Here is a 72,089-nt window from a genome sequence, read left to right as displayed (position 1 = left end):
TAATCAAACATGTTTACTGAACGGTCCCAAAGCCATTGATAGCTAATATCCATTGATAGCCAAAGTGTCAGTCCAAGTGACATGGTTGTAACCATGCTACTGACTCATCACTGAGTCCAAGTAGATGGATAGTTTAGGTGCTGCTTTGCCTGGTGGCAGAGGCAGGGACCAGATGACCTCCTAACCCCATCATTCTAGGCATCAGGAGCTGGGCTTCTGTGTGAGCCAAGGCATGGATATCCTGGCCACTTCCCCATAAGAAAGCCCACTGGAACAACCCAAACAAATGTTATGGCCAGGTGAGACAGTGGCTGATCTCTGAAGAAGGTGTGGCCATCACATCTCACTGGGCCTGTCTTGCAGTGTGGTCTCTCATAAGGGTGACCAGTCATAGGGAATAGCTGTTTGCAAACTGCCAAGTCAGTGCTTATGCTAATGAAAGGATTTTTAAAAGTCTATTAGCCACCCACGTATGCAGAAGCATGTACTAGCTGCTGAAGGGGGATGAGAAATATGAGGCACAGTTGTGTTGTTAAAGGGCTTATTAAATCTCCTTTGTATGCTAATGTTACATAGAGGATACCTGAGCAAGTGAACTGCATTGTCTCAGAAAGGAAAATATCATGGAATAAAGCATAGGAGTAGGGTAGGGAGAGACATGTTTACAGTACAGCCAAGTGCCAGTTCTTCTTGAGAAGCCAACAGAAGCTGAGTAGTTGTATGTGTCATACTGCACAGAGCCCTGACTGTCCCTAAAACATGCTGGCCTTGATCCTGAACACACTGGAGCCCTGTATGCGGCTTCCTTAAGGTAAGGGGTAATGATTTCTGGTGTGGGGGGTGGTGGAGAGAAGCATGCATGCATCCCAGTGAAGAGTAGCATTAAGGAGAAACCATTAGAGATGAGAGATGGTGGAACACCAGGGAAGGCCATGCACCTTGAGATATCTGATGGTGAGAGTACCCAACAAGATGGATTCTCTCTCTCTCTCTCTCTCTCTCTCTCTCTCTCTGTAATTCTATGTAGATCTGTATCTGTGTCCACATCTACATCCATATCTGTATCTATGCTTATACCTACATCTCTATCATGTGTATATAATATGTATAATTATCTACCTATGTAATACACAAGTGTACTCACATGTGTGTATCTATCAGTTAAATGATCTAACACACCCACAATCATGTGCACATGTACAGTTCACCAGCTATTCGTTCTCCTTGCACATTATGTCCTCGGTACACATATTACTGAGTCATGTCAGCCTGATCTCAGGTCTGGAGAATTATTTTGGAAACATGTGGAAGGAGGGCTTTCTTCTCATAATTACTCAGGTTTAATTTGTCTTTATCTAATTAATTCGCTTATTTTTTAAATATGTTGCTCTTTAGACATGGAAGGAGCACCTGCTATGTGCCAAATTGACATTAGTCTTTGTCTTAACTCTCCTAAAAATGTTCTCAAAAATTCCTTCAAAGAACCTTGTGTCTATGTAGAAGGAAAGCAGTGGCACTGGAGATTCCTACTAAATCCAACCCCTCTCCCCCCATTCTATAAGGTCCTCCTGCTTCCTCGGCCTGGGGGATTCTGTCCATGGGGTCTTCCCCCACGTACACCCCAGCCTGGAACCCTCTTGCTGTCTCTTCCCCCTTCCCCTTCCTGCTTTCTCATACGTGGACTCACCCTCCTCCTGCCTGTAAGATCCTTGGAAAACAGATTCTCATAGTCCTCCACAAGGCAGTGAGGCTTTTCTCTCAGGATCCTCGACAGGGATATTGTTACATGAAAATGTATGAAAGACCTCAGTGGAGGAAATAGTCATTTAAAAAGTCAGATGCAGCCCACCTGGGAAACAGCTGTGATCTGAAAACAATCCACTTCCTTTTAATTATTGATGGATAATTTTAATTATTGATGGATATCTAGTTGACTTCTGAGGGTCCACTGTGTTTTCCTTCCATGATCTATTGGCCCTCAAGACACCACTAAGAGCAATTTTTATCGCTTGCCTTAATGTTGAGGAAACTGAGCATGAGAAAATTTCAGTGATTTTCACAAGACCGCACAGTTAATAGTGGCAGGGCCAGGATTCTGTCCCAGGTGGGTCTCACTACTAATCCAGGCTTTTAACTGTGATGGTGTGGGCACCCATGCACACGTGTGCATGCATGGGCACGTATACACACACACACACACACACACACACACACAGATACACAGACACAGACACACACACTGGATCTGCTAGGGCATTAAGGACAAAAGCAGAGACATGTAGAGGTTTCTGTGTGTCTTCATTCTAGGAGTCTGGGCATAGAAGAAGGAGGGGTTGAGGGGCTAGACTCCAAGAAGGATGTGTGAGAACAGGCAGCTGTAAGGATAATGAGGTGGCACTGGTGGTTACAATGTCCTGGGCCCGTGGAAAGACAGGAAGAAGCTGCCAGTAACCACCTGTCACAGCAGCATATGAGTGTCAGGAGGCTGACCTTCCATGGTAAGGTCCTATCTTACAGGTTGGGTGGACATCAAGGCCAGGATAAGAGGGTCCCTTGATTCTTTTACTTATGAGATCCATGAAAAGCTCTCCCAACCCCATAAATAATTAATACCAAACTATTAACAACATCTTGTTCATAACTGAGCACTATTTATGGAAGGCATTCCAAAATCCTAGTGTGAAACATGAATTTATGTTCTAGCTCCAGTTTAAGTGTTTATCACTTAGCTTAGAAATATTCTGAAACTGATGGACATTGTGTCTGGACTTTGATTATGCCTCTCCCTGCATTGCATGCCATGCTGTTGCCCCATCACATTGGGGCAGCTCTAATTCCACCTGCTATTTTATCCATCATGTGACATATTACTCAAATGAGGTTGTAATAACCTCCTTGAATTTCTGGCTTGGGTCTTATATTTGTGTATCTCCATTGGTTCACACAGGGCTATGTACAGAGTGAGTAGGTAATGGTATTAGAATCCTACTACTTGTGTTGGCATTGATTTTTCAGGTTACAAATATCTATTCTTGATGAATGAGGTCATTCTCAGAGGAGACCACTCCCTGAAACAGGCTCAGTGAGGTATGTTAGTCATATTGTCCTGGGAGAGTGTCCACTGTTTCACCTGCATATGACTTTGTTCTCCTGTTAAGTTGGGGGAGGTCATAAAGAGGGTGGAACTGTTGGTTGACCCATGAGCTGGACGGACCTTAGTAACTGGGGACTTCTCACTGCTTCCCCTTCCTTGGGAATTGGGTTCTGCTTTCCTTCCCTGCTCCCAGAGGCTGCCCCAAGGACACAGCCTTGAGATAGTCATGTGGTATTGAGGCCAGGTGAATATTATATATGACTGAGGCCAGTGAAGGCCTCTGCATAAATTTTTAAGATTTGACAGACAGGTGCAGAGATCTACCTGTCTTGCTGCTGCCCAAAGCAAGCCTCATGAGTAAATTCCCTTGTTCATCAAACCTGCTGCCTACCAATCTGGAGTGGCCTGAGGCTTTCTTTGCTCTCTCCCTGCTCTCTTCCAATATGAGCTGATTTCAGATTACCACAGGGAAGCTCCTGAGCAGATTGGAACCAACATTCACGTTGTTCTGAAAGGTTTAGTAATGGGGAAGTAGTCAGGACATGGATTCCTGCATATGATTTCTGGGATGATGGGGTTGAGATGCCATCTGGTCTATGCCTCTGCCTCTATACAAGGCAACACCCAAACTGTCAATTGACCTGACTTAAATGCAGGCAATGAGTTGGCAGCATAGTTGTACCATGAAGACAGGATTTTAAGCCTTGGCTAAAGATCTCATGGTTTTACTAACAGTACAATCAATGTATAAACATTTTGGTGAGCAAAGCATTGGCTTTCTGAGATTTGCCATTTATCAAGGTGTCTGCTGCCCCCTTCTTATTGTCAAGTGGAGTACCATGTGCACATTACCAATCCCAGAGGGGTGCTTTAAATACTTCTGCTCACTGCATCTTGGTATCAGAGTTGCCAAGAAAAACACAACACAGTCAAGCACTAGATGGAATAGCACTTCACTCACATTGGAGAAGAGGCAGAGCAAGACTGGCTTCCACAGTGGGCATCGATCCCCCATGGCCAGTGGCCACTCCTCTCATGTAGCAGTAGAAGAAACTTGTCCCCTGCTCAGAGCACAGATATAACAGTGGGGCGGGGTGGGGGGGGATGTGGGTAAGCACCAGCCTCTACACTGAGGAAGTGTTCCAGGCCCAAGGCCCATTTTATGCTATATAGTGGGGGTCAAAAGACTGCACCCATGAAACTTTTCCCAGCACCTTTATGTTGTCAACTTTTCATTATCTCATGGAATGAAGGAAGCACTGCTGGGATCTGACCAGAAGCAATGCAGATTGAGAAACATTTTTCTCTGTGCTCCAGAGCTAGCATGAAGCAAATCGGCAATCTGTTTTTTCTCCATCTCTACAAACCTTTTAAATTATATTAAGTTATATTATAAATGATGAAACAATATTCTTAGAGTCTAGAAGAAAATCCAGTCACTATTTTAAACAGCATCTTTTAAAGTTTTGTTTTCTGAGTCTTGCTAGTGTTATAATTTTTTTTAAGTTTATCTCGTATTTATCTCAACTGTGCCGGGCTTTCTCATTACTTCTGAATTGTTGCTGTGGATATTCTTGTGAATCTTTTCTTTCATCTTTATTTTTTTAACTCATTTGACTCAACACCATAACAATGTTTATATAAAATGATACATTCATTTCAAGCTTAATTCATCTACCCCAACAAATATTTGTTGAATGAATTAATGGATTACCCAAATCTTTATGGTAATTTGCATTATCAGTAACAAATCATAAGTGACCATTTGCACATTATCTGGTGAGTTTTGTTCCAATACAGTTTTATGAGCCTTTTTAATTTTTGATATATATTATGAGTCTGAAATCTCCCTCCAAAAAATGAGTTCTATTTCTTCTTTATTAGTGAGGTAGAATTGTTTTTCCAATCTAAATTCAGAGGTATTTACAAATGTTTATTATTTTTCTTTCTTCTCTTTTTCTCCCTCTTTTTTTAAAATTTATCATTTATGACTTTTCCAAATCTTTTATAGAAATGTTTACTTGTTTACTCTTAATTTATATGAACCTTGTATTTATTAGGAATGTTAGTCTTATAACTGTCATTTGTAATCTATTTCCCAAGTTACTTATTGAACTTTATTTTTTTTTTTAGGAAAGTTTTAGGTTCATAGAAAAACTGAAGGAAATGTACAGAGATTTCCAATATACCCCTGTGCCCACCTATACATAGCTTCCTCATTATCAACATCCCCACGAGAGTGGTAAATTTGTTACAATTGAGAAACCTATAATTGATATATCATTGTCATCCAAAGTCCATAGTACACATTACTGTTTACTCTTGGAGTACATTCTATTTGTAAGGACAAATGTATAATGACATTTATCCATAATTATGGTATTATGGAGTATTTTCACTGCCCTAAAAATCCTACTCATATGTGCCATACCCTACCCTTCAATGACACGTTTATCTTAAAAAGATCAAAAAACCACTGATCGTTCACTGTCTCTGTAGTTTTGTCCTTTCCATGTGTTGTATAGCTGGAGTCATATAGCATGTAGCATTTTCAGATCGGCTTCTTTTATTTAGTAATATATATTTATTTTTTATTTTTTTAAGATTCTTTTTTTATTTAGAGAGAGAGAGAGTAGGGGAGAGGGGCAGAGGAAGAGAGAGAGAGAATCTCAAGCAAGCTCCATGTTCAGCATGGAGCCCAATATGGAGCTTAATCCCATGACCCTGGGATCATGACCTCAGATGAAAATCAAGTTAGACACTCAACTGACTGAGCCACCCAGCCACCCCAAGTAATATTATTTATGGTTTCTCCATGTCTTTTCATTTCTTGATAGCTAATTTCTTCATATTGCCAAATAATATTTCATTGTCTAGAAGTGCCACCATTTATTTATTTTTTTACCTCCTGAAAGACATGTTGGTTGTTTCTAATATTTGGCAATTATGAATAAAAGTGCTTAAATATCTGTGTGCAGGTTTTTGTGTGTGCATAAGTTTTCAACTCCTTTGGTTAAATACCATAAGATTACTTGATTATATGGTAAGAGTACATTTAGTTTCATAAGAAACCACCAAACCACTTTCCAACATAGCTATACAATTTTGCATTCCTACAAGCAATAAATGAGAGAGAGTCCCTGTTGCTTCATATTTTTATCCATATTTGGTGTTGCCAGTGTTCCAGATTTTGGCCATTCTAATAGGTTTATAGTGGTATCTCGTTTTAATTTGCATTCCCCTCAATTCCCCCATCAATTGCATATGATGACATATGATATGGAGTGTCTTTTCGTATGTTTATTAGTCATTTGTATATCTTCATTGGTGAGGTGTTTGTTAAAGTCTTTTGTCCATTTTTTATCTGAGTTGTTTGTTTTCTTATTGTTTACTTATAAGAGTTCTTTATACGGGCGCCTGGGTGGCGCAGTCGGTTAAGCGTCCGACTTTAGCCAGGTCACGATCTCACGGTCCATGAGTTCGAGCCCCGCATCGGGCTCTGGGCTGATGGCTCAGAGCCTGGAGCCTGTTTCCGATTCTGTGTCTCCCTCTCTCTCTGCCCCTCCCCCGTTCATGCTCTGTCTCTCTCTGTCCCAAAAATAAATAAATAAACGTTGAAAAAAAAATTTAAAAAAGAGTTCTTTATAGTTTTTGAATAATAGTCCTTCATCAGATGTGTCTTTCGTTAATATTTTCTCATAGTCTTTGATTTGTTTTATAACTCTCTTAACTTTGTCTTTTTGAAAGCAGAATCTTTAAATTTAATCAAGTCCAGCTTATCACTTATTTCCTTCATGTATTGTGCCTTTGGTGTTATATCTAAAAAGTCATTGCCATACCCAACTTAATCTAGGTCTTCTTCTATGTTATCTCCCAAGAGGTTTATAATGTTTCATTTTACATTTAGGTCTATAATCCATTTTGAGTTTATTTATGTGTAAAGTATAAGGTCTGTGTCTAGATTATTATTGGTTTTTCTTTCATGTGGATTTCCCTTTTTTCTAGCACCACGTTTTTGAAAAGATTATCTTTGTTTCATTGTATTATATATGCTCTTTTGTCAAAGCTCAGTTGAGTATATTTATGGGTATCTGTTTCTGGGGTCTTTATTCTGTTCCATTTATATATTATTTTGCCGATGTCAAACTGTCTTGATTATGTACCTTTATAGTCTTGAAGTTGAGTGGTGTCAGTCCTACAACTTTGTTTTTCTCCTTTGATTTGGTGATGGCTATTCTGTATCTTTTGACTCCTCATATGAATTTTATAGTCAGTTTCTTGATACCCCCAAAATAATCTGCTGAACTTTTGAGTGGGATTGCATTAAATCTATAGGTCAAGTTCAGAAGAACTGATATTCTTGACAATATTGATTCTTCATATCCACGAATGTGGAATATCTCTCAATTTATTTAGTTCTTATTTGATTTTGTTCATCAGTTTTATAGTTTTCCTCATATTGAATATATTATATACATATTTTGTCAGATTTACACCAAAGTATTTTATTGTTGGGGGTTGATAATGTAAATGGTATTGTATTTTTAACTTCAAATTCTACTTGTTTACTGTTATACAGGAAAATGATTGACTTCTGTGGATAACCTTGTGTTAACCTTGTATCCTTCAGTCTTGCTATAATTCCTTATTGGTGCCAGGAGATTTGTTTGTTTATTTTTTCAGATTTCCTACATAGATGATTATATCATATGCAAACAAAACAGTTTATTTTTTCCTTCCCAATCTGTATGCCTTTAATTAACTTTTCTTATCTTATTGTATTAGCTAGAACTTCCAATACTATTTTTAAAAGGAGTTGTGAGAGGGGACATCCTTGCCTTGTTTCTGACCATAAGGTAAAAGCTCTCAGTTTTCCCCATGGAGGATGATATTAGCTGTGGTTTGTTTGTATATGGCCTTTATGATGTTGAGGTATGCTCCTTCCATCCCTACTTTGTTGAGGACTTTTATCAAGAATGGATGCTATATTTTGTCAAATACTTTTTCTGCATCTACTGGGAGGATAATATCATTTTTATCCTTTCTTTTATTAACATGGTGTATCACATTGGTTGATTTATGAATACTGAACCAACCCTGGAGCCTGGGAATAAATCCCACTTGATTGTGGTAATTCTTTTAACATACTGTTGAATTCACTTTTCCGGCACCTTGTTGAGAATTTTTGCATCCATTTTCATCAGGGATATTGGCCTATAATTGTCCTTTTTAGTGGGGTCTTTTTCTGGTTTTGGAATAAGGGTGTGGCTGGCCTCATAAAATGCATTTGGAAGTTTTCCTTGCATTTCTATTTTTTGGAACAGTTTGAGAAGAATTTTTAAATTAAAGAACATTTATTTAAATGTTTGGTAGAAAAAAATTTTTTTTTAATTTTGAAAAAGGGGTTTGCCTGGGTGGCTCTGTTGGTTAAGTGTCCAACTTCAGCTCAGGTCATGATCTCATGGTTCATGAGTTTGAGTCCCATGTTGGGCTTTGGGCTGACAGCTGAGAGCCTGGAGTCTGCCTCAGATTCTGTGTCCTCTTTTCTCTCTGCCCTCTCCTGCTCACACTCTGTGTCTCTCTCTCTCAAAAATAAATAAACATTTTTTAATGTTTGATAAAATTTCTCTGGGAAGCCGTTTGACCTTGGAATCCTGTTTTCTGGGAGATTTTTGATTACTGATTCCATTTCTTTGCTGTTTATGGGTATGTTCAAATTTTCTATTTCTTTATATTTCAGTTTTGTTAGTTTGTGTGTTTCTAGGAATTTTCTCATTTCTTCCAGATTAACCAGTTTGTTGGCATAAAATTTTTCATAATATTCTCTTTTTATTTTTTTTTTATACTATATGAAATTTATTGTCAAATTGGTTTCCATAAAACACCCAGTGCTCATCTCAAAAGGTGCCCTCCTCAATACCCATCACCCACCCTCTCCTCCCTCCCTCCCACCCCCCATCAACCCTCAGTTTGTTCTCAGTTTTTAACAGTCTCTTATGCTTTGGCTCTCTCCCACTCTAACCTCTTTTTTTTTTTTTTTTTTTTCTTTTTTCCTCCCCCTCCCCCATGGATTCCTGTTAAGTTTCTCAGGATCCACATAAGAGTGAAACCATATGGTATCTGTCTTTCTCTGTATGGCTTATTTCACTTAGCATCACACTCTCCAGTTCCATCCACGTTGCTACAAAAGGCCATATTTCATTTTTTCTCATTGCCACGTAGTATTCCATTGTGTATATAAACCACAATTTCTTTATCCATTCATCAGTTGATGGACATTTAGGCTCTTTCCATAATTTGGCTATTGTTGAGAGTGCTGCTATGAACATTGGGGTACAAGTGCCCCTATGCATCAGTACTCCTGTATCCCTTGGATAAATTCCTAGCAGTGCTATTGCTGGGTCATAGGGTAGGTCTATTTTTAATTTTCTGAGGAACCTCCACACTGCTTTCCAGAGCGGCTGCACCAATTTGCATTCCCACCAACAGTGCAAGAGGGTTCCCGTTTCTCCACATCCTCGCCAGCATCTATAGTCTCCTGATTTGTTCATTTTGGCCACTCTGACTGGCGTGAGGTGATACCTGAGTGTGGTTTTGATTTGTATTTCCCTGATAAGGAGCGACATTGAGCATCTTTTCATGTGCCTGGTGGCCATCCGGATGTCTTCTTTAGAGAAGTGTCTATTCATGTTTTCTGCCCATTTCTTCACTGGGTTATTTGTTTTTCGGGTGTGGAGTTTGGTGAGCTCTTTATAGATTCTGGATACTAGCCCTTTGTCCAATATGTCATTTGCAAATATCTTTTCCCATTCCGTTGGTTGCCTTTTAGTTTTGTTGGTTGTTTCCTTTGCTGTGCAGAAGCTTTTTATCTTCATAAGGTCCCAGTAATTCACTTTTGCTTTTAATTCCCTTGCCTTTGGGGATGTGTCGAGTAAGAGATTGATACGGCTGAGGTCAGAGAGGTCTTTTCCTGCTTTCTCCTCTAAGGTTTTGATGGTTTCCTGTCTCACATTCAGGTCCTTTATCCATTTTGAGTTTATTTTTGTGAATGGTGTGAGAAAGTGGTCTAGTTTCAACCTTCTGCATGTTGCTGTCCAGTTCTCCCAGCACCATTTGTTAAAGAGGCTGTCTTTTTTCCATTGGATGTTCTTTCCTGCTTTGTCAAAGATGAGTTGGCCATACGTTTGTGGGTCTAGTTCTGGGGTTTCTATTCTATTCCATTGGTCTATGTGTCTGTTTTTGTGCCAATACCATGCTGTCTTGATAATGACAGCTTTGTAGTAGAGGCTAAAGTCTGGGATTGTGATGCCTCCTGCTTTGGTCTTCTTCTTCAAAATTCCTTTGGCTATTCGGGGCCTTTTGTGGTTCCATATGAATTTTAGGATTGCTTGTTCTAGTTTCGAGAAGAATGCTGGTGCAATTTTGATTGGGATTGCATTGAATGTGTAGATAGCTTTGGGTAGTATTGACATTTTGACAATATTTATTTTTCCAATCCATGAGCAGGGAATGTCTTTCCATTTCTTTAAATCTTCTTCAATTTCCTTCATAAGCTTTCTATAGTTTTCAGCATACAGATCCTTTACATCTTTGGTTAGATTTATTCCTAGGTATTTTATGCTTCTTGGTGCAATTGTGAATGGGATCAGTTTCTTTATTTATCTTTCTGTTGCTTCATTGTTAGTGTATAAGAATGCAACTGATTTCTGTACATTGATTTTGTATCCTGCGACTTTGCTAAATTCATGTATCAATTCTAGCAGACTTTTGGTGGAGTCTATCGGATTTTCCATGTATAATATCATGTCATCTGCAAAAAGCGAAAGCTTGACTTCATCTTTGTCAATTTTGATGCCTTTGATTTCCTTTTGTTGTCTGATTGCTGATGCTAGAACTTCCAGCACTATGTTAAACAACAGTGGTGAGAGTGGGCATCCCTGTCGTGTTCCTGATCTCAGGGAAAAAGCTCTCAGTTTTTCCCCATTGAGGATGATGTTAGCTGTGGGCTTTTCATAAATGGCTTTTATGATGTGTAAGTATGTTCCTTCTATCCCGACTTTCTCAAGGGTTTTTATTAAGAAAGGGTGCTGGATTTTGTCAAAGGCCTTTTCTGCATCGATTGACAGGATCATATGGTTCTTCTCTTTTTTTTTTGTTAATGTGATGTATCACGTTGATTGATTTGCGAATGTTGAACCAGCCCTGCATCCCAGGAATGAATCCCACTTGATCATGGTGAATAATTCTTTTTATATGCCGTTGAATTCGATTTGCTAGTATCTTATTGAGAATTTTTGCATCCATATTCATCAGGGATATTGGCCGGTAGTTCTCTTTTTTTACTGGGTCTCTGTCTGGTTTAGGAATCAAAGTAATACTGGCTTCATAGAATGAGTCTGGAAGTTTTCCTTCCCTTTCTATTTCTTGGAATAGCTTGAGAAGGATAGGTATTATCTCTGCTTTAAACGTCTGGTAGAACTCCCCTGGGAAGCCATCTGGTCCTGGACTCTTATTTGTTGGGAGATTTTTGATAACCGATTCAATTTCTTCGCTGGTTATGGGTCTGTTCAAGCTTTCTATTTCCTCCTGATTGAGTTTTGGAAGAGTGTGGGTGTTCAGGAATTTGTCCATTTCTTCCAGGTTGTCCAATTTGTTGGCATATAATTTTTCATAGTATTCCCTGATAATTGTTTGTATCTCTGAGGGATTGGTTGTAATAATTCCATTTTCATTCATGATTTTATCTATTTGGGTCATCTCCCTTTTCTTTTTGAGAAGCCTGGCTAGAGGTTTGTCAATTTTGTTTATTTTTTCAAAAAACCAACTCTTGGTTTCGTTGATCTGCTCTACAGTTTTTTTAGACTCTATATTGTTTATTTCTGCTCTGATCTTTATTATTTCTCTTCTTCTGCTGGGTTTAGGCTGCCTTTGCTGCTCTGCTTCTATTTCCTTGAGGTGTGCTGTTAGATTTTGTATTTGGGATTTTTCTTGTTTCTTGAGATAGGCCTGGATTGCAATGTATTTTCCTCTCAGGACTGCCTTCGCTGCGTCCCAAAGCGTTTGGATTGTTGTATTTTCATTTTCGTTTGTTTCCATATATTTTTTAATTTCTTCTCTAATTGCCTGGTTGACCCACTCATTCGTTAGTAGGGTGTTCTTTAACCTCCATGCTTTTGGAGGTTTTCCAGACTTTTTTCTGTGGTTGATTTCAAGCTTCATAGCATTGTGGTCTGAAAGTCTGCATGGTATAATTTCAATTCTGGTAAACTTATGGAGGGCTGTTTTGTGACCCAGTATATGATCTATCTTGGAGAATGTTCCATGTGCACTCGAGAAGAAAGTATATTCTGTTGCTTTGGGATGCAGAGTTCTAAATATATCTGTCAAGTCCATCTGATCCAATGTCTCATTCAGGACCCTTGTTTCTTTATTGACCGTGTGTCTAGATGATCTATCCATTTCTGTAAGTGGCGTGTTAAAGTCCCCTGCAATTACCACATTCTTATCAATAAGGTTGCTTATGTTTGTGAGTAGTTGTTTTATATATTTGGGGGCTCCGGTATTCGGTGCATAGACATTTATAATTGTTAGCTCTTCCTGATGGATAGACCCTGTAACTATTATATAATGTCCTTCTTCATCTCTTGTTACAGCCTTTAATTTAAAGTCTAGTTTGTCTGATATAAGTATGGCTACTCCAGCTTTCTTTTGGCTTCCAGTAGCATGATAAATAGTTCTCCATCCCCTCACTCTCAATCTAAAGGTGTCCTCAGGTCTAAAATGAGTCTCTTGTAGACAGCAAATAGATGGGTCTTGTTTTTTTATCCATTCTGATACCCTATGTCTTTTGGTTGGCGCATTTAATCCATTTACATTCAGTGTTATTATAGAAAGATACGGGTTTAGAGTCATTGTGATGTCTGTATGTTTTATGCTTGTAGTGATGTCTCTGGTATTTTGTTTCACAGGGTCCCCCTTAGGATCTCTTGTAGGGCTGGTTTAGTGGTGACAAATTCCTTCAGTTTTTGTTTGTTTGGGAAGACCTTTATCTCTCCTTCTATTCTAAATGACAGACTTGCTGGATAAAGGATTCTCGGCTGCATATTTTTTCTGTCTAGCACACTGAAAATCTCGTACCAATTCTTTCTGGCCTGCCAAGTTTCAAAAGAGAGATCAGTCACGAGTCTTATAGGTCTCCCTTTATATGTGAGGGCACGTTTACCCCTTGCTGCTTTCAGAATTTTCTCTTTATCCTTGTATTTTGCCAGTTTCACTATGATATGTCGTGCAGAAGATCGATTCAAGTTCCGTCTGAAGGGAGTTCTCTGTGCCTCTTGGATTTCAATGCCTTTTTCCTTCCCCAGTTCAGGGAAGTTCTCAGCTATTATTTCTTCAAGTACCCCTTCAGCACCTTTCCCTCTCTCTTCCTCCTCTGGGATACCAATTATGCGTATATTATTTCTTTTTAGTGTATCACTTGGTTCTCTAATTTTCCCCTCATACTCCTGGATTTTTTTATCTCTCTTTCTCTCAGCTTCCTCTTTTTCCATAACTTTATCTTCTAGTTCACCTATTCTCTCCTCTGCCTCTTCGATCCGAGCTGTGGTGGTTTCCATTTTGTTTTGCATTTCATTTAAAGTGTTTTTCAGCTCCTCGTGACTGTTCCTTAGTCCCTTGATCTCTGTAGCAAGGGATTCTCTGCTGTCCTATATACTGTTTTCAAGCCCGGCGATTAATTTTATGACTATTATTCTAAATTCACTTTCTGTTATATTATTTAAATCCTTTTTGATCAGCTCATTAGCTGTTGTTATTTCCTGGAGATTCTTCTGAGGGGAATTCTTCCGCTTGGTCATTTTGGATAGTCCCTGGCGTGGTGAGGACCTGCAGGGCACTTCCCCTGTGCTGTGGTGTATAACTGGAGTTGGTGGGCGGGGCCGCAGTCCGGCCTGATGTCTGCCCCCGGCCCACCGCTGGGGCCACAGTCAAACTGGTGTGTGCCTTCTCTTCCCCTCTCCTAGGGGCGGGATTCACTGTGGGGTGGCGTGGCCCGTCTGGGCTACTTGCACACTGCCAGGCTTGTGATGCTGGGGATCTGGCGTATTAGCTGGGGTGGGTAGGCAAGGTGCACAGGGGCAGGAGGGGCAGGCTTAGCTCGCTTCTCCTTAGGTGATCCACTTCAGGAGGGGCCCTGTGGCAGCGGGAGGGAGTCAGATCCGATGCCGGAGGTTTGGCTCCGCAGAAGCACAGAGTTGGGTGTTTGCGCGGAGCGAGCAAGTTCCCTGGCAGGAACTGGTTCTCTTTGGGATTTTGGCTGAGGGATGGGCGGGGGAGATGGCGCTGGTGAGCGCCTTTGTTCCCCACCAAACTGAGCTCTGTCGTCCGGGGGCTCAGCAGCTCTCCCTCCCTTTGTCCTCCAGCCTTCCCGCTTTCCAAGCAGAGCTGTTAACTTATGACCTCCCAGACGCTAAGTCGCGCTTGCTGTCGGAACACAGTCCGTCAGGCCCCTCCGCTTTTGCAAGCCCGACTCCGGGGCTCTGCTTGGCCGGCGAGCCGCCCCTCCGCCCCGGCTCCCTCCCGCCAGTCCGTGGAGCATGCACCGCCTTGCCGCCCTTCCTACCCTCTTCCATGGGCCTCTCGTCTGCGCTTGGCTCCAGAGACTCCGTTCTGCTAATCCTCTGGCGGTTTTCTGGGTTATTTGGCAGGTGTAGGTGGAATCTAATTGATCAGCAGGACGCGCGGTGAGCCCAGCGTCCTCCTACGCCGCCATCTTCCCTCCCCCCATAATATTCTCTTATAATTATTTGTTTTTCTGGAGTGTTGGTCATGATATCTCCCCTTCAATTTGTGATTTTATTTATTCAGGTTTTTTTTTTCTCTTTTCTTTTGTTAAGTCTGCCTAGGGGGTTATCAATCTTATTAATTCTTTCAAAGAATCAGTTCTTAATTTTGTTGATCTGTTCTACTGTTTTTCGTTTGTTTCCATATTGTATATTTCTGCTCTAGTCTTTATTATTTCCCTAATCTGCTGGCTCTAGGCTTTATTTGCTGTTTCTTTTCTAGCTCCTTTAGGTGTAGAGTTAGGTTGTGTATTTGAGACCTTTCTTGCTTCTTGAGGTAGGCCTGTATTTCTGTATACTTCCCTCTTAGGACTGCCTTTGCTACTTCCCAAAGGTTTTGTACTATTGTGTTTTCATTTTTATTTGCTTCCATGTACTTTTTTATTTCTTCTTTAATTTCTTGGTACCCATTCATTCTTTAGTAGGATGTTCTTTAGCCTCCATGCACTGTGGCCTTTCCAAATTTTTTCTTGTGGTTGACTTCAAGTTTCATAGCATTGTGGTCAGAAAATACATATGGTATGATCTCAGTTTTTTTGTACCTGTTGAGGGCTGATTTGTGACCCAGTATTCTGGAGAATGCTCCATGTGCACTCAAAAAGAATGTGTATTCTGTTGCTTTAGGGTAGAACGTTCTGAATATATCCAATAAGTCCATCTTATCAAGTATGTCGTTCAAAGTCATTATTTCCTTGTTGTTTTTCTGCTTAGATGATCTGTCCATTGATGTAAGTAGGTTGTTAAAGTCTCCTATTATTGTGTTATTATCAGTGAGTTTCTTTATGTTTGTTAGTAATTGATTTATATATTTGGATCCTTCAAGTTTGGGGCATAAATATTTACAATTGTTGGATCTTCTTGATAGACCACTTAATTATGATATAATGCTTTTCTTCATCTCTTGTTTCAGTCTTTTTTTAAAAAAAAATCTCATCTGATATAATTTTGGCTACTCTGGCTTTCTTTTGGTGTCCACTAGCATGATAGATCGTTCTCCATCCCCTTACTTTCAATCTGCTGATGTCTTCAGGTCTAAAATGAGTCTCCTGTAGGCATTATATAGATGGGTCTTGCTTTTGTTTATCTATTCTGATACCCTATGTATCATTACATAGTCCATTACTATCATTACACAGTCAATTTACATTCATAGTGAGTACTGAAAGATATGAATTTATTGCCATTCTTTTACCTGTGAAATTAGTGTTTCTGGTGATGTTCTCTGTTCCTTTCTAGTCTTTGTTGCTTCTAGTCTACCCCCTCCTACTCCCTCTCAAAGAGTCCTCCTTAATATTTCTTGCAGGGCTGCTTTAGTGGTCATTAATTCCTTTAGTTTTTATTTGTATAGAAAATTCTTTATCTCCCCTTCGATTCTGAATGGCAGTCTTGCTGGATAAAGTATTCTTGACTCCATATTTTTCCCATACAGCACATTGAATCCTGCCATTCCCTTCTGGATTGCCAACTTTATGTGGACAGATATGCTGTGAACCTGATCTGTCTTCCCTTATAGGTTAAAGATTATTTTTCCCTTGCTGTTTTCAGGATTTTTTCCTTGCCTGTATTTTGTGAATTTAACTATGATATGCCTTGGGGTTAACCAGCTTTTGTTTAATTTAATGGAAGTTCTCTGTGTTTCTTAGATTTTTATGTCTGCATCCTTCCCAGATTAGGGGAGTTTTCAGCTATAATTTGCTCAAAGTCAGTGAGTTCCATAAGTCTACCTTTGTGATCCATAACTTTTGTTTCTCCATTCTTTTCAGCTTCATTATTTTCATTATTTCCCATAATTATATCTTTTATGTCACTAATTCATTCCTCTGCTTTGTGCATCCTCGCTGTCACAGCATCCATTCAGGTTTGCATCTTAGTTATAGCATTTTTAATTTTGGTCTGGCTATATTTTATCTCTTTTATCTCTGCAGTAAGGGGTTCTTTAGAGTCTTTTATGCTTTTTTCAAGTCCAGCTAGAATCCTTATAATTGTTGTTTTAAATTCTTGTTCAGATATCTCACTTATATCTGTATTGATTAAATCCCTGGACATCATTTCTTCCTGTTCTTTGTTTTGTGGTAAATTTCTCTGTCTTGTCATTTTGGAGGAAAGAAATAATAATAAAATTAAATTCAAAGTATAAAAAATGTTAAAATAATGAAGGAAGCTAGATCGTAGGTGTGTTTTGTTCTGCCTGTCAAGAGAAACTTGATAGAAAAAAGAAAATATAAAAAATTAAAAATTAAAAATTAAAAAAATAAAATTAAAAAATAAATAAAATAAAAAATATTGATCTTTTTGTATCCAAGCAAAGCAAAACAAAACAAACAAACAAACAAACCCAAAGGAAACTAGATCCTGTGTCTCTTAGAGCTAGAGCTTTGCAGAACTCTATGATCAGTAGACTTAGTGTGTGGAAAGGGTTTGTGCTGGTCTTCTGGGGGAGGGGCCTGCTGCTCTGATTCTCAGGCTGACTTGCCCTAGTGGAGATGGAGGGTGCAGGGGGCAGGGCTTGGTGTAACAGGCTCTGTTCTCCATTTGGTGGTGCAACTTACTGAGGTCAAGTCCACCAACTACATTTTAAATGCATTAATTACATTTGTGGTTACACGACTGCATATATTTGGCAAAAGTCTTTGAATTGTATATTTAAATATTATTGAAGTTTATTCTGTGTAAATTATACAATAATAAAAATGATTTTGAAACTTAAATAAGGGTTTATTCCATATATGCATTTGTATGTGTATGTATATGTGTACTTAAGTTGAAGGGAACTGATTAGAAGCAGGGTAGAGAATGGGGAGACTGGAGTGAGGAGGTGATGGTAGGAAGGAGGATGATACCTGTCTCCTGGCCATGTCTGAGGTACAGAGTTAGACATGTGAAGGTAACCAAAGGGGGAAGGAGCAATGTTCACAATTAATGCTGCTTCAGGGCCTTGATTAAAAGGGAAAGAAAAGAATCAGTGGAGATTACAAATGTATAAAAGTATGAAAAAATTTCCCTTCTGACCCTTGACCCTGTCCTCTGTCCACTAAAGCCCCTGCAGCCACCAACAGAGGCAGAGGAGAAGAGAACAGTTGTAACAAAAATGGGATATGATATCAGCCTACACCAAGGTAGTGATCAGATTCAATTTTATTGTTCTAATTCTGGCAACAGAATGCAATAATACAAGTTGTGGAGAAACAAGGAGTTTGCACTTTGAGATTCCCAGGGCAGTCACAGATAGGGGGAAGAAAGGCAGAAAATGAATTTTAGAGAGATGTTTTGGGCTTCTGGACACCAGGGTAGAGGGATCCTCTGGCTAGAGCCTAAGCGTTTGCTCAGATCTCTCCACCATTCAGGAAGGTCAGGGGAAGAGGGTATCAAGGTCCATTTCAACAGCAGCCTCCAGATGACTGATTGTTGCCCCCTCCGCAACACCCAGAGCTCCCAGATGGCTGGCCACAGCATCCGGAGCCCCCTGATGGCTGGCTGCAGCAGTCACAGCTCTGTCTGTGGCGATGGGACCTTCGTCGCCTGTGGTGGCTCAGACAGCAGCCACCACCCCCAGAGCTACAGCAGCCCCCGCCCCCAGAGCTGGAGCCACAGCAGCCCCCAGAGCTGACACTGCAGCAGGAAGAGACTGGGGGGCATTTTGGGGGACACTTGGGAGGACATTTGGGAGGTGGCTGGCACTGCTGCTGGTTCTGCTGGCAGGACATCTTAGCAGGGAGGGTCAGGAGCTGAAGAAGAGTCACACAGTGAGTCAGACTAGGACACAGAGCCCCCTGCCCATCTCACCCTCTTAACATATCATAGAATCATAGAAATATCACTTAGAAACATCTCATATAATCCAGAAGCTGCACAACATTCCTGTACTCTGGCATCATCTCTTTGGAACCTCGGGTGAGCCTTATAAGTCAGGCACACACTTTCCTCTAGTATACAAGGTAGTAAACTAAAACCAAACCATATTACCAAACACATCCAAGAGTCTAAAGTCTTGTAGGTGAAGATGGTACTGGTTTCAACCACACTTTTCAAATCTGAAGTTGTTCAATTAATAGGCCATTTTGAGGGGATACTATTTCTTAAAGGAAACCTACAGTAATTGTTGCCTCTTATCATAACTTCCAAGATGATTTTATTCTGTGAGGTCAGCATTGCAAAGGACCTTGGAGATGCCCCACTTCAGTAAGATCACATTATTAAAGAGACTGATAAACCTCTCAGCCAGTCCAAGCTAAGACTTGAAACCGGACCCCTGATCTCAGTCCAGAATGCAGGTCTCCTCTCTTTACCACTTCAAGCTGGCAGGTTGGCAAGGTGATTCTCAGGCTTGTGTTATCCTCATCAACACAGGAAGTGTACAAAAACATTCCAAGACCCATGAGTAGGCAGGTTTAACAAGTCCAAAAGAGCCTAAGGTCCCTGTCTACCACCCTCCTTTGCAAGGAGGAACAGGGTTGTATTTTCAAAAGTGAGCTGTCTCCTAAAACTTGTCAGAGTGGAGCCCAGTGTCTGTGCTTCAGTGTCCCCATCCTGAGGGGCACACCAAAATGCAGATCCATTTGCTTTCTCCAGATCTCAAGGCATAGACATCTGGTTCTCCACATGTTCTCAGCTGGTGCTAGAACACTTCCTGCACTCCTTCCTCAAACCCTCCTCCTCTGCCACAATGGATCCTTTTCTCCCAAATCCCTATTCTATCTGCCTCCTTGCTCTGGTCTGAGCTCCTTCTGTGAAAGGCACTGGTCCTGGTCCCAGGGGACACTTACCGGTACACAGGCAATACTGGGTCTGTCAGCACCTCAGGAGAGGAGTGCATGACAGGGCTCTGTCCCCAAAGCCCTTTTATCCTGGCCTTGGGCTCTGCCCCCAGCCTGTGAGACAGGACCTGGGCATGAGGGGACTGCCTCCTGCCACCCACATGCTACTGTGACAGGTGGTGACTGGCAGCTCCTTCCTGCCTCCTTCCATGGGGCCCAAAATGCAAGGGCTAGGGCTTCTTAGAAACAAGGAGTGACATGGTTGTGGACAATTTAATTTGATCTTTTGTCTCATTCTCCTTGGCAAGTGCCACCTGGAAGGTCACACAGCTCTTGTTTTGGACCTTGGGCCAGAGTCCCTTTCTTTCCTTCTTCCTGACACATAAAATCAGTGGCTCTTGGAAGCCTGTTCTGGATTATAATTTAGAGATACCTTCACATTTCTCTACTTATGCCCAAGTCTAAGCCACCCTGCCAGGCTCCCAGAGGTCAGCAAACTGGTCTAGAGTCCAAATCTGCCCCTCTGCCTATTTTGTGTAGCCTGCAAGCTAAGAATGGTTTTACGTGTTTAATGTTTGGAAATAAAAATCAAAGAAGTATACTTCATGACACATGGGGATTCTATTAAATTCAAATTTCAGTGTTTTTAACGTTTTACTTGGAACCCATTCATTAACAATGGCTATTTTCACAGCACAATGACAGAGTAGCTGAGTCAAAGACCCTATGGCTTCCATAGCCTAAAATATTTAGTCTTTAGCCCTTTATCAAAAAATTAGCTGATCTCTGGTGTATCCCACTGCTTTAATTTTTTTTTTTACTGTTTTTATTTATTTTTGAGGCAGAGAGAGACAGAGCATGAGCGGGGGAGGGGCAGAGACAGAGGGAGACACAGAATCTGAAGCAGGCTCCAGGCTCTGAGCTGTCAGCACAGAGCCCGACGTGGGGCTCGAACTCACGGAGTGTGAGATCATGACCTGAGCTGAAGTCAGACGCTCAACCGAGTGAGCCACCCAGGCACCCCATCCCACTGCTTTTAAGAGCCTGGAGTCAGACCCTAGAATGCAATTCTGGTTCTGTCATGTGGTATCTGTGCATCCTGTGGAAGTTACATACAGTGACTCCTTTTTAGTTTTGTCTGTTTCCTCTACTATAAAGTATGAATAATGATAAAAATATCTCACAGGGATATTGCTTTAGACAGACCATGTAAAGAACGAGCCTAACAGAGGGAATGTAACATGGTGTGCTCTCAAATAATAAGATACCTATGTATTCATAAATAAGGGGAAAATATGTATCCTTTGTAGGTCATATTTTACTTCAATGGAAGAAAAGTCAGGACTTTTGAGGATTTTTTCCAAATTATTTACTTTTTTTTCTCTTAAGTCTCCTTTGTTTTGCTAAATATGTTTGACTATGAAACACCTCCAGGAAAAGAATTCATGGTGAGGAGTAGGGAGCTCCTCACTGCCATAATTAGAGCGACCAATCAGGGCCGGGTGGCAGGAAAGCGCAGTCTAAGCGTGGGGAATCCGGAGGCCAAGGCCTGGGCAACGCCCAGTAGGCAATGGGAACACCTTCTAGGGGCTTTTGAAGTCCCTTGCTGCTCCTTGGCCTAGGTTTTTATTATTGTTTTCTCTACTCAGAAAGGTTTTCTACTTTAAATACATGAAGGGCAAGGACAGGAGTTCACATCTGTTTCAAGTTGGTGTACAACACCATGGTGAGATTATCCAAGTTAATTAATTAATTAATTAATTAGAAGAAGCCACACTAAAGCCATAAGAAGCCAGTAAAGGAAGACTCTCTTTCTGGCTAGTGGCAGAAACACTGGGGGAGAATCTGAAATTCTCCAGAACCTGAAGCAATATGATGAATAAGTCATAAGGAAAGGGTGAAGCCAGTTAACATGTAGTTGCAAGATATAAATATGTGTTTATGTCTATGCATATGGGTATACAAATAATATACAGAAGCTAAATGTGTGATTGTTTGTATAACCATATATATATGTATATATATATATATGTATATATATATATACATATATATATATATTTTATAGTAATGCTGTGCGTATTTTGTTGGCCGTTTTTGCCTCTCACTTCCTGGTTTTTTCCCTCTGTCTCTTCTTCATTAGAGATCTTTTAAGAAATAATTGTCTATGACCACTTAATAGGGTTACCATACACCCTTGTTTGCCAGGGACAGTTTTGGGATATGCCTTCTGTCACAGCATAAATTATGAACTTTTTTTCAATCTCAAGTGTGCCCCAGTTTAGATGATGAATTATATAGTCACACTACCAGTAAATTAAGTCTTCTCAAGGGACTTCACTGATTCAGGATAAAACCTAAACTCCTTTTCTTGAATTCAAATATCTTGGCTGTCTGAAGTTATTCTGTTTCTATGGTTTTCTTTTTTGCTCCCTTAATAGAAGAAATCTTTATCTGAAGTTGAATTGGACTATGAACTCTCCTTTGGACAAGATACTTTGTGTTTTATCTTCATTTTATTTGATGCCACATATCTCTGATATGAGATTGAACTCTTCTTGAGAGCAGGGTCTGGATCTGATGTTTGCATCCCTCAACAGCATCTACAGAGAAGCATGCATGTATAATCATTTCACCAGCATTCACAGCACCTAAGAATTTGCAAACAGCTTTTCCCTGTTATGTAAGACAATCGGATATGACATGCACAGTGATGAGTGCTGGCTGTGTCATCCTACAGAGATCTGCCTTTATGTTACTCATGGATGATTTTGGCCCCAGGTTGTCCCAAAATGCTCAGTTATGGAAGGAGAGGTCAGGATACTGATTCCTTGGCTCACACAGGTAGTACTACTCAGAAGCCCAGCTCATGGATTCCTAGAATGATGGGCCTCAGATGCCACTGGATCATGCCTCTACTTCCAGGCAGGGAGGGCAGCACCCAACTATCAATTAATCTGACTTGGGCACAGGTGATAAACCAGCAGCATGCTTGTAATATCATGCAGACTCATTTCCAAGCTGTGACTATTCAATTTCAATAGACTTATATTGATTTGTTACCCTTTCTATAGGAAAAATGTTTAGTGACAAGGGATTGGTTTTCTGAAGTCATCTACTCATTTGTCTCCTATGTCCTTATAACCATAAGGGATAGGAGGAAACACTGCTGAGATCCATGGGAAGTAATTAAAACAGTGTGAATTTTGCTCTGTTCCCTGTACCTTGCAGCCCTTTGCAGAGACAGAAACATGTACATTATCTTATTGACTTCTAGTGTGTTTTCCCTTTCAAAAATTGATGAATGTGTCTAATTTCAAAGTTAAAATTCTATATAAAAAAATAACACCATAAGTAAGACAGAAAGAAAAGTGACCCATCGGGGGAAATTACAACAAGTTTGCTAGGAATATAGAAAAATAGTTCTTAAAAATCAATAAAATATATGCAAGCACACCAGTAAAAGAAAAGGGACAAGAACAGACCATACACACACCAAAAAAGAAACACAAATGGCCAAAAAGTGACTGGAAATATGTTCAATGTTTCTAATCATCAAAGAATTTTTAAAAATCCTATCTTTTTATTGTATAGAGTATCTGTTAAGTTTATTAATTCATATCAGATTGGCAAAGATTGAGTGCCTAACAATTACTCAGTATTGGAGAGGATGCATGGAATTGGACACTCACGCTTCACTGATGTGAAATAAATGAGTATAGTGGTTATGCATGACAATATGATGATTCATTGATTCAATACATACTTTATGGTATGTAAATGAATTAGAATGTAAAATGAGCACACTCTTTTACAATGTTTGAATATCTAAGAATTTAGCCTTAGGAGATAATGTAACTAAACTCAAAGGGTTTGCAGCTTGAAGTACATTAAACTGAACACAACCCAAGGAAGTGTTGAAAGCAAAAAACCTTTTTATTACTTGATACAAGTAAGGAGACAGGGAGATAGCTCTCAAAGCACTCTCTCCCCACCAAGTTAGTGCAAGAAGTTTTTATTCAGATTAGGAGTGGGGGCAGGGAGTTTGCACATACATTAAGGAATTTATGCATATTCTATTACTTAAGCACTTTGGTTCAACTGTGCATTGTCTAGCATGCCAACATGCTAATGCATAAATGTTATGTTCCAAAAAATGGTGGAACTCCCACCCCCTTAGGAGGAGACCTTAATACTATAATAAGCTAAAGGTAACTTCAGGACAACCCAGAGGGACTTCTGTGCAGGTACTCAATTCCCTTCTGGCTCTAAGTGGTTCATAAGGGGCTGTCAGGGGAAACACCTAGTTGAGCTTCCTGCTGGCTTTTTCCCTTGCCCCTCCTCCCTTCTGCTGATGGCTTTCAGCCCTCTGGTCAGAGTAACTCCCTGTTGCATCCTAGCCAGCAACAAAGGAATGATAAAAAAAGAATATATGCGTAAGAATATTCCTTGTAGAGAATTACAAAAAACAAGAGTATAGCAAGCTGTCAAATCAACATTCTTATGCTTCTTTAAAAATAACAGAAGATAAAAAGATTTAAAGGTGCTGTTTTAAAAAAAAACAGCAAAATACACCAGCTATATAATAATGAATATTTTTAAATGACTAAGATATTTATGTGTAAAATGTTAAAATTTTATTGAAAGAAAAAAATAATAAAACTTTATTGAAAGACACTAAAGAAGATCTAAGTAAATAAGAGAGCTATACATATGTTCATGGTGTAATGGAAAGAAAAAATAAATATAATTAAAATAAACATTGCCCTAGTGGCATTATATGTATTTAATACAATACCAGTCAAAATTCCAACATCACATTTTGCTTTGCTTTGTTTTGTCTCAGCTTCGTGGAATTGACAAACCCATTCTAAAAATTGTATGGAGAAGCAAACAATGGTAGATATCATGATTGATCCATTTCCAGACATCTCCCTTCTCTGGAGGATGCAGGGTGGGGGTGAAAATTCCAATCTACTAATCATGGCTTGGTCTTTCTGGGAACCAAAACCTATCCAGAAGCCATCCAGGAGCCCACCTAGAGTTGCCTCAGTGAAAAAAGGAAATTACAAGGGCTTCAGGAGCTCCATGACAGGAACTAGGGGCAGAGAACAATATATATATTTTCTATTTTCTCACAGGCATAAAAAAAATTATAAAGCAAAAATTTCACAATCCTGACTATATTAAAAGTATATAATTCTATTCATGAAAAGAAAACATTAAACGTAAAAAAACAATATTGGGGAAAATATTTGCAAAATCTTTCTACAGAATAAAAGATGGAACATGTAACGAACACCTTCAAACCAGTAACAAAACAAGCAAGTGAATAAAAATATTCCTAAGGTAAAAAAGAGCAATTTACAAAAGAAGAAAACATTGTTGAACAAATATATGAATAGATCCTCAAGACCACTTGCAATCAGGGAAATGGATAACAGCATTGTGTATATAGTGATATATACACAATGAAATACAGGATGAGTTATTTCACACTAACTGAACAATTATATGAACATCTGGTATCACAAAGTGTTGCCAGAATGTAAAGCAACAGGAACTCTTTTACACTTACAGAGTGTTTATAACCTGGAAACACATGTGACAATATATCAAAAATGAGCATATCTAGGGGTGCCTGGGTGGCTCATTCGGTTGAGCGTCCGACTTCAGCTCAGGTCATGATCTCACAGCTAGTGAGTTCCAGCCCCGCATCAGGCTCTGTGCTGACAGCTCAGAGCCTGGAACCTACTTCAGATTCTGTACCTCCCTCTCTCTTTGCCCCAACCCACTCGCATTCTGTCTCTGTCTCTCTCAAAAATAAATAAACATTAAAAATGAGCATATCTATCTATATTCTGACCATGCAATTCCTAGATAAATGATAAATGATAGGTAGATAGATAGATAATAGATACAGATAGATCCTAGAGAGACTGTCTATAAATAAACAATATGTAGAGATTTTTAAATAATGAAATTGCTTAGAATTGCAAAATAATTAAAAGCAACATGAATATTCTTTAACAAGAAATTGCTTAAATAGTGTGGTTGTAGAGGACAATACAGCATAAAAAATAAACTGACACTGTAACATGAACATCTCACAAATAATTCTGTGATAGAAAAGGAAGTGTGCACAAGTGTATCAAATATGTAATGTTTAAGTTGAAAATATATAAACAATCCCACATATTTTAAGGAAATGATAATGAAATAGAAATATAAAGAAGTACATAGGAATACTTATGTATACCTCAAACTCAGGATATTCATTAGATCTGGAGGGAAAGAAGAAGACAGGCACCAAATGTATAACATGTTTTTATCTCAGTGTGGATAATGGGCAAGAAATTACTCATTAAATAGATACACTCTTTAAATATCAATTTTTCGGGGCGCCTGGGTGGCTCAGTCGACCGACTTCGGCTCAGGTCATGATCTCACGGTTTGTGAGTTCAAGCCCTGCGTCGGGCTCTGTGCTGCCAGCTCAGAGCTTGGAGCCTGCTTCTGATTCTGTTTCCCTCTCTCTCTGACCCTCCCCCACTCATGCTCTGTCTCTCTCTGACTCAGATATAAATAAGCATTAAAAAAATTTTTAATAAATAAATAAATAAATAAATATCAATTTTTCACAATAAATTTAAAATATTTTAATTTAAAATTGTTTAAATTTTAAAAAATAAAAATAAAATGATTTAAATTAAGTTTAAAATATTTTAATTCAAAATTGAAACTTAAAATTCTTTATAATTATATTTTATTATATAACAATTATATATCATATATTTATTATATATAAATTATATGATGTATTAAAATATATAAATATATTATATAATAAAACAATATTTTATAGGATATTAAATTTATTATATATAACATTAAACATATAATAAGTGCACTGAATATAAATTATATATTATTATATATAAATATATATTTTATAAAATTATATAATTGTTATAATCAACAATTACATTATTTATTTATTTTAATATAATTTATTGTCAAATTGGTTTCCATACAACACCCAGTGCTCATCCCAACAAATGCCCTCCTCCCTGCCCATCACCCACTTTCCCCTCTCCCCCACCCCTCATCTACCCTTAGTTTGTTCTCAGTCCTTAAGAGTCTCTTAGAGTTTGCCTTCCTCTCTGTAACTTTTTTCCCCCACTTCCCCTCCCCCATGGTCTTCTGTTAAGTTTCTCAAGATCCACATATGAGTGAAAACATGGTATCTGTGTTTCTTTCCCTGGCTTATTTCACTTAACATAATACCTTCCAGTTCCATCCAGGTTGCTGCAAATGTCAAGATTTCATTCTTTCTCAATGGCAAGTACTATTCCATTGTATATTTAAACCATATCTTCTTTATCCATTTGTCAATTGATAGACATTTAGGCTTTTTCCATAATTTGGCTATTGTTGAAAGTGCTGCTATAAACATTGGGGTACAAGTGCCCCTATACATCAGCACTTCTGTATCCTTTGGGTATATTTCTAGCAGTGCTATTGCTGGGTCCTAGGGTAGTTCTATTTTTAATTTTTTGAGGAACCCCCACACTGTTTTCCAGAGTGGTTGCACCAGTTTACATTCCTACCAACAGTGCAAGAGTGTTCCCGTTTCTCCACATCGTCTCCAGCATCTATAGTCTCCTGATTTGTTCATTGATTTGTCCACTGTTAATGGCCATCTAGATGCCTTCTTTAAAAAAGTGTCTATTCGGGGTGCCTGGGTGGCTCAGTCGATTGACCGTCCGACCTCAGCTCAGGTCATGATCTCACAGCTTGTGAGTTTGAGCCCCGCGTCAGGCTCTGTGCTGACAGCTCGGAGCCTGGAGCCTGCTTCAGATTCTGTGCCTTCATCTCTCTCTGCCCCAACCCACTCACATTCTGTCTCTGTCTCTCTCAAAAATAATGTTTATACATTAAAAAAATTTTTAGAAAAGTGTCTATTCTTGTCTTCTGCCCATTTCTTCACTGAATTATTTGTTTTTCAGGTGTGGAGTTTTGTGAGTTCTTTATAGATTTTGGATACTAGTCCTTTATCCAATATGTCATTTGCAAATATCTTTTCCCATTCCAACAGTTCCCTTTTAGTTTTGTTGATTATTTTTTTGTAGTGCAGAAGCTTTGTATCTTGATGAGATCCCAATAGTTCATTTTTGCTTTTAATTCCCTTGACTTTGGAGATGTGTCAAGTAAGAAATTGCTATGGCTGAGGTCAAAGAGGTTTTTTTCCTGCTTTCTTCTCTAGGGTTTTGAAGGTTTTCTATCTCACATTCAGGTCCTTCATCCATTTTGAGTTTATTTTTTTGTATGGTGTAAGAAAGTGGTCTAGTTTCATTTTTATGCATGTTGCTGTCCAGTTCTCCCAGCACCATTTATTAAAGAGACTGTCTTTTTTCTCATTGGATATTCTTTCCTGCTTTGTCAAAGATTAGTTGGCCATACATTTGTGGGTCCAATTGTGGGTTCTCGATTCTATTCCATTATTCTATGTGTCTCTTTTTGTGCCAATACCATACTGCCATGATGATTATAGCTTTGTAATAGAGGCTAAATTCTGGGATTGTGATGCTTCCCATTTTGGTTTTCTTCTTCAATATTACTTTGGCTATTCGGGGTCTTTTGTGGTTCCATACAAATTTTAGGATTGTTTTTTTCTAGCTTTGAGAAGAATGCTGGTGCAATTTGATTGGTATAGCATTGAAATACCATATTAAAAACATTTATTCTTCCAATCCATGAGCTGGAATGTTTTTCCATTTCTTTGTATCTTCTTCAGTTTCCTTCATAAGCTTCCTATAGTTTTCAGCATACAGATTTTTTTACATCTTTGGTTCCTAGGTATTTTATGTTTCTTGGTGCAATTGTGAATGGGGTCATTTTCTCTATTCTCTTTCTGTTGCTTCATTATTGGTGTTTAAAAATGCAACTGATTTCTGTACATTAATTTTGTACCCTGCGACTTTGCTGAATTCAGTCTTATTTGTTTGGAGATTTTTGATGACTGATTCAATTTATTCACCAGCTAAGTGTCTGTTCAAATTTTCTATTTCTTCCCATTTGAGTTTTGGTAGTGTGTGGGTATTTAGGAATTTGTCCATTTCTTCCCGGTTGTCCAGTTTTTGGCATATAATTGTTCATAGTATTCCCTGATAATTTCTTGTATTTCTGAGGGATTGGTTGTAATAAATCCATTTTGATTCGTGGTTTTGTCTATTTGGGTCCTCTCTCTTTTCTTTTTGAGAAGCCTGGCTACAGGTTTATCAATTTTGTTTGTTTTTTTCAAAAAAACAACTCTTGGTTTCATTGACCTGTTCTACTGTTTTTTGGATTCTATATTGCTTATTTCTGCTCTGATCTTTATTTCTCTTCTTCTGCTGGGTTCTGGGTGTCTTTGCTGTTCTGCATCTAGCTCCTTTAGCTGTGCTGTTAGATTTTGTATTTGGGATTTTTCTTGTTTCTTGAGATAGGCTTGCATTGCAATGTATTTTCCTCTTAGAACTGCCTTTTCTGCAACCCAAATGGTTTGGATTGTTGTATTTTCATTTTCATTTGTTTCCATATATCTTTTAATTTTTTCTCTAATTGCCTGCTTGACCCATCCGTTCTTTAGTAAGATGTTCTTTAACCTCCATGTTTTTGGAGGTTTTCTAGACTTTTTCCTATGGTTGATTTCAAGTTTCATAGCATTGCGATCTGAAAGTGTGCATGGTATGATCTCAATTCTTTTATATTTATTGAGAGTTGTTTTGTGACCCAGTATGTGACCTAACTTGGAGGATGTTCCATGTGCACTCAAGAAGAAAGTATATTTAGCTGTTTTGAGATGTAGAGTTCTAAATATATCTGTCAATTCCATCTGGCCCAATGTATCATTCAGAACCATTGTTTCTTTACTGATTCTGTGTCTAGATGATCTGTCCATTGTTGTAAGTGGAGTATTAAAGTCTCCTGCAGGGGCGCCTGGGTGGCGCAGTCGGTTAAGCGTCCGACTTCAGCCAGGTCACGATCTCGCGGTCCGGGAGTTCGAGCCCCGCGTCAGGCTCTGGGCTGATGGCTCAGAGCCTGGAGCCTGTTTCCGATTCTGTGTCTCCCTCTCTCTCTGCCCCTACCCCGTTCATGCTCTGTCTCTCTCTGTCCCAAAAATAAATAAACATTGAAAAAAATTAAAAAAAAATAAATAAAAAATAAAAAAAATAAAGTCTCCTGCAATTACCACATTCTTTCAATAAGGTTGCTTATGTTTGAGATTGTTTTAAATAATTTAAAATATAATTTTATTTAAAAGGTAATGTATGATCTCAATCGTTTTGTATTTATGAGGCCTGATTTGTGACCCAGGATGTGATCTATTTTGGAGAATCTCATGTGCACTTGAAAAGAATGTATATTCTGCTGCTTTAGGATGAGACATTCTGAATATATCTGTGAAGTCCATCTAGTCCCGTGTGTCATTCAACAAGTGTTTCTAGTTGATTTTCTGCTTAGATGATCTGTCCGTTAACGTAAGTGAGGTGTTAAAGTCCCCTACTTTTATTGTATTATTGTCAATGAGTTCCTTTATGTTTGTTATTAATTGTTTTATATATTTGGGTCACTCTAAGTTGGAGGCATAAATATTAACAATTGTTAGATCTTCTTATTGGATAGATCCCTTTATTATGATATAGTACCTTTCTTCATCACTTGTTATACTCCTTGGTTTAAAATATAGTTTGTCCAAAACCATAAGATACCTAGGAATAATCCTAACCAAAGAGATAAAAGACCTGTACTCTGAAAACTAAAAAACACTGATGAAAGAAACTGAAAATGACAAAAAGAAATGGAAAAACATCCCATGCTCATGAATTGGAACAACAGATATTGTTAAAATGTCTATATTACCAAAGCAATCTACACATTTAATGCAATCCTTATCAAAATACCAGCATTTTCCACAGAGCTGAAACAAACAATCCTAAAATTTGGATGGAACCACAAAAGACCCTGAATAGTCAAAGAAATCCTGAAAAAGAAAAGTAAAATTGAGGTATCATAATTCTGGACTTTACACTATATTACAAAGCTGTAGTCCTCAAGACAGTATGGTACTAGCACAAAATCAGACACAGAGATCAATGAAACAGAATGGAAAGCCCAGAAATTGACCCACAACTATAAAGTCAAGTAATCTTTGACAAAGGTTGAAAGAATATCCACTGGAAAAAAGACAGTCTCTTCAACAAATGGTGTTGGGAAAAGTGGACAGCAATATGCAGAAGAATGGAACTGGACCACTTTTTTACACCATACACAAAAACAAATTAACAAATTCAAAATGGATAAAACACCTAAACGTGAGACAGGAAACCATCAAAATCCTAGAGAACAAAGACAGAAACCTCTTTGACAACAGCCACAGCAAGTTCTTACTAGATATATCCCCTGAGGCAAGGGAGACAAAAGAAAAATAAATTATTGGGACCTCATCAAGATAAAAAGCTTCTGCACAGCAAAGAAAACAATCAACAAAAACTAAATGGCAGCCTACAGAACAGGAGAAGATATTTGCTTATGAAATATCTGATAAGGGGTTAGTTCCAAAATCTATAAAGAACTTACCAAATTTAACATCCAAAAAACAAATAATCCAGTCAAAAAATGGGCAGAAGATATGAATAGACATTTTTCCAAAGAAGACATCCAGATGGCTAACAGACACATGAAAAGATGCTCAACATTACTCATCATCAGGAAAATGCAAAACAAAACTACAATATTACCTCACATCTCTCAGAATGGCTAAAATTAACAACACAGGAAACAAAAAAATGTTAATGAGGATGTGGAGAAAGGGGAACCCTCTTACACTGTTGGTGGGAATGCAAACTGGTGCAGCCACTCTGGAAAACAGTATGGAGGTTCCTCAAAAAGTTAAAAATAGGACTACTACTCTAGGATCCAACAATTGCACTCCTAGGTATTTACCCAAGGATACAAAAATAGAGATTCAAAGGGGTTCATGCACCCTAATGTTTATAGCAGCATTATCACCAATAGCCAAACTATGGAAAGAGCCCAAGTGCCCACAGACTGATGAATGGATAAAGAAGACGTGGTATATATACACAACAGACTATTACTTAGCCATCCAAAAGTATAATATCTTGGCATTTGCAATGACATGGAGGGAGCTGGAATATATTATGCTAAGTGAAATAAGTCAGTCAGAGAAGGAAAAATATCATATGATTTCACTCATATGTGGAATTTAAGGAACAAAATAGATGAATGTATGGGGGAAGAATAAGAGACGGAGGCAAACCATAAAACAGATAAACTATAGAGAACAAACTGAGGGTTACCAACGTGGAGGTGGGAGGGGGTGTTAAATAGGTGGTGGGTATGAACTTTTGATGAGCACAGGGTGCTGTATGTAAGTGAATTTTACCCCTAAAACTAATACTACACTGTATATTGACTAACTTGAATTTAAATAAAAACTTGAAAAAAAGAAAAAAAAGTGTAATGAAAATTTATGAATAAAAATTTTAATATCAGAGTTTTATAATACATAATGAATGTATATTTTATTACATGAAACTTCTGAAATAGTAGTCACTAAAAATCTTTCAATAAAAATAAACCTGTGAGGGGCGCCTGGGTGGCGCAGTCGGTTGAGCGTCCGACTTCAGCCAGGTCACGATCTCGCGGTCTGTGAGTTCGAGCCCCGCGTCGGGCTCTGGGCTGATGGCTTGGAGCCTGGAGCCTGCTTCCGATTCTGTGTCTCCTTCTCTCTCTGCCCCTCCCCCCCTTCATGCTCTGTCTCAAAAATAAATAAAAACGTTAAAAAAATAAATAAATAAATAAATAAACCTGTGAGTGCAGGGATCTTTTTTCTGTTTGTTCACTAATGTATCTCAACTGCCTAAATATGTGCCTGAATGTATTAGCTACTTAATAAATATTTACTGAATATTTTACATAAGGTATGTTGGCTTCCTCTTTTGTTTTGTTTGCATGATTTTGTATTGCTGAAATTTTATTTTGATGGATTCAGTTTTGTTAAAATTTCCCTTTGACATTTAAATGTTCTGTTTCTTTTATATGTAAAATATTTCTCCATTATGAGTTGTACTTAGTGATTAGATTTAAAAATTTACTCTTTAATCTACCTGAAACTCATTTTATTAAAGAACGCAATGTGGTTTTTCCCAATTCTATTTATTGAACAAGCCATCCTTTCTCTACTGACCTATGTGTCTCGTTTAAACATATTTAAATTTTTTAATGCTTATTTATTTTTGAGAGAGACAAAGACAGAGTGTGGGCAAGGGAGGGGCAGAGAGAGAGACACACACACAGAATCTGAAGCAGGCTCCAGGCTCTAAGCTGTCAGCCTAGAGCCTGATGCAGGGCTCAAATTCACAAACCATGAGATCATGACCTGAGCCAAAGTCAGAGGTTTAACTGACTGAGCCACCCAGGTACCCCTAAACATATTTTAAATTCTTTCACACAAAAGGGTCTCTGTGCTATTTGTTTTATTTGTCTCATTAGTTATGTTTGTCCCAGTCTCTTCTTTGAACTAGAGGTTTTATTATGCAAAAAAATAAGGTTTTTTAAACAATCACTTTTAGCAGGCTGGAACCAGTGAAGATGAAGAATTAGTCCTGAATGTGGAGAGCCAAGGGAGGGACAGGGAATTCTCAGAGGACTGGGCAGCTATCCAGTCAGGACCTTGTGTTTGTCTTTCCAGGCAAGAGTCAGCCACAACATACACCAGCAACCCCAGAATCCCACCCCACACCCCACAATTTCATCCCTGGGCCTCTGTGTACATGTAATACAACTTTGGTTTTCTCTCCTGTTAATCTGTCTCAGGTAAATTTAATTTTTAGTCCATCTGGAAGACCTTAAAAGATATAAAAGGTTTTTCCTTCCTTCAGTTGGCATGGTCAGCAGGACACTTTAATTTGCTGAACACTGCTTGCTCTGGCTGCCAAAGCTGAGAGATTCTGGGATATCTGACCTATAGCTAGCAGAAGGTAAGATTTCTTACCATGTTGCCTTCCCAAATCTCCATCTGCAGGGTCCAGTGGAGCGAGAGTGGTGACTCTTTCTCTCTAAATTCAGATCAGCAGAACATGTTGTGCAACTGGTTCCTTGCGCTTAGTAATCCTTGGTAAAAAATTAGTAGAGGGGCGCCTGGGTGGCGCAGTCGGTTAAGCGTCCGACTTCAGCCAGGTCATGATCTCGCGGTCCTTGAGTTCGAGCCCCGCGTCGGGCTCTGAGCTGATGGCTCAGAGCCTGGAGCCTGTTTCCGATTCTGTGTCTCCCTCTCTCTCTGCCCCTCCCCCATTCATGCTCTGTCTCTCTCTGTCCCAAAAATAAATAAACGTTGAAAAAAAAAATTAGTAGAGTGATCTTTGGTTACTGATCCATTTCCTCCGAGAGATAGTCTTTTTTTTTCTTTGTGTCTTTTATGTTGTTTGTCATAAAAAGGAATTATCACAGGGCAGAGCACAGGTGTAGACCCTTTGAGCCTGCTATTCAAGCTGGTTCCACAGATTGATAAATTTGCGGTTCTCATCAGACCAGTGTCCATTCAGACAAACTTTTATGTGTATTAATGTGCACATGAGGCAAAAACAGTTGCTAAGGAACACTTTGGAAGCCAAAACCACAAAATTGGTGGGCAAGAGTCTAGCACTTAAAAGCTGTTAGAATGCTCGCTACCTAACCCAAAAATTCCTGGGTCAGAATAAGTTGATCAAGGAATGGATTAGATTGACACTAGGTCACCTGCCAAAACAAACTTCATGCATTGAGGTACACAAAAAACCCCACAAAATCCCCAACTCTGTGACATATCCCTCTCAGGTATCACCGTGACTCCAAGACACCTAAAGCTTGGCCAACACTATTAATGTGCATATAAGAAAAAGCAGATGAGGTTTTCCCTTTCATCTTGCTCTATGTCCTAAGATGTTGGCTTTGTGACCAGTCAGAATAATCTCTCTGGTCTCTGCCATCTGGAGGGTGCACTTACCACTTATCGAGGTACACCCCAGTGGCTCTTGGAATAGACTGGGGATCCAAGACACGTCTTTACAAGCAACACTCTCTCTGTTGGCCATGTGAACTCTAAGGGTTTGTCATAATGGATGCCAGCCCATAAGGGCCTTTGTTGTCCCAGACTTCATTGCTTGACAGTGCAGGAAAAATCCCATTCCAGTAACACCTGACCACTGTCAGAGATTTGCAGATCTGTGACTGGAGATGTCTCCCATTTGTGGGACATCAGAGACATAGTAGACACCACATAATTCTTAACCATCTGTGCAATGGAAGTCTTTGCATTCTTAAACTTTTCTTGGAGTAAAACTTAGGTCATGGGGGCTACATCATCTATGCCCTCTTTGGACACCTCTTGCATCCATGGTAAAGCCTGAAAAGTTGCCTCTGGGTCTTTCCACAGAGAGGTTTATTGGATTGTATAGGAACAATTGTGTTGCTACTGGAAAAACAATATACTAATGCTGATCCCACTTGGCAGTGGCCAGATGGTAGATCTTTTGAATAGGAAAAACTTCTATATTTGGAAAATTTTTTAGGCAGTTCTCATTCTAAGCAGCTTCTTTATTGGTATTTATGGGAGGATCAGTTTGTAAATCGCTTGGATTCTTAACTTCTGCAAGTACAAGTACTCCTGTTGCTAATGGGCATGTAATTGCTGCCCTGTTACAAGGTGTTCCACTCCTTTCTAAAGTTGCCGGTGCTCACTGTTCAGCCCATACTGATGAAATTGACATTGTATCTTTAGGAAATGGTAGGGCTGACAGCTGCTCAATACACAGTCCCACATGAACCCCCTTATCCTTTCTCCACCCAGTTTCTAATCCGACCTATATTCCTCACTGATATTAACTATCAGGCAAATGCCCAAATCTGAAAAGGACACTTGGACACAAGAGTGCCAAACAATTATCAGATGGATTATGTGTTAGGCCAAATGAGCTTCCTCTATCCCCTTTTCTTTTAACCTTTTGGCTTGCACTTATCTCCCACCAAATGGGACATAGGTGCAAACAGAATAATGAAAGAAATAAGACAATTGGTTTTGCCCTGACATCCACAAATTATTTCCAAGTGCACTACTTATAAACCTCACCAACTCTCTGGAAGAAATCGGTGTGCCCTGGGAAGATCTCCTAGACCCATGCTGGATTTTATAGATTTGCCCCCAGATTTGGTCTGTTCTCACTGGTTGATCATTGTCTGCATGTTTAGTAGATGGAGAGTGGGATCCAACTGGACATGCTGATGCCACAGCAGTTGTAAAGAAATTAATAACTGAGATTATTCCTTATTTTGGCATTCCTTCAGTGACTGAGTTAGACCAAGGAACTCACTTTACAGCGGAGATAAACCACGGACTTGCAAAAACTCTGGGCACTCATTAAATCACATACCTCATATCATCCTCAATCAGAGCAAGTGGAACTTAAAAATATTTACATAAAAAAGACCTTAGAGAAGATCAGTCAAAAATTGGACTTAAATGGCCAGAAGCATTGCCCTTTGCCCTTATTAATACTCCAAAAGGAGGCATGGATTGACCCCTTTTGAAATAGTGTTTGGTGGTCCAATATCTACTTGCACCTTTGAACTTTTCATTCAGGGATGAAGTGAGAAATTTTATGATATGACTAACTATATAAGGATTAACTTGTTTACTTGAAGCATACCATCAACAAGTAAAAGAGGCATTGCCTCCACCAACTGATGGGTACTTTCAACAAGGGAAGTGTCTACATCAAGGTCTTTAGAATAAAAGACATGCTGGTACCTTGTTGGGAAAGGCTCTATGAGGTGTTAATGACAACCTACATGACATCAGAATATAAGAGAAATCTTGCTGGATTCATGCAAACTGTACCAAATAGACCCAGATCAACACCTGCAAGGCAACTGGGAGACCATGTCCTACAGGTGACCTGAAAATAAGGCCAAGTCCCAGGTCCCAGAAGCAACATCACCATGATGTAGACAGTTTTTCCTAAAAGCACTGATAAAGAAACTACTCTTTTACCTACCCCCTCCTTTTTTTTAAACTCCTGGACTTATATATTTTTTAATACTAAAAAAGTATATGTATATACTTTTTAATCCTTTCTCCTATTTTAAAGATTATTTGTTGGGAGGCTGACTGAGGAGTGCTTGTCTATCCTACTTCCTCTCTTTAAGTCTCCACTATAGGGTCCTTTCCAATCTGTGTCTTGCTCTTACTGACCCTCTGTTTTTCAATACGTTAGGCACGGACCAAACACTTCCTTATGCCAGTTTACCAAACCCTGCCACATTAACAAATCAGTCTGACTGTTGGCTATGCCAACATCTAGATAATGGAAAAGAACCTGAGCTAGTCTTTGCTCCTGCAGATGTGAACCCCTGGTTGCCTGAGCATGGAAGATGGACAGATGACAAGGTATGGTATTCACAACCAGAAGAACATCATTCTGCTTCTTTCCCTGGTGAGCTACTTGGGCTCCAGAAAATCTCTGCAGAATCTCAAGGACTATCCCTTGTCAGAGTAAAGGCAATAGCTGAAAAATTTCCCCTTTGCATTGAAAACAGACTTGTCACTGGACTTTTCCTGGGAGATACACCAAAATTTTATTGCAACCAAATCCTGTGGTTTGATACTAAAAATAGCATTTTTAAACTTAGCAAGGAAATTAAAAATAACTCTAGCATAGACATTTGCCAAATCACCAAATGTTTTATACATCAACCCTGTACAATACAGGATACCTCAGCTACCCCCTTGTTAGACTACCCAATTCCACAAACTATATTTGAGTCCATCAAAACTCTGGATGCACTTGGCTAGGTGACAAAACTAAATTTATCGCTGCCAGAACTAAACTACAGGCCTCCTACATCACCTTTTTAGCAACCTGTTCTGCTCTCATAGATTGACAGGATGTGAAAAATGGAGATGTGTGGATATTCACATTATCAAAGGACACAGAACACTCCACACTTTGAAAGTTACAGGTTCAAATCTAACTTTGTCATAAACCACACTGGTCTCTTTATGTTATGTGGCAATAAGGTCTACAAAGTTTTCCCACCTAAATGGTCAGGATGATGTGGACTTGGATACCTGGATCTTTTTGTCACTAAGTACTCCACCCTAAATGCCAGGCAAATTATAAACTTGGGCTTCTTTGTTCATAAAATTGTGCTACATAAACATGCCCATTGTAGAAAATCCACTGTTATATCATTATTCCAAGTTCTTTTCAGCATTGAGGGTCTTATTCCCAAATATTGGAGATTATAAATTAGAAAAAGCAATCCTAGAACTCTCTATGGTGATGTAACAAGAGTTCAGTATCACTATGCAAACTTTGAAAATACTCCAATCAGAACTTAGCAGCGTAGCCTCTGTGGTACTCCAAAGTCATCGTGCTCTGGGCCCATGGACTGCCCTGCGTAGAGGAACCTGGGCGACATCAGTGGACAGTGTTGCTTCTCTATAAACCCAACAGGACAGATTAATCTCACCTGAATCTGTTAAAAGAAAGGATTCATGTTCTTCATTAGACAGATGAAGCACAGACTTTCTGCTGGACCCATCTATATCCAGGTTGAGGGGATTGGTTCAAGGGGCTGTGGGGAGGTATGCTTCCATTTGTTCTTCTCTGTTCATTCATCTTCATTCTAAACTGTGGTCTGTCTGCTGTTTGTAGATCTCTTACCTCATTTACTTCCCTGCTTTCTCCCTCCCCAGTCACCAGCTTGGCTTTAATATGTGAAACTTGCAGAGAAGTGTCAGAGGATGGGACTGTGGAGGCCCAGGGTAGGCCGCCCCCACATGTGCCACAATGGCATAATGATTACTTCCAATTAAAGGTACTTCAGAGACAGCCTGTGCAAGAAGGACACTCAGACTTTCCTCTGCCCCTCTGAGAGAAGGAATACATCTCCCATGTCAATACAGGGAAGGAATACCCTCCCTGTAGCAGGAGAGAAGGAGACACCCTTATCACCAGAGGTGGGAAATTTCTCACCAGAGGTGGGAAATTTAGGGCAGAAGAGGCCGTATGATAACCCTTGTTACTTTTTACTAATTTACCACCCCGGACCAAAATCTGTTTAGAATCCCTTACGAATTGAAGCTCCCAACATTAAGCTTTCTTTGTCCTGTCAATGCCTCACAGATTTATTATCTCTGTGTCTGAAAAGTATAAAACTGCCTGCCTTGGTCACTTCCTTGGGCCTCAATTTCATTATTGGGCTTCTGTGCACGCTTAATAAAACTTGGGCTTTTTCTCTTGTTAATCTGTCTCGTGTTGATTGAATTATTAGTCCAACTGGAAGAACTTGAAAGTAGAGAATTTTTCCATCCCTTCAAAAACAAGCAATGCTGCTTCAGGGCCCAGATGACAAGAGGAGACAGAGCTGAGATCAGACATGCTCATCTCTCCCAGCACAGTTATAAGCAAGAGAAAAGCAAGCTAGAACAAGATGATGAGTAGATTATTTTATTGTTTTGCTTCAGGTAGGGAACTACCAAAGAAATCATCTGTGGAATGGCATAGGAATCATTATCTGGGGTTCCCAGGGCATGCAGGCTGCAGACATGGGATCAGAGTTCAGAAAATGAGTGTTTAAGAAGGCACAGATTTCTGGATTCCAGGTAAGAAGATTCTTGAGAACATGGTTTGAAGTCTTCACTGAAATGTCTCAGCAGTGCAGGCAGACCCAAGAAAGATGACCTTCCTCCTTTCTGCTTCTATTTCTGCTCTTCTTGGCTCAGAATCCACTTCAGCAGCAGCCTCCGGATGACTGACTGCTCCCTCCACAGCAGCTGGAGCCCCCCAAGGGCTGGCTGCAGCAGTCAGAGCTCTGGTGCCTGTGGCGGTGGGATCTGCGTCGCCTGTGGTGGCTCAGACAGCAGCCACCACCCCCAGAGCTACAGCAGCCACCACCCCCAGAGCTACTACAGCCCCCGCCCCCAGAGCTACAGCAGCCTCCACCCCCAGAGCTGGAGCCACAGCAGGAAGAGACTGGAGGGCACTTTGGGGGACACTTGGGGGGGCACTTGGGGGCAGGACACTTGGGGGGGCATTTGGGAGGGGGCTGGCACTGCTGCTGGTTCTGCTGGCAGGACATCTCTGCAGGCAGGGTCAGGAGCTGAGGGAGAGTCACACAGTCAGACCCAGGACACAGAGCCCAGAGCCCCCCACCCCACCCCTTCCTGTTTTCAGTATCATTTCTAGCACCTTATTTTGAAAGTCTTGAGATCAGACATAAAATCATCTCTGACATTTTTATCACTCTTACTGGTGTACCACGTGTCTTCTTTCACACAGTCACATTTCAAACCCCATTTGTCAACAATGTCACCTCCAAATATATAAAGAAAGTTGATGCTTATTACCACTTCCTTGGTGTCAGAGAAAAAGACATGAAATAAATTGACCCCAGGCCAGCATTCATTTTCCCGTGTCACCAAGAATCTTGCAAACATCCAGTTTAGGGACCATTTTAGCACAGAAAGCCTCTTCAAGGAAAAAGCAAAAACATTCTCTCTTGGAAGGATTTCTGATATGTTTTTGGTTTTGCAGAATATAGAAAATCACAATTGCAAGGGGCCTTGGAGTTAATTTGTCCCAACCGACTCAATTTATAAATGAAGAAACTGAAAGGAAAAGAGGCAAATCCACTATCCCAGTGCTATTCACTAGCTTGTCACAGTTCCATTCTCAGACTCCTCGACTCCCAACCCAGTGCTCTAATCCATGTAGTCCCCCTCCCACGGCCTGTTTTCTAGGAACATCTCAGGGCTTCTCAGCTCCAGTGTGCCCTCAATTCCCAAGAATTCTTGTTGGAGTCTAAACAGATCCACAGGTGTCTCTGATTCTCTCTTCTCTTAAGTACCAACATCCTCAACACACTGTTCCTGCACTTGGGCCCAGCTGTATTTCCAAAACTATATTCCCACTATGTAACCCACTCTAGCATAATCTAGCCATCAATGTTTTTATTTCCTAACACCAGAGAAACATACCCAGCTACTGCTGTCTCTAAAACTCTAGCGTATAGCACACAAATCTTCCCAGTTGCTTTCGGTCTTTCTCACCGATCCCACCCTGGCCCTCCTGATTCAGATTTTCTGGGTCCTCATCCTTGTCCTTCAAACCAGAGCCCAAGCCTCTGTCCCCTGCTCTGTCTGAGCTCCCTCTGTAGAAGGCTCTGCTCTCTTTCCCAGGGGCACTTACCGGTGCACAGGCAGCACTGGGTCTGTCAGTACCTCAGGAGAGGAGTGCATGGAGGGGCTCTGTTCCCAAGTCCCTTTTATCCTGGCCTTGGGCTCTGCCCCAGCCTGTGAGACAGGACCTGGGGATGACAGGACCGCCTCCTGCCACCCACATGGTCCTGTGACAGGTGATGAGTGGCAGCTCCTCCCTGCCTCCCTCTAGGGACTCAGGGTAGCTCCTCCCAGCTAGGAAAGTACCTGTTTCCAATGGGGACTGTGGTAGGTAGAAATGGACATACTCATTTCTGGAGTCCTCTGCTGCCTTTTTTCTATGGAAAGATTTTCTATTCATGCTTAAGGACCTGGTCACACAGCCTCTCCTTTCTTTCCACCTTAGATAGTAATTTTCTATCCACACCTTTGTGGGTGGGTTTTTTAAAGTTTTTATTATAATTTCAGTTAGTTAACAAACAGTGTTATATTAGTTTGAGGTGTACAATATAGTGATTTAACACTTCCATACAACACCCACTGCTCCTTACAGCAAGTGCACTCCTTAAACCCCATCACCTATTTCACCCATTCCTCCCTTCGCCCACCATCAGTTTGTTCTCAATAGTTAAGAGTCTGTTTCTTGGTTTGTTTGTCTCTCTCTTCTTTTTTTTCTTCCCTTTGCTTGTTTGTTTCGTTTCTTAAATTCCACATATGAGTGAAATCATATGGTTCCATTTGGACCTTTGGATCTACATGGCTTGTGTGAAAATCTACAGGTCTAAGTTGGCAGGCGGGGGGGGGGGGGGGGGTGTGGTTACTGTATAGCATAATGGTTGAGAAAAGAGGCTTTAGGGACCTCACCAGAGTATTCAACTTCTTTGAACCTCACAGCTGGTGGGGAGGGGGTTGTGTTTGATACTGTCATCTACTGGGTAGAAGCCAGAGGTGCTAGTTAACACCCTACAATGTGCTCCCATGACAGAGAATTATTCCAACCAAAATGTCACTAGTGGTAAGGGCAGGAAACCCTGCTTTACTGCAGGAGATTCAGACTCTACTCACTGGAAACACCTCCAGGATTTCTTTTTTTTTTTTTTTTTTTTTTTTTTTTTTTTTTTAATTTTTTTTTTTTTTTTTCAACGTTTATTTATTCTGGGGACAGAGAGAGACAGAGCATGAACGGGGGAGGGGCAGAGAGAGAGGGAGACACAGAATCGGAAACAGGCTCCAGGCTCTGAGCCATCAGCCCAGAGCCCGACGCGGGGCTCGAACTCACGGACCGCGAGATCGTGACCTGGCTGAAGTCGGACGCTTAACCGACTGCGCCACCCAGGCGCCCCTGGGATTTCTGACTGAACAAAACAAACCTCTGAAGAATGTGATGAGATGCTGTGGAAAGAAATGATTAGTTAACTGATTGCCCAATCCAGCTTTCTTATCCAGGCTGGCTCCAGTCACAAGGCCTTTCTGTGACGAAGGGCCTAACCTCGACTCAATCCTTAAAAGTATTTCTGATTAATTGAGAGCCTCCCCTCCCTGGCACTTCCTCTTCTTCTGGCTGACCCAAGGAACCATGCTGCTGGCAAACTGGCGGGGTGGCATCAACACAGTGATGACCATTTGTGATAGCGCCTCATCTCACTACCCTGGAAGCCAACATTGGCCCTGACATCTGAGCAAACTGTCCCCAAATCCCTTCCTCCTAGAGTGTCCCACTTGAGTCTTTCCCACCACCCATCACTCCAACCTGCTCCCATCTGCCCTCCAGCATCCCTTCAGTCCTCAATCCTGCTCCTCTGTGCCTCCCCTGGCTTGCCCCAGCTGACCACTTCCCCACTTTCATTCATGTTTGTGCTCTCCCTCTGCCTGTCCACCCAACCAGCCTTTGCTTGGACCTGGACTTAGCCTGGCTTTGCAACCAACCTCATCTGATAGGCTGATTGTCATCTCTTCCCTGTACTTCTCTTCTTAGGAGTGACATCTCACTGCTAAAGGCAATGTATTTGTAGTGCTTTGTAGTATACAAGGTATATATAACTTAAGTGATGTATTTAATCCTCAGAGTGACACAAGCGTATTTTTCTTTTAGCCACATTTTATAAATGAAGGAAACTTGTGTCAGGGAAACTGCCAAAGCTAATACCTCTCTACTAGTAAGTGGTGGAGCTGGGGTCCAAATCCTGTCTCAGAATGCTTCTCCTATGCCCTTTCTATTCCTGTGTACTGGCTCACAGTTGCACACCTCCTGGGGCCTTTTTTTCCACATATTGAGCTCAGTTCCCCTCCCTTTCTTACACTGTCTGGGATGCCCACTAAAACATCTCCATTGCTGAATTTGTTCTTATCTCCAGAGCTGTTTGTATATTTTAATATGTTGTATATATTTTTAAAACATGTCCATTTTTATTGTGTTTTCATCTGCTAGAATATCAGTTCCTTGAGAATAATTATTTTTATTTCATTCACCAGTGTGTCCCAAGCACCCAGAATAATGCCTGGCACACAGTAAAAACTCAGTATTTGAATAAATGTTTATTGAATATGGGATAAACAGTGTGTTCCATTTCCACACAGTTGTGACAAATTATCCTCTTTATTTCTAGCCAGAAATGGTTTCCATCCATTGGATTTAAGCTCTTGAGTTCTATTGTTCCTGAAATAAAGCCTTATAAATAAAAGAAAGCAACATGCTACTCCTTTTAAGGGGTGCCTGGGTGGCTCAGTCAGTTGAGTGGCTAACTTTAGCTCAGGTCATGATCTCATGATTTATGAGTTTGAGCCCCACATGGGGCTCTGTTCTGGCAATGCAGAAACTGCTCCCCCCCCCCCCACCGCCCTATCCCTCTCCTACTTGCTCACTTGCACATGAACTCTCCTCTCTCAAAATAAATAAACTTTAACAAACAAACAAACAAACAAACAAACATTATTCTTCTTTCCACAGTAAGGGAGACCAAGTTTTGGAGCAAGATAAGCCTGGGCTTGGATTCTAGCATTATTAGATCTTGGATGTGTGACCAAATTAGTTAACCTCACTAGATTTGTGTGTGTGTGTGTGTGTGTGTGTGTGTGTGTGTGTGAGTGTGAGTGTGTGTGTGTGACACTGTTTATAAATTGGAGGAAATAATATCTTTTTAAGTTGTGAGTATAAGGAAGGATGTAAGTTTCCTGTCTCCAGTGGTGTCTGACACATAGTGGAATGACACATCATCCTCCAGCCTCACTCCCATTTGTGCACTGTCTGCACCACTGTCTGGACCAAGCACAGCAACACTATCATGACTAATAATGAAGAACAAGAGCTCAATCACCATGTGCCACACTTGCCCCATGGTAAGATTTTAATCAACCAAACTTCTCTGTATGTGTGGCTCTCCATGCATCCACTCATCTACAAGTAGAGGAGATCCTTAACTTAAACTCAGAACTTCACATTTATCTTAATTACATTTTATCTTGTCAGATTAGGTCCATTATTCTAACCCATGTTAAATAGGACTCTGTTCTTCAATCCTCCCTCATAACTTGAAGTCACTTGAAATTTAGGTCAGCTTCCTCTCAAGTTTTTTTCTAAAATATTGATAAGAAGTTTATTAGAGCAGGGTAAGGATGGAGTCCTGGCACCATACCTGGTTAGGAACCAGGAAAGATGCTCAAGTAAGGAGGAAATACTCCTCTCTGGGTTATCTGTCATGATGTCAGTTTAATGACAGTATACCTGTTGTTATCTCTTCCTGGAACACTCTCCTCCTTCCTCCATTCATCGGATAACTCCCACTGAGGGAGTAGGTACCTCCTCTAAGGACTTGAGTCACTTAACTGCCTCTTCTATAGGTTTCCATGGTGCCCTGTGCCTCACATGTTGAAGCTCTCATAAGCTCTATTGCCTCTCAAACTCCTTGTGGGCAAGACAGTGTCTGCCTTGCTCACCATTGTATTTCCAAAACCAAGCACAGTTCCTGACAGATAGCTAGGTCTCAATTAATGTTTGCCAGATGAATGGATATGTTGATACAAGTTGGTAAGTGGTTTTCTTTCTGACAGATATAACATTTGAGAATAGAGGAAAGGTGTTAACACAACTCAGGGTTCCTATGACAAGATGTGAGGATAGTGATGGGTGGGTTTAGCATAGCTTGGGTAATTCCTAGGTTTCTAGATACTTCTAGATTCGCCTTCCAGGTCAGGAAGCTTCATATTTTGGAGGAATGAGTTTGATGGTCCCTGGTGGTGGGGAAGCACATTGATCACAGGCATCACCCTCTCTTCCTAACTAGTTTCAAGCCATGGGCATGTGGATCTTCTGGGATGTCCCATCAGGCCAGAAATCAGGAGTATGCTATAGCCAGGGACCAAGTCTTGTTCACCACCTGGATATTCTTCTATATGTTATGAGCATTGCCTGTCTTCTGATTACTACTATCTACCTATCCACTCCATTATAAAGAGCTAAGCTATTCCCTTATTCATAACACTTCCATTTGTTTATTCATCCAGGACTATTCTAGTCTGCAGGACAAACTATGGAATGTGGAATTTCTCCCTCTTAATGCTTAGGTAATGCCTAGGTAAAGGAGAAATATACCAAATATACCTTCTCCTAGTATAGTATCTGTAACATATATCAGACAACCCCGCTACTTCAGCCATGCTCAAGAGCCCCATTCTGGGTATTTTAGGTGCCAGTGTTTGGGGATTTAATTGAGAGAAAATAAGAGACTGCTTGGTCTTGTAGTGCCCCTAGACTGAGGAGTAGAATATTTGACTCTCACATAGAGTAATTACATAAAACTTCTCACAAAAACCAGTTTGTATTCAGCCCCATTTTTGCCACCATGTCCACCTCCTCCTCATGCTGTGGCCAGATGTGTGCAAGTTTCAACTCTCCTTGTAGATATTGGGTAGCTCATACCCCTAGGTATTCACTATAGCAATGGTTTCTATCTCCAGCTGATCAGAATAAGTTTCAAATTGAGGTCCCAGATTCTTCCTCTATAAATTCAATTTAAGTTGGTCTGGGATGAATCCTGGGGCTCTTTAAGTGTCTTTAAGTGGGTTCCAGGTCATTCCACATTGCCTAGTATCTGTGGCAGAGAGGAACTGTGGCTAACCCACCTTGTCTGGAAGGAACTTCTGAGAATATCTAGTGCAATCCCTCATTCTGCAAGACACTAATCCCAGGGAAGGAGGCTTAGAAAAAAGGAAAGGATAGAGAATTTCAGACAGATATAAGCAGGATTCCAGGGTGGGAGGCATGGTCTTTAGACCCAATCTCTCTTACATTCACTCAGACTAACTAGCCCCTCATCTCTGGAAGCTGGGCCCTGTTACTGGATGTCAAGGAGTCTGGCCGACCTCTGCCTCACTGTTTGTGACTGCCCAATGCATTGGCATTTCTGGGCAATGGTGCCAAACTGAACTGGAAACAATGCTATACAGCATGTGCACTGCCTCAGATTAGTAGTGTGATATTCAATAAGGAGATTATTTCACAGGCCTTTGAGTACCTTTAAAGGGCTTTTATAAACAGTCTTCTTTGCTCTGAAATTCCAATCCTCAGCCCTGTAAGTTTTGTTCAAATGGTTAATAAAAAAGGAAAAGGCAGAGAACTGAGAGGTAGGTCATCCATGAAACAGTGGAGGGTAGGGAGTGGAAGGGATGACTGGAAAGATCATCCAAAGCCAAGATTGAAGGGCCATAGGTATATCTTAAACCACACTCCTGAGGTTGCAGTCCCCATTGCCACATACATCTTGGAAACTCCAAGTTTTAAAATAGACAGACATGGGGCATCTGGGTGGCGCAGTCGGTTAGGCATCCGACTTCAGCCAGGTCACGATCTCGCGGTCCGTGAGTTCGAGCCCCGTGTCGGGCTCTGGGCTGATGGCTCGGAGCCTGGAGCCTGTTTCCGATTCTGTGTCTCCCTCTCTCTCTGCCCCTCCCCCGTTCATGCTCTCTCTCTGTCCCAAAAATAAATAAACGTTGAAAAAAGAAGTTAAAAAAAATAGACATATAACAGCAGACCCATAGACACATGCAATGTAAAGAAGCCCACAAAAGAATATGAAGACACACATACTCACAAACAGCCCTTTCCTCATAGCTGCCATAGAGAGGCTGTTAAATTTTCACAGGTGGCCTAACTGGAAGCTCAAGCCTGGGCATCATATCAGAGGAGGTGGAGGACCCAATTTCAGACTAGTGCCCCAGGAGAGAGGAGTGTTGGGCTGTCAGCTCCTCTGGCTACAGAGATGGCACTGGGGTTGGTTCATGCACCGTCCTGGTCTGTGAGGGAGCCTCAGGCCCAGCCTGACTCACCCAAAGACCTCCCTATTCTACCATCATCTAATCTCTTTCCATATCCAGGCTAGGTATCCTGGGGGCCAGAGTCTATCCTCAGAGAACAGTGCATGTAATGGATCATTGCAACAAACAGCCTCTGTGTTGACCTATACCTTGAGCCTAAGGAGGATGGGGTTTCCTAGGAAAGAATGCCCTTGTCTCCCAGCCAGGTCTGTGTTTCTTCTGTATCTTGAGGGAATGGACTTCTCCCCACTTATCCTCCAGACAAGAAGGTCCTTGTTTAGGGTGTGCTTGAGAGAACAGGGGGAGAGATCTAATGAGAATCCTCATCTGAATCTTTCAAGCCTTTCCCCATCCCCACCCAGGGGCCTGGGTGATAGAAAAATAGGGGTGTCTTGGCCTTGCCAGGCCACTGGGGCCTGTGCCACAGAGCAGATATAGTCCTAGAGCAACCTAGATTTGAAGAGAAGAGGCAAAAGTAAAACTGGTGAAAATAACCTGTCCAATAAATGAGATCACTCCAAAAGTGTGTTGGAAAAATAACTGAGTTGATACAGGAAAGAACTCTGGAAGAGGCAGGGACTGTGACTGAGATGAAAGGTGCCATATGTAGTAGGAGACAGGAAGGTAAGCTTAGAATTGAGTCTGGCTGTGTGACTTTGGCTTGTGTGCTTAGGTTTCCAGCTCTGCAAAATGGTGAGATAAAAATGTCTGTGTGATGGGCTATTATGGAAATCAAAGGATATCTATATCTATGTCTATATCTTTATCATCTATATCTATCTATCTATCTATTCTACCTGCATAAGGTATTTCACTAAACTAGTAACAACAAAACATTACTGGGCATCAGAAACATGTGGAGGGCTGGCTAAAACCCAGCTTTCCTCACCCAGAGTCTCTACTTCAGTAAGTCTGGGGTGATGCGTTTGCATTTATCACAAAGTCCTAGGTGGTGCTGATGCTGCCGGTCCAAGTTCTACACTAAGAACCTATACGCTAGGCTGTAAGCTGTCTGAGAGCAAACAAGGGTTATCTATGTCCCTTTTGCCAGTGACTACCTGGCAGGTAAGCAATGAATATTTGTCAATAAAAAAATGAATGAACAAATGGACTTCACATAAAGAACCTTAGTTTTCCTTTGCCAGGTGTCTCTTAGGTCTCCACTCTGACACTGCAGGACCAGATCCTGGGGCGAGGGAAAGGTGTCCTCAGAGCCAGGCCCTAGATCTGTGGTGCCCAACTGTGGAGCTGGAGCTGAGCGTCCAGGCAAGGGTCACCCCCTGGTGTCCTCTTCAGAGGACACCTTTTATCCTCTATAGGCCCTGGTGGCCTCAGGGCACTGTCTCCCTTTGGGGAAAGTCTTCCCTCAAAAGCATTCATTCCATAGCACCCTTCTTGTTGCAGGTTTCTCGCACAGAAAGTTGTGACACTGAGGTTTTCTTTCCAGGAAGCAACTTTATTTGTCCCAGCACTGGTTCAGTTGGGTTTGTACCCGAAAAACTGAGACCAAATGCCACATGGCATAGTCTTGTACGCATTTTCTACTTCTTTGTCTCCCATATATGGGTAATGTATAGACATACAGTCTGATTAGGTGGTCTCATGTTACATGGTCATGAGGGATGTCACTTAGGCACATAGCCAGGCTGCCTTCCTGTATCTTGAGGACTTTTCTCACCACATTCCTTAGGGATGGGACTCTACCAAAATCTCAGGGAGGGAGTGGGAGGAAAAGGCACCCTCTCTCTCCTGCGCCTCCAAGCCTCACCCTTATGCTGTCAAGACCACCATGCCAAATGGGATTCAAGAGATGTAGAGGAATGCAGAGGCAGCCTCAGATGCTACCTTTTCTACGATGTTAAAAAAAAAAGTAAAGAAAAGAAAAGTACAAACAGTTTAACCTGAACAAAAGAAGAGTGTATCCTGTGTGGAATATCAGAGATCCTCCAGTTCTCCTCAAGCTCCCCTCCTCCTACCGACTCCACAGACTGCTGGGTGACCTGTCTAGCCTGGACCTGAGAGCTTTAACCCAGATTGAGGAGCAAGAGTTATTTTTCTTGTTCTCTCATTCCTCCTGCCTTTTATCCATATTCTCCTACCAGACTCCAGGACACTGAGGGGAGACAGAAAACCCACAAGGAAGCCCACTGGTTAAGGAAAGCTCAGACCATGGGTACAATAAACTCAAGAAAAAGAGTAATAAAGAAGCTTATCCCAGTCTTTTTTTCAATAAACCCAGCATTGATTTTGAAAGAAGACGAAGATAAGGACGAAGATGAAGACGAAGACGAAGAGGAAGATGAAGAAGAAGAAGAAGCTTATCCCAGAGAGTCAGGAAGGTGTAAAAAAAAAAACCAGTCATTATGCAGGACTCAGGCTATGAGAGTATCGTCTTTATTGTCACATGGCCTCCTTCTGTCCTCAATCCTGGGTCTGCCTATCAGGATAGATCATGGCTCAGGCTGCTAACCCACACACTTGGCTGAGCAGCTGCCTGCCAAAGGAGGAGCACGGGACTTTAGGGATATTCTCACTCCATTTTAATGGGAGTTTACAACCTAGTTGGGCAGGGAAAGGTAAATAATTCAAGAGATGTTGCAGACAGTTGCCAAATGGTTGGTGTGGACAATGCAATGAGTTCTAGGAAGTCAGTGCAGGTTACTGTGAGTAGGAAAAAACAGAAAAGACTCCAAAGAAAAGGTCTTGAAAGATGGTCTGGATTTCAGAGGCTGGGCATAGCAGAGAAGTGGTCCCTGTAAGGCAGGGGTGGGGGGGTGGTGGTGGTGTGGAGGTGAGCAGAGACTTGGAGGCAGGAACATCCTGTGGCCCTGGTGGCCAGGCTGGTCTAGCTAGAACTGAGGGTTCCTATAGGGGACGATCCAGATGTGAGGCTGGAAAGGTGCCTGGCACCCAGGTGTGGATCCTGAGATGGCAGGCAGTGGAGTTCCAACATCACCTCTGCAGCAGGGAGCCTCCAACTGCCTTTGGAGAGAGGCACATAGGGACATGTTGGAAATCGAGGTCTGACATTTTCAGGGCAGAAAGCAGGGATGTCTCAGCCATGCTTCTTTAAAAATAAGCACCCTTTGTTCCAGCAGAAGGACCTCCTTTTACTCCAACATAGGGGCCTCCTTGGTCTCCACAATCACTGACACCCTGTGGCTCTGGAATCGTATCACAGGGTCCACAGCTGTCACCACTTCCTTGCCACTGGTTATAAGCAGCTGGGTCGCAGCTTGGAGCCTCGGTGTCCAGGCGGCATGGGCTGGACTCATGACAGCCCAGGTCCCCCGGACATGGGATTGGATTGGGGCCTGAGCACGGGCTGGGATCGCACGGGGGCTCCACACAAGGCTCCGGGCTCGGGCACGGCGCTGGAAGGGGAATTGGCTCCGGGAGTGAATGAGGTTCTGGATGCTCATAGGGCTGTAGACACGGACGCCATTCGGGAAATTCACGCTGTGCTGGGAAACGACGTGGGGCTGGACGTGGCTCTGGACACAGACAGGGTTCAGAGAGTCGCCGCGGTGGAGGACACGGACGAGGCCCTGACCTCGAGCTTGGCTCTGGGCGAGGATACAGCCGCGGAGCAGGACGTGGGCATGGACAGGGGGCAGGGGGTGGGCATCGATGCAGCGGCGGCTCTGGACTTTGGTCCCGACGCCACGGTGGACAGAAGCTTGGGAGTGGATGTGACTCTGCACGTGGCCTCAGCTCCGGGCAGAAGGCACCCCAGGAGGGTCGTGGGGCACAACTCTCAGAGCAGCGTCTGATAGGAGGAATCTGAACAGGACACTTTTGCGGGGGGACCTGCTTGGGGCAGCAGGGGGAAGAAATCTCTATCCGGCACTTGGGACCACATCTCTGAGAGCAGCCTGAAGTGCGAGCCCGAGGACAGCCACTGCTATAGATGGGCTCCGAGCGGCGCGGAGGGGTGCAGTAGTTATAGGAGCCCGAAGAGCACGCTGATGACCGGCAGCCGCTGTAGTAGGGCTCAGACCGTCGTGGTGGGGAGCAGCTGCGGTAGGAAGGCTGCAGCTGGCGAGCAGGGAGGCATCTGCTAGAGCTCCGCGAGCGACGCTGTGCGGTGAAGCTCCGGTAAGAGCCAGTGGCCTGGCACTGGGGTGCGCAAGTGCTAAATGCAGCCCGGGACTGGCGCTGGGGGGCGCAGTCGCCGTAGTAAGCCCCAGATCGGAACTGCGGGGCACAGGTGCTGTAGGAAGCCTGGGACTGACGCTGCGGGGAGCATCTGTTGGAGGAGCCCTGATACTGGCACTGAGTGGAGAATCTTCCCTGAGTCTGGGAAACTGGGGGAGAAGCCACGTAAGTCTGGACAGGCTGAGGAGCTGGACAGGGTATGTAGGTCTGGACTGGGCATTCCACATAACAAGTTTCTGTATAATAAACTGGAGCACATTCCATATAGCAGGTCTGAAAAGGGCATGGGGCTTCACAATGCACATAGGAAACCTGAGGCTGGCATGGAGCCTGGCATTGAACACAGGAAATTTGAGACTGGCTTGAAGCCTGGCTCTTCACTTGGGTGGTCTGGGACTGGCTTGAAGCCTGGCCCTTCACTTGGGTGGTCTTAGACTGGCATGGAGCCTGACACTTCACCTGTGTGGTCTGGGACTGGCATGGAGCCTGGCATTTTACCTGGGAAACTTGAACTGGGCATGGTGCGGGGCACTCCACAATTTGCATCTCACAAGGTGCTTGGACCACAACCTGGCTCCTGGCACTGGGATTCTGGGAGGGATAGAAAGAGGAGCCCTTCACACAGCACTGGGGGAGTGACATGCAACACTGAATCTGCTGCTGGTCACACATGGTTCTGATGCAGGCAGGTGATGGGACCTGAGGGTAGAAAGACCAGTGTTAGGAGCATGAGCTGTTGAGAAGAAGGAGACAAAACCAAGGGGAAGACACCCTGCTTCTTCCCTGTCCTTTCCTCTCCAACTCTCAACCTTTACCCAAGAACACTTCTGAGTTAGATGGACTCAATATTAGTTACCGCTGCCCATGAGACCTGCCTTGGATCTACCAAAGGACCTGAGGTCCTGATCTGAAGGAGCTTCAAAGGCACATCCGGGGTTGCAGATGTCCAGGGTCTCCCCTGGAGGATGGACATACCAGTGTTCAACACAAGAGGGGGTTGAAGACAGCATGATTCCTTGGCCTAAGTGGCAGGAGAGCCACTTATAGGAGGTAGAAGTAACACTGCTTCCAAAGTAGAGGCCGTGCACCCACAGAAGCGGGTGGAGAGAGGACCCACTATCCTCACATACATGCACTGGGAACACATACATGTGAAAACATGTAAAAATTAGTGTATTGGAGCAAGCACTCAGGTACCATCTGCACTCAAAGCATCCACTAGAAAGTCAAGGATCCAGCTCAAACCCAACATAAAATGCTTGTTTCTCTACACTCAATCTTTTTAGGTGAATGTGTTTAAATGACCCTCATGGACATATGCACACACACACACACACACACACACACACACACACACAACATACAAGCCTTGGAAAGGCTCAGAACCAACATGGCAACTTGCCCAGGCTGGTTGCTGTTGTAAATCACCCGAAGTGGGACAGTCTGCTGGCCTCAGAAATGGTTTCTCCCCAGTCACTCTTAAAAGCAGGGAGCAACTGCCTAAGATGGGGTAACCCAGAAAGTGCAAGATTCCTAAATCACAAGACTGACATTCAGCCACACATAAACCCCTCCACAGCAGGAGCATAACAAACATGACTTGGAGGATGCAGGCATACTCTCTAACACCACACGTAGCCAGGGAGAAACAGAAGATAGTCTCCATTCCTCTGTCCTCCCCAAATTCACCTGTTCGTGTACAGGCAACCCAGTGACCAGCACAGCAGGGTGGCTGATTTAACAATTAACCCATTCAACAAAACACTTTTCAATAAGCTTCAGAAATACTGAAAATGCTTCTAATGAAAGGTAAAGCCTTCCCCTCTCCACTTATAGACAATATCTAAATACACATTCCTTTCACATCAGGCTCTGTGCTGATGGCTCGGAGCCTGGAGCCTGCTTTGGATTCTGTGTCTCCCTCTTTCTGCCCCTCCCCTACTTGTGCTCTGTCTCTCTCTCAAAAACAAATAAACATTAAAAAATTGTAAACACACATGCCTGTGGGGAAGGTAACCCTCCTACACACAACTCTGCTCACAAGGTGTAAATTACTAAAGCATCTTTTCCAGGGAGAGAGTTCCTGATGCAGGAAAATGGTACCTGAGGAGGAGGCCAGTGTTATCAAAGGCTTTAGACCCTCAGTTCTTCTCACAAACTCCATAGATATTCTTCTTATGTCCCCTAAAAGACTCCTCAGGTTTATGTACCACTGTTTTTCTGCTCACAACTTCCCCCCACCCCGCCTCACTATGCCTCACCCCTGTGAATCTGGGCATCCCCTTAGAAGCATCCCTATCCCAATCCCAGGACCCAACCTCTGGACTCACCCTCCTCACAGCAAGCAGACATTCAGGCTGAGCATCTGGACAGAGGGCTGTCTTTATATAAAGGGTTCTGGGTCTGGCTTACACCATGAGACAGCTGGTTGGCATCTGCCTGGCTCATCACCCAGGTTGACATTCCAGCAGCCAGTTCCCTCCCTGTATGCTTGTCCTTGATAGTCACCTACAGAATGTGGGAGTGTCTCACTGCAGTGTCAAAGCTTCTGGACTATGAAGGAGCAGATTCTTGTTTTCTTCCTCTGTCTTCATCCTATCAATTTTTTCTCCATCTCTAGAAGACCTTGTGTCAGGGATGATGAAAGGTGACAAAGGTATCTTCTGTCCTGAGAGAGGAGTCCAGGCCCCTGACTTCCTCCTTATCTCAGATTCTCATCAGATACATATAAAAGTAGAAAAATTCCCTATCTTGAAACAATTAAAGTCACTTCAAAGACAGAGGCAACTCTACAGGATGAAAACAATGTGGTCAGAGCTGAGGCTAACATCCCAGGTTGGCTACTTACAACTGGGTGACCTTTATAACAAACTTGAGTATTAATTTGCTCAACTAAAAAATGGAAATAATTAAATCTTCTTTCCAGAGGTTTTGTGAGATTAAGGCAATTATTTTATACAAAAACATCTAGCCAAAAATGATACTCAAAATATCCAGCACCCACTCAGAGTAAATGCTGATCATAAGCAACAAGCACAGCTAGATGGATGGCTGCCTGCTACATCCTTGTCCTGAGCTGAGCAGCCTGATGGCTTTACAGCAGGTGCTCAGCTAGTGCTATGGAGCAGTCCTTGAAGACAGCATAGTGCAGGACAGAAATACTAAGCTAGCACCTGTGAGCCAGATATAGTCAAGATGGGATATCTTTTTATCTTTTGCCTACATAATTTTTTGCTTATATATTTTAGTAACTAATCATTAATATTTAGAAATAAAGAAATTATACTTAAGATTCTAGACATCCAGTTTTTCTTCTAAAATCAAAAGATCTGGCATAGATGAGCCTAATTTCCATCAACCCAATGATTAATAGCTGCCCCTCTTAGGGCATATACTTTTATGTTATACACCTACTTACATGTTCTACAATTCTCCATCATTCTATACTATATCCATGATGCAATGCAAAGTATAAGTTTCTTTTTATTATTTTACTTGTGTTTTTGTTTTTCTTTGGTGAGATTAAAGGAAAGTGAAATAATGCTTCTGCCTGGATCATTTCACTTGTTTACATAACCCTCCAGCCTCTATGGGCACTTAAGATTCTGACCAAGCCATGAGCACAAACTTCAGATTTACACAGACTTGAGGTTGAATCTGAGCTCTAGTACTTGCTAATGGGTGAAAGCTACTTAACATCCATGAGCCTCAGAAGAATAAAAATGAGGAGGAATATGGAGAAGAGAAAAAAGAAGAAATAAGAGAAATAAGATGAAAAGAATTAGAAAAGCCATATGATTATCATGTGAATTAAATGAGAGGGCTGATCAAAAGTACTTAGTACTCAGTTACCCATTTAGCTCTCTGGGCTTTAGTTTCCTCATATGAAAATGGGAGTGAAAGTATTTCACCAGGTTCTCATGAAGATAAAAATCAGATAATGGGTACAAAAATGCTTTGTGACCTGCAGTGCACATACCAGTCATGTCTGTGAAATCCCTCCCATGGAGAAGTCTCTGCCCAGGTCCACCTGACTTCAGAGTCTGAGTTCTGGGTTCCATCACTCATTCCAAAGGGGGTCTCCAGATTCCACTCCAAACTTGAGTAGGATCATAGACTTTCAGAAGGTCAAGACAACAAGGGTGCCCAGGAATTTTCCAGTCCCACCCTATCATTCTATGGATGAGGACTCTGAAGCTCAGAGAGATGAATCTGTCTGGGAACTAAAGGTAATGGTTGCCTTGGAGAGACAAGACTCCAAGTATCTCTAGTTGCAGATCAGACTCTTTCCACTATAACAGAGAAAGTAGTTCTCTGATCACACATTTGGCCAAGGCACTCTGAAGGTGTATAGTTCTGGGCTTGATATTGGCCTAGAAGGTAATCAGAAAATCAGGGAAGAAGGAAAACTGAAAACAGACAAGCTGTCCCCCACCAAAATGTGAATTTTTGAATCCTAATGTCTCCCTCACTCATCTCTTGATAAGATGTGCACTTCCTAAAGGAAGAACCTCTATTTTTTTTTCATCTTTGTATCTTTAGATTCCTGAATTAATATCAGTCTGTTGATGGATGGAGAGTCGAGTGAGAGACTGGCATGAAATTGGGGTTGGTTCACAGATCTTAACCCACTGGGGTGGGATGCCTGGGTGGCTCAGTCAGTTGAGCATCCAACTCTTGATTTAGGGTCAGGTCATGACCTCATAGTCTGTGAGATCAAGCCAGGCACCAGGCTCTGTGCTAACAGCAAGGACCTTGTTTGGGATTCTCTGCCTCCTTCTGTCTCTGCCCTCCCCTGCTCTATCGCTCTCCCTCTCTCTCTCACTTTCTCTCTCAAAAATAAATAAACATTAAAAAACCCACCGGAAAACAAATTGACATTGTCTGATCCAGAAACCAAAGAGCTCTGTGCCCCTTGTTACTTCCTGCTTCCTGCTTTTTTACAGAGGTGGGGTCATGGAAGAGGGCCCTCAGGGCAAGCCTTGCAAATGACCAAGAGATGAGGTGTTAGTTTTCTGCAATATGTGTAAATAGATGGGATATTTAGAAATATACATGGGTGCCTGGGTGGCTCAGTCAGTTAAGCATCCGACTCTTGATTTTGGCTCAGGACATGATCTCACAGTCGTGGGATGGACCTGACAGTATGAAATCTGCTTGGGAGGGATTCTCTCTCCCTGTCTCTGTCCCTACCAACCCCCCACTCGTATGCTGTCTCTCTCTCTCTCTCTCTCTCTCAAAATAAATAAATAAACTTTTCTTAAAGAAATATACATGGCTAGACATATAACTGTATAAACCTAGGAATAGGTGATAGCAACGCAATGATTTATCAAATTGATATAAAGGTATCAAAAGAGAGTGAGTTTATAGACATCTGCAAAAATGACAAAAATAGAGGTAGATAAATGAAATATAGAGCAAAAGATAGAGATGAAGTTAGAGATTAAAACAATACAGAAGTATAAGGGTACAAGCTGGGAGTGGAATAGGTCATGTGAAAGAAACAGAGGCATTGGGACAGCAGCATATATGGATGCATTAATTTAAAAAGATGTAGGCAACTCAAAAAGCATGGATAAACCCAGAGATAATTCACTGAACATTTGCCATATAACTGTCACTTTGCTAAGAATTTGACATATATTAACTTTTTTCATCTTTAAAATAGCTCTGTGGGGTACAGATTATTATCATTTTATAGCTGAGAAAATCAAAGTTCAAAGAAGTCACAATTTGTTTGTGGTCACAAGTTTGGAAATGGCAGAATCAGGATTCATAGCCAAGTGATCTAAAGATAGAGGTCTTGGGAAGTAGATATACAATGACATGAGTTACAGATACATAAGAGACACTCTATGTTTTATTTTACTATAAGAACCTTTTCAGGAGTTATGGCCTTTTGGGACCCAGGCTTATTGAACCTTACTTAACGGAATTTGCTGGTATGTTAGGATGCCTTGATCCTAAGAGCTAGGACATAAATACTTGTTTTCTCTTTGCAAAGGTGTATGTTTTTGAACCAATTCAATAAAACTTCTCCTTTGTATCATTCAAATTCTTCTTTTCATTTGAGTTCCCTCCCACCACTATAAGAGCCAGAAGCCATTTCATCCCAAAATGGAGGCAATATTTGTCTCTCAGGTATCTTCAAGTCTTTCCATATGAATTCTTAGTATCTTGTGTCCTCTACCCTCAAGAACTGAAGTAATCAGAGTTTTAGCCTACCACAAGGGTGCCAGTTTCAGTGGGTCAGATGCATATTTAAACCACATAGTACTTATATATCAACTAGGTAAAGGCAAAAAATGCTATCACAGATTGTCACCAAATGGCTGCTTAATAGGTAAAGAAACAAGGACACCTCCCTGCATCAGGGAGAACCAAAAAAAAAAAAAAAAAAAAAAAAGCTAATACTAAACAGAGCAGAAGAGCTCCCCAGTTCTGTTTGCAACCACCCTCAACAGAGGCATTAAAGATAAGAGAGGAAGCAAGCACAAGAGGGGTGGTGATTGGGAACATCAAATGGACATACAAGGAGATATGGAGATGTAGAAGGACACAGAGAGAGGCTGGAGTTGGAAATGCATGAATGGAGAATATGTAGAAGCCAGGGAGTAGGTATGAGACTCAAAGTAGAGTTATATACGTACTTTAACTCTTTTCAACATTTTGCAAATTTGATAATGTTGCCCCAATTAAGTTAATAGTAATGTATGTATGTTTCCTAGGCAGGATAAAAAATAAGATAGACAAGTCAGACTCCTTCTTATAAGAGAATTTTGGGCCTCTGAAAGGGCTACTATCTTGTAACACTCATACGATCAAACAGTAATACACTGAGTCTAGTGCAGAACTAAACCAACTACTCTTTTAATCATAGAAAACTCAGACAGTTGTCACCATGGTGAGTGGACAGTCCTGCTTCATCAGATGCTCAGCCTTGTAGAATGTAATCAGTGTAGCATCACTAGGTTATCAATATCCCGTAATTAAAGGAAGTATAAAATGGGCTTGCTGGCAAAGATATATCAAACACCAATCTGTCTTTGGTTACAGAGAAGCCTTTTGCCATATCCTACTCCTCAGTTATGTGCTCCCGATGCAGGCTGGTGCTTCATGTCAAATGCCTTTTCTCAGAATTCTTTACTCTGCTCAGAACAGTCTCTTGCCCCTCTCTCCCCACCCACCCCTCTACCCATGTGTGCCAGATATCCACTAGGATTTGCATCACATTTAGCCCAGCTCCAAGGTCTCCTTCAGCCTTACCTAGCTCTACTACAGCCATCACCTCAGGTAAAATGATCCACTCTGGGGCCCCAAAATTCTTCTTTTATGGAACCTACAAATACTGCACTTCTTTACTGATGTGTCTGGTTTCTTCACTAGATGATGAGCATCTTGGTGGCAGAAGATTGTGTCTAGCAGAAAGCCACATTCCTAGAAAGTGCCCATTAAATGTTTGTTGAATGACGTTATGAAAATCAGTCTAGTAATAAGTCTCAGGGGCCAATTAAAAGAGTTGGTTGCCTGATAGGACACGAAGAAAGACTTCAGTAGATATAAATCAGCTATAAATAAGATAAGATTTCGCTTATTAAATTGAATATAAAGATATAGATTCACTTTTTATGTTTGCATTATTTGTTTGCTGTGGGTTTCAAAGATAAACTACCTTCCAGTTTAGATACTTGATACCTTATTTTATATATATTTTTGTCTAAATTTAATCTTGAGGTTAACTTATTACTATAAAATTTCTTTATTCGTTATAAATCTCTTTTATTAATGCAAAGAAGACATGAAAATCTGTGTGATTTTGCCTGCAGCAAAATCACTTGAATTCTCTGGGTTTCAGTTGGACTAGATAAATTTTGGTTACTTTTGGTCTTAATATTAGATTCAAATTGTAAATATAGAAATAGAGTTAGAGAGAAAGAGAAAGAGATAAAATTATGGACTGAGGCAGAACAATGAAAGAGAGATAAATAAATATAAAGCTGTGATAATAGTGTCAACATTAGATATGTATACAGAAAGATGAGATAAATTTGTATAATAGGGTCATATATATTGTTCACAGGAGTATACAGGTGAAATTAAGATTAAAATATATTATTCTTCATACTGTACATAAAAATTAATTCAAAATAGATTAAGACCTAAAGGCTAAAAGTGTAAAATTCTCAGTGGAAAACAGAAGTAAATTAGTCAATATTTTCTTAGATACAACACCATAAGCAGAAACAAGAAAAGAAAAAATAGTCAAATTTGGCTTGGTAAAAATTAAAATCTTTTTGCTGCAAACGATATCATTAAGAAAGTGAAAAGATGCCTATAGGAAATGAAAACATTAATTTGAAAAGATATATTCATCCCTATGTTTATTTCAGCATTATTGACAATAGCCAAGATATGGGAACAACCTAAGTGTCAACAGATAGAAGAATGGATAAAGATTACATACGTGTGTGTGCACGTGTGTGTGTGTGTGTGTGCATGTGAAGGAATGTATGTATGCAATAGAATATTACACAGCCATAAAAAAGATGAGATCTTGCCATTTGTGACACGTTGGATGGACATAGAGGGTATTATGCTAAATTAAATAAGTCAAACTGAGAAAGACAAATACCATATAATTTCACTCATATGTGGTATCTAAAAAACAAAACAAATAAACAAACAAAAAGCAGAATCAGACATATAAATACAGAGAACAAATGAATGGCTGTCAGAAAGAAGGAAATAGGGGGTGGACAAAATAGGAGAAAGGAAGTGGGAAGTACAGGCTTCCAGTTATGGAATGAATAAGTCACAGGGATGATTGGTACAACATTGAGAATATAGAGAATGGTATTGTAACAGTGTTGTATGGTGACAGATGGTAGCTAGCATAATGGTGGTGAGCATAGCATAATGTATAGAAATGATATTGAACCATTATATTGGATACCCGAAACTAATATAACACTGTGTGTCAACTATACTCAAATTTTAAAAAATGTTTTTAAACCTCAAAAAGAGTGAAAAGATAACCCACAGAATAAGAGAAAATATTTCCAAATCAACTTAAAATGGACTTGTGCCTAAAATATATAAAGAACACTTACAATTAAATAATAAAAAGATATTACAATTTAAAAATGGACAATGGAAGGGGACCTGGGTGGCTCAGGCAATTAAGCATCAGACTTCAGCTCAGATCATGATTTTGCAGTCTGTGGGTTCAAGCCCCACATCAGACTCTGTGTTGACAGCTCAGAGCCTGGAGCCTGCTTCGGATTCTGTGTCTCCCTCTCTCTGCCCCTCCTCAACTTGTGCTCTGCTTCTATCTCAAAAATAAATATACATTTAAAAATCTTTTTTAATTAAAAAAATTTTAAAAAAACAAAAATGGACAATGAATCTGAATAGATTTTTCTCCAAAGAAGATACACATATTGCCAAAAAGTGCATATGTGTATGCATGGAAATATGTTCAAAGTCACAGGTCATCAAGGAAATGCATATTAAACACTCAATGGCATACCGCTTTATACATACTAGCATGACTATAATAAAAAAAATAGGCAATAAGTTTTGGAGAGGAGATGGAGAAATTGAAACCCTCAATACCTTGCAAGTGGGAATGTACATGGTACCGCCACTATGGAAAACAGTTTAGCAATTCCTCAAGTGAAACAGACTATGTAATCCACCAAACCCACTTCTATCAAAATGAAAATATCACAGATTCATCCACTCAAAAATTTGTATGTGAATATGTTGTAGCTGACTTATTCACAATAGCCACACCATAGCAACAACCCAAGGGTCAATCAACTGATTAATGGGTAAACACAATGTGATATACTGACACAATGGAATATTTATTTACCATTAAAAAATAAAGTTCTGATACATGCTACAACGTGGAAAAACCTTGTAAACTTTAGACTAAGTGAAAGAAGCCAGTCACAAAAGACCACATACTATATGTTTCCATTTCTATAAAATTTTCAGAATAAATAAATCTGTGGGAACAGAAAGTAGGGCTTGGGGGAATGGGGTGTGACTGCTAATGGTTTCATGATTTCACAGGATTTAATTTTGTGATGATGAAATATTCTAAAATTAGATCATAGGGATAGTTACACAACTCTGTGAATATACTAAAAACATTAAATTGTACACTTTAAGTGGATGAACTATATGGTATGTGAATTGTATCTCAATAAAGATTATACTTATATATGTACATGTATATATGTGTATGCATATACATATACATACATATTATATAAACACACACATACACACACACACATGTGCGTGTACATGCACACAGAGATATATCCCTAAATCTTGGTAAAATCTAAATCACATTCATGAAGCACAGAATCACAGACTTTGACATCCAGTCTCCCTGTTGCATATGGTACCTCCTAAAATACCCCCAGGGGTCAACCTCTGCTTGAATCTCAGGCATTTTCCCCAAACATCTTGGGAACACTGCAGACTGACTAGAAGTTGGCCTGTAATCCAAAGAAATAGTGTATGTATTCTTCTTGGTGCTGACTGCTCTTTCATATTTTCCCTATTAATAGTCATTATCTCAAATACTCTATGCTAAAAGGATGTGATCTTAGTTCATGAAGTGGAGCTTGTTAACTATGGTTCACTCAACAAGTATTTATATATCACTTATTGGATTCCTAGACTTGGATTAAGAATAATCATCATCAATTCACTCAACAAACACTCTCTGAGCAGCTACTCACAGCCTCTGCCCTTGAGGATCTTACAGTCTAATACAGAAAACACATAAAGACATTTGCAATGCAGGGTGATGAGTAAGGACTTTGATCGATGTAAGCACAGGGTAGGGGCCTAGAAAGGAGGCGCTTAAAGAAAAGAGAACCAAGAGCCACAGCTTTCCAAAGACTTCACCTTTTCTCTCTGGAGAAAAAGCCACACATACTCACCAGTGGGAGAATGGGACTGTGACCCTCCAAACATGAAACTGAGTGAGCCACACAGCACAATAAGGCAATGTCTGTGGTAGAGTTACCATATTTAGCAAATAAAAATACAGGATGCCCAGTTGAATTTCAATTTCTGATAGACTACAAATTAAAAAAGATATTTCAAAACTAATACAGATTGAAGAGATGATGGTGTTAAAGATGGTGATGATGATTCATTCATTCTCCCATGCATGCACTTATTCATTCAGCTAGTTGGTATCCACCATGTACAAAGCATTGTACTACCCACTGGCAATACAGTGGTAAGGTAAACAAACAAAGGAACATAGCCCCTGTTCTTAGAGAGCTCTTAGTCAAATAGAGAGACAAACATTAATCAAAGGGCCACACAGATAAATGATCAATGGCATTTCTGATCAGCATTTGACAGGAGAGGTTCACAGAGCATGAGAGCTTTTGGGAGGTCAGGAAAGCCTTTCCTGAGTAAGGGAACATGGGGCTGAGATATAAAGATAAGGAAGGAGCACTGGAGCATGAAGAACATGCTAGAATGAGAAAACAGGATGTGGGAAGAGACAACAAGGAGGACAAGACAGGATGGATGGTGGCACATTCATAGAACCGAAAGCTGCCAGTGAGTGTGGGCAGGAGGAAGGGGCCACTAGGTGTACATCCTCAGATGGCAAGCCACAGTTCTAAGCAGAAGTGTGGCAAGATCAGATTCTGGGTGCTCTGCAAGGGGTGGTGTGGAGGTTGCTGGAGCAGAAGCAGGGACACAGGTGTAGGAATTATTTGTCTTAACCCAGGAAAATGGATTGCTGATTCTATGCTAGTGTTAGGCACCCTCTGACACAATCCACACTTTATGTTGTTGGATCTCAAGAAGTAAAACCGGTCAGGAGACTGAGCACCCCAGGAAAATGGCAAGGTCTCTAGGAGCAGACATGCTTGGGCTTATCCTGTGGCTGTCCCTCCAAGCATCTGTGTGGAACAGCAGGTCACTGACTCTCTCAGCCTTGGTTAATATCATCATGTATAAAATGTAAACAGTCTGCCTCATAGCTGTTGTAAACTCTCATAAAGGTACGTGACGAATCAAGCCATGAATAGGTCCTCAATAAACACAATTATCATTATTATCACCATTATATTATTATTGCATAACATTACAGCCATTTTTATTACATCATACTGTTCACCTAATGGAAAAATAATCATTTCTGAAACAATTTGCAATGAGCCAAAATTATTTGGAGTATAAAATCATGTAGGCCTGGTCATGTGACTTCAGAAATAATTAAGAGTAAGAACTGGTGCTTTACACCATGGTCTCAGTCCTCGCATGTCCCCTCCTGTGGCTCCCCTGAATTTCTGGATTTTCATATCTTGATGCTGTTGGTTGTGTTTCTCTTGCTGATTTATCAAAGAATGTTATAGAAATAAAATGTGATACATATTATGAACATTCTTTAAATTAATATAAATCACAAGAAACATAAGAGCTACTACCCTGCACATGTGTTGGCTTCTGGTCTCCAACGCTGAGACTGACAGAAGGGAAGAAGTTCTCTTTTCCAGATTAAGGGACGAAGTCATAATATTGGTCTGGATCTTTGTCCTAGAGGCTTATCTGGATAATGCAGTGCTCTGGTTGGGATGTTCAGAACCTGAAAACTGGGAAGCTTTGCCTGGAGAAACTCTGATCACACTGGTGGGGCTGGGGTGCAGGGAGGTGGTGCCAAGGGATTGCCAGGACAAGGAGCAGGGGTGCTGGAAGGAGAAACTTTATTTTCTCCCATGTGGAATGCTGGTTCCACAGAAAGGTGCCCGGGATGGGGAGTTTTGGGGAGCACAGGAATAAAAGAAGACCTCATTGTAGCATCTCAAACTCCAGAACAGAAGAAAAAGGGAAGGGAGGGAAAGTTCCAAGGGGAGGTCTATGTTACCTGCCCTCTCACGGCTGCTCCTCTGGACAAGACTCCAGAACTGTGGCAGTAGCCGAGAACTCACTTCCATACCTGGGATGAAGTGATGTTGCTCATACTCCCAGCCCAGGGGTTCCAGGACGTCTGTGCACAGGACCATGAGGAATCCCAGAAGCCAGAGGCTTCCAGACCTGTCACCCAGGCTGCTGCAGGCCAGCCATTCCACCTTCATGCATTCACTGCTTCATTAAGTCAACAAATAGTATTGTCTGTTTTGAGGCCAGATTATAAGATGCTGTCATCACAAAGATCAGCCAGCTTCCTTAAGGATGTACCTGGACACAATGCACTGTAAGGCCATTTACTATGTGCTCTAAGAGGGAGGGCCCTTTAACCTAGTGTGCTCCCTAACAGCTCTTACCCCAGAAGAGTGCCACATCCATTGGCATGTCTCTCTGCTTTTCCAGATGGAGAGCCCACTTGGGACGGAATCTGTACTGGTCTTTATTTACTCTTTTCCATCCTCCCAGGAGTCCCACTGAGTGATCACAAAAGGGGTAGATGTAAGGAAGAAATGAGTTAATGTCACTGACTCAGAGAATTAAGGAGAATCTTGGGTGTGAGGATTCCTTTCTGTGGGCTGGAGAAGTCCAAAAGGAGAAAGGAGGGAGGGCACACACTGGGTCAAATGTGACTGACCATGGATCTATCAGTGCCTCAGAAATAGTACTTTTATTATTAGACCTAGAGCACAGGTCAACCCAGAATAAAAATCAGTGGGATGTGCACGTATGCGAGCAGGCCAGTCAAGGGAATAAAGCTCAGGTCACTGACCAGAAAAGGGAGCTCGAGGGACAGCCAATCAGTGGCCAGGAGACAGCATAAGGGATTGTGGGATCATGGTAGCAACAGTGATGTGAGTCCATAGGAGATTGGAAGAGGAGGTGATAGGTAAGTGACAACTCTGTCACTTGGCCATAGGGGATTCCCCTGGGCTTCATTTCAAGGCCACATATGAGGGTAGGGAATACTCAGATGTGAAAATTCATGCTTTGCCTATTAATGCATCTGAAATTACAGACAAGTAGACCTAACCAGGCAGAGATATATGTTGCACATTGGAGGGAGCACTCTAGTAAGTGCTCAAAATACAAGAATAATTGTTCTGGCCTTGGAGACCATCACAAGCCAGTGTGGAAGACAGATGAGGGCGCACATGACTTTTCTGTTAGAAACCCTGGATGCTCTTAGAGCTTAGGGGAGTGTGTAATGTGACTGGAAAGGGACATGGTATCTGGTTGATGATATAGCAAGAATGAGGTCATCATGTTTTGGGGATCAAAGAGAACCAGAGAGTCCAAGACTTCATTGATGGACAGCCAGCAAGAAAAAAGAATGGATAGCATAAGAATGGTCAGTACTAGTCTAAGAAAGGGTGGGGGGAAAGATTGCATTATTCAAAGAAAGAGTCCTAAAAAGAAGGTGATCATCGTTGCAAAATGCCCCAGGGAGTCCATTCCATTTGGCTGTTAGGACATCAATAGTGATCTCAGAGAGACTGATTTCAAAGGAAACGTGTGAGTAGAAATCATTACTTATTCTTTCTGTCAATGAATTGGTCATATAAAGTGGTAAATAATAATAATTATTGAAGGTAAATAATTAAGAAGTGAAAAACAACTTTGTAAGGAAGAAGAAAGGCCAGACATGAAATAACCACCATTTCTTGAAGTTTTTGTTGATACATTAGGACAGTATCCAACTGAGGGTGAAATGTGAAGAATTGATTGCAAGGACGGAAAAGGAACTCAGGAAAGAAACAAATAATGTGGGCTGAGTTACTTATGGAGGTTGGTTTGAAGGACCAAGGTCATTGATGGTAGTGACCATATCATGGTGATGATTCTAACATTAATGATGAAGGTAAGTTTGATCATGATGGTGGTTGGAGAAGAACTGTAATCTGTAAAATAAATGTGTTCCTGAGGGTTTTGTGTCACACAAGAGCAAATAGTTATTGTCCTGTACTAAGCCATTTAATTGAACATAGTAACTCATTTAATCCTTACAACAACCCTATGATTTATGTGATTATGTTAGCCGTTTCTGGCAGAAGACTACACTGAACACAGAGAGAGAAGTTAGTGACTTACTTCAACATCATACAATCAGAATTTCATTGAAATAGTACATAGGTCTTTAATTCATATGTATTACCAATGAAAGGCTATTTACAATAATGTAATAAAGCACTTAAAATGACCACCTGATATGGAATTAATCATTATATCATAAGAAGCATTCTTACACATTTTCCAGAGTGTCATTTGATTTAGTGAAACTTCCACCTGTTATTGGCCAATGAATACCCAAGAAGCGGGAGGGACACAAAAGGGACAACAATTCAGGATGTCTTCAAGTTTTAAACTGGGCAGATGATGATGCTATTCTCTGAGTTGAAATCAACAGAGAGGAGGTTTGATCAATGGAGGACTACGGAATGATTTTTATACTGTAAATTTTTAATTTGAAATGAGAATAGTGCCCTTGATTGGTAGAATTGGCAAGGCACCCAAATGAATCAGTCTGAAGCTCAGGAAAATGTATGGACTTTGTACATTGACCTAGGAGCAATGTAGACAAAAAACATGTTTCATACATCCATTCTAGATTCTGGAGAGATGGCACTGGGCATGATAACAAGGTTCACACTGTCACAAAGTTCATATTGAAGTTGGAAGAGGAGGGCACAAAAAGTAAATACATAAGAAGCCAGTTGGTGATATGTGAAATGAAGACAAAGGAGCTATTTTAGATTCAGGGGTCAATGAAGGGCTCTCTGAGAAGGGCATCTTAGCCATCAGAGTGACAGTGTTAACTGAAGCCACAGAAGAAGATAAGACTGCCCAGGAGAAGTGACGAGAAAAAGAAGGGAACAGGAGTGAAAGGCTCAGACACTGCCGAGGAGCTGGCTTTGTTCTTATTGTGTGACTGTGGATAAATTATTTAACTTTTCTGGACCTCAGTTTCCTAATTTATAAAATTGTTGGGGAATCAAGAATCAAATTAGAACATTATGTAAGTTAATGAATGTGACACACGTTCGGGCAACACAAGACTTTAGATGTATAGAAATGGAGAAATCAGACACACTGCCCTCCTCTTCATTATTTAGTTTGCTGACCTGTCCATCTGTTTGTTTCTTCGTTCATTTGTTCATTCATTCACTCATTCATTCATTCATTTAATAATATAAAAAGACTAGGGAACCGACCCAAATTAAAGGTAGGATTTAACAATAACTTAGTTCCTATAACCACATGTTCCTGTCCCACATACCCCACTGTGCTGCTCCCCACCAAAATATTTATTTCAAAAAAAAGGATTTATCTATATTTCATTTTCCATTTTCTATAGTTTATTTCCAACCATATATACAACAGACAAAAATTATATATTTTGCTTTTTAAAACTTAGAAATAGAGTATCATGCTGCATGTAATCTTTTTGGAATTGCTATTTTCACTTATTTGTGTGTTGTGTGCTGCTTCAGTTCATTCATTTGAGACAATGAATCACTGTCTCATGTAACATTGTCTATGTAACAATGACTCATCCACTTTCTATTTGATCTGCATTTAGCTTGCTTCCAGGCTTTTGCTGTTGCTATAGTACTAGCACTATTTAATTGATCACTTAATATGAAGAGTTAGAAACATTATCATTATTATTATTATTATTCATTAAAAATATAGTGGAGAAATAGGTATAAAACTGGAGAAAACGTAAATGTACCCTCCATTGGCAACTGGAAGCCTAAACTTGTCCTCTCTGTGGCAGGAAAGGTCAACAGAGGTCTTTCCAGGGACCTCCTGTGAATAGAGACTGACCAGGTGACCCACACTCCTGAGCAGGCTTCAGTCCCCAGGCAGAGCAGGGCTGGGTCCTGCCAAGTTGCTAACATTGACCTGTGGAGTACTGCTGACAAAAAAATAAAAATAAAAATAAATTAAGTGAGAGGCCAGATAGGCTCAGTGGGTTTATTATTTTGTGACTCAGATGGGAAGAAACTGGAAAATATTTAGGGAAAAATATGGAAATTTCCATTGGAAGATTTCGGCAGCTCAGTCTGCAGGACACAGAGGACAGGAAAGCAGGAAGGAGCAACAGGCTGGGGGCAGTTCCTCTGATTCTGATTGTTGGAAGTCCTCATGGTAAGGCCAGCGGCAGCCAGAACCACAGACCTGTGACAGCAGCTGGGTTTCCAAACTATTGGCCATTGCCACTGCCACAGCAACCAGAGTTCTGGTGTCTGTGGTAGTGGAACCTGCAGCATATATGGTGGCTCAGGCAACAGCCACCAGCCTCAAAGCTGGGGCCACAGCAAGGAGAGACTGGAGGGAGACATGGGGCTGGGCACTGGGGTAGGCAATTGAGGGACACTTGTGAGGAGCCTGGAACTGCTGCTGGCTTGGCTGGCAAGACATTTTGGGAGGAAGTCAGTAACCTAGGGAGAAATGCATCTAACCATCAGCATACAGGTGACAAGCAGATGTGTCCTTTATCCTGGCCTTCACTGAGTCCTCACCCAAGACAAGCTACTTTATGAGCAAGATCTATAAGCAGAATCTGGAAATGGATGGGAAGTGAAACTAACTACAATTAAAGCTCTCTTTCTTCTTTTCTGTTCTTTCCCAGAGATACCAACCATCTTCCTACCTGGGCCCTACAGTCACCCTTGAATAAGGTCTCAGAACCACTTGAAAACATTGCTGGCCGTAATTCAGAATCCTTACTGTGAAGGATTAGTCATCCTTAACATTTTGGGTGGATTCTTGTCATCTACAACAACACCTCTTGTTAGAGGACAAGAGAGAAGTCCACTTAGTCAACATTGTTTCCACTGCTCTGTCTTCCTTCTCCTCTTCCTCTACTCTACAGCCCATGGTGTCATCTTCTTGTTGCCCTTCTCTCTCTAACCTAGAATATTCCCAACCTGTAGCCTGTTTTTCACCATGTACTCACCTGACCAGGAGAAGTCAGGGCAGGATGTGACAAGAGATCTGCAAGTTGCAGAAACCCTCACATGATTTCTGTTGCCATCAGTGTCCTTGCTGCCAACCATTACTCCTTCCTCACCCCCTGCCTCCTGCAGTCCTGCTCCTGGAAACTCCCTCTGCCAAACACTCAACTTTCACACCTGGGATGAGGTGCTGCTCACGTTCCTGGTCCTGGGGCTCCTGGATCTCTATGCATGCAGGGTTGAGAGGAATTCCCGAAGCCAGAGGCTGCAGGATATCTGCCCCCAGTCTGCTGCAGACCAGCCATTCAACCTTCACACATTACTCCTTCAGTAAGTCAATAAATATGCATTTCTTTCTTGGGCCCAGAATTTTACAAGATACCAGTGACAGGAAGGTGACAAATGGCCTTCAGAAGCATGTAGTCTTTAAGGATGACTCTGAAGCAGTGACTGTGAGTCATGTTCAAGAGGTTTTCATCTGTGTTCAGGTTCCTGTATCTCTTATCTAAGGGAAGTTACCCAGTTTTTCCAGATGTTTGCTTAAACTTGGACCCCACTGAAAGCAGGGACATGTTTTAAGACTCCTCTGTGTTCCATGTGTGTGGTATAGTATCTGACACAATACTAAACACCAGGGGAGAGGAAGGCAGGTGTTTATAAGGCACTGAGGCTGATTCAGAATCCCTTGTAGCAAGACAGATGGCCAGGGAAGTGTAGAACTACTTCCACTGTGAAAGAAGATTCCAGAATGAGGCAATCATTGCTAAGAGTCATTCAAAATAGGGTGGGAAGGATATTGAGGAAGTAGGACCTATGCTTGGTCTTCTCAGAAGACCATGAACTTTGGGCTTTGTCAGTTGCAACTGGACCCCCTCCTAGAACACATCCTTCTATGGCCGACTGAAATGGAGATAATGTAACATCTGTTAGCTAAATAGTCAATCTGGTAATAGATAATCAGTTTAACTCTGCCAGCGCCAATCATAGTTCTTTCAAAACAACTTACATAATCTTGTGGTTTTGCCTTTATAAACTTGCACTCCTGCTGGCAATTAGCAATTCAGAGTACTTTCAATTTTGGTCATCTCTGTGTCTCCCATATTGCAATACCTAGATCCCCAAATAAATGCTCATTTTTTTCTTGATAGACACCACTAATACTGGGTACTAGTTCCTGAGAAATGCATTATTTGAAAACATAGCTCTGTGGGATTATATGGGCAAAGTGTGAACCAGGAGGAGTCTGCAGAGGCCATGAAAGAAAAGCTCTTGGAGGGGTCTGATCGCTGCTGAGGAGCAGTGGGCATACAGAGAGGACACGCTGCCATCTGAGGCTGTAAGATGCATAGGACATCTCATTATCTGAGACAAACACTGTTTTGAGCTTGGAAGTTTTAGCAGACTTCTTGCTTGAAAGGTGAAGATGAGAGCTTGGGAATTACAGTCACTGTATTTTTGAGCTATTGCATTCGGTAGGTAGACATATAGAATTGAGAAATAAAATAAGACATAAGTGGATTTCTTTAATTTGACATTGTTTGAACATTTACTAATCAGCAAACACAGGGTTTAACTGCTGTGAATAAGGAACTATCACTAATTTTAATGAGCTCACATCAAAGTCAGGGTATTTTTTTGGAGAACAGAGAAGTCTTCTAATAGAGACTTGCTGGGGTTTAATAGGCATATACAGAAGACACCACCTCACAGACTGGATTGGTTTCTTGGTAATTAAATACCATCTGAAGGTGTGCAGGTGTATAGGGTTGCTTTAGGACAGCACCCTTGCTGAGAAAAAAAAAGAGGATACAATTTATTGTGGGGGCCAAGAGTAGGCCACCCTGAAATGAGCCACTTTGGCATATAGATTATTTTAAACAAAAGTTACTTAAGAAACAGCCAATACAAGGATCCAGACCCTCCTCTGTGCCCCTCAAAGCAGGCAATAAAACTCCCATATGAAAGGTACCCTTCCTGTACTAAGAAGTAAAAAGACATCCCTCTCACCAGGAATAACGACCTTAAAGCCAAGAAAGCTGTAGAAACAAACCTTGTTGGTTTTTTTTTTTTCTAATCTACTATCTCAGCCTGGATTCTATTTAGAATTCCTTAAAAGTTAAAACTCCCAAACATGTGTTTCTTTTTCTTGTCAATTCCTCACAGATTTATTGTCTCTTTGTTTAAAAATTATTTAAAAATGCCTTCCTTCGTCATTTCTTTGGGTCTCAATTTCATTATTGGGCCTCCATGTTCATGTAATACACTTTTTTTCCTCCTGTGAATCTTTAGGTCTTAGGCTATAAAACCTTGAAGGGTAGAGAATTTTTCCTCCCCTACAAAAGATAGAAATAGACACAGAGACTTGGGCATATTTCAACTCGTAATGGGTAAATAATGGAGTTGTAAAGTGTAGGAGTCCAAGAGAGAAAATTGACATACCTAAGGTGGAAGAATTGAGAGAAAATCATGGCATTTTGGAAAAAAAGGAAAAAAAACTTTCAAAAAAAGAGAGGTTATTCACATCATAAAATGCTATAGAGATGAAATTCAGTAGATTTGACAATATTAAGGGCACTGGTGACTTTGGAAATAGCAGTTTCACTGGTGAGGGCTGAAATGGCTTTATAATAATTTTGGAAAGGAGTAAGGATAGAAGAAGTGGAGATCACTATTTCATGAAGTTTAAGAGATTGATAAGTGATGAAGTAGGAAAAAAACAGAATGAAGAAACCACTTTTGAATGTTATACAGAGT

The 72,089-nt window shown here is 41.0% G+C and overlaps 1 protein-coding gene and 2 long non-coding RNA genes across 5 annotated transcripts; all 3 read right to left on the bottom strand.

Annotated features, from left to right (window-relative positions):
- Nucleotides 1–18,051: 18,051 nt before the first annotated feature.
- LOC123596703 lies at nt 18,052–19,768 on the bottom strand. Its single transcript, XR_006711814.1, has 2 exons — nt 19,698–19,768; nt 18,052–18,659 (listed from the first exon to the last, which is right to left on the bottom strand). It is a non-coding gene; the product is annotated as an uncharacterized LOC123596703 (long non-coding RNA).
- A 19,457-nt stretch (nt 19,769–39,225) lies between these two features.
- LOC123596702 lies at nt 39,226–41,214 on the bottom strand. Its single transcript, XR_006711813.1, has 2 exons — nt 40,982–41,214; nt 39,226–39,893 (listed from the first exon to the last, which is right to left on the bottom strand). It is a non-coding gene; the product is annotated as an uncharacterized LOC123596702 (long non-coding RNA).
- An 8,417-nt stretch (nt 41,215–49,631) lies between these two features.
- LOC123598730 (keratinocyte proline rich protein) lies at nt 49,632–53,856 on the bottom strand. 3 transcript variants are annotated; one of them, XM_045479300.1, is made up of 2 exons: nt 53,748–53,856; nt 49,632–52,116 (listed from the first exon to the last, which is right to left on the bottom strand). In XM_045479300.1, the coding sequence occupies exon 2, from the start codon at nt 52,087–52,089 to the stop codon at nt 50,329–50,331; it is 1,761 nt and encodes a 586-aa protein (XP_045335256.1). In that variant the 5' UTR covers nt 52,090–52,116; nt 53,748–53,856; the 3' UTR covers nt 49,632–50,328. The 3 variants fall into 3 exon arrangements, with proteins under 3 accessions (XP_045335256.1, XP_045335257.1, XP_045335258.1); XM_045479301.1 differs by lacking the exon at nt 53,748–53,856 and adding an exon at nt 53,415–53,530; XM_045479302.1 differs by lacking the exon at nt 53,748–53,856 and adding an exon at nt 52,393–52,509.
- Nucleotides 53,857–72,089: the final 18,233 nt, after the last annotated feature.

Source organism: Leopardus geoffroyi, chromosome C1 (genome assembly GCF_018350155.1).
Source record: "Leopardus geoffroyi isolate Oge1 chromosome C1, O.geoffroyi_Oge1_pat1.0, whole genome shotgun sequence".
Lineage (NCBI taxonomy): Eukaryota > Metazoa > Chordata > Mammalia > Carnivora > Felidae > Leopardus > Leopardus geoffroyi.
Note: the sequence above shows the minus strand (reverse complement) of the source record. Positions and strands in the feature narration are given on the sequence as shown.

Bases quoted from the DNA above. Each gene is read 5' to 3' on its own strand.
- LOC123598730 (XM_045479300.1), bottom strand. From the start codon at position 52,089: ATGTGTGACCAGCAGCAGATTCAGTGTTGCATGTCACTCCCCCAGTGC.